A 68,849-nucleotide genomic window follows, 5' to 3' on the forward strand; every position below is an offset into this window, starting at 1 on the left:
TCACCTGTCCCCATGTCCTCTCACCTGTCTTCCTGTCCGTGTTCCCCTTCCCACCCCATCCCACCTGTTCTCCTTCCCCCGTCCTGTCCCATTCCGCTGTCCCCTCCCATGTCCCTGTGTCCTCTCACCTGTCTCACTTGTCCCCCCATCCATGTCCCCCTTCCAACCTGTTCCCCTCACCCCCTTTCCCCTGTCCCCCATTCCTGTGTCCCCTCCCCTGTCCCCGTGTTCCCCTTCCCGCCCCATCCCACCTGTTCCCCTTGCGCCCTTTCCCCTGTGTCCCCTCACCTGTTCCCTCACCTGTCCCCATGTCCTCTCCCATGTCCCCGTGTCCCCTCTCCACCCCATCCCACCTGTTACCCTTTCCCCTGTCCCCCATTCCCCTGTGTCCCCTCACCTGTCCCCATGTCCCCTCACCTGTCCACTCACCTGTCCCCATGTCCCCTCCTGTGTCCTCTCACCTGTCCCCTGCCGTGTCCCCAGGCGTACCTGGCGCGGGAGGCCCGGGGTGGCACCTACTGGATCGGGCTGACGGCCACGGGCGTGGGGGGCTCCTGGCGCTGGTCGGACGGGACCCCCTATTCCCCCGATCAGAGGTGAGTGGGGTGGGGACACCTGGGGACACTTGGGGACACGGCTGGGCCTGAGTGCTGAGCAGGCTCAATCCCCCAGAAATCAGTGGGATGGTCCCGTTAATCCAGTGGGATGATCCGACTTATCCAAGGGGCTCAGATCCCCTAAATCCAGTGGGTTCATCCCCTAAATCCACTGGGGTGATCCCACTAACCCAGTGGGTTGAGCCCCTAAATCCAGTGGGATGATTCCCAAAATCCAGTGGGGAGACCCCACTAACCCAGTGGGATGATCCCACTAACCCTGTGAGACAATCCCACTAATCCAGTGGGATGATCCCCTAAATCCATGGGACTCAGATCCCCTAAATCCAGTGGGATGATCCCACTAATCCCTGGAGCACAGATCCCCTAAATCCAGTGGGTTGATCCCCTAAATCCAGTGGGGTAATCCCACTAACCCAGTGGGGTGATCTCCCTAATCCATGGGGCTCAGATCCCCTAAATCCAGTGGGGTAATCCCACTAACCCAGTGGGACAATGCCACTAACCCAGTAGGATGATCCCCCTAATCCATGGGGTTCAGATCCCCTAAATCCAGTGGGATCATCCCACTAATCCGTGGGGCACAGATCCCTTAAATCCAGTGGGCTCAGATCCCCTAAACCCAGTGGGACAACCCCACCAATCCAGTGGGATGATCCCACTAATCCCTGGGGTTCAGATCCCCTAAATCCCACCGGATAGATCCCCTAACCCGCAAGGGATGATCCCAGTAATCCATGGGGTTCAGACGCCCTAAATCCAGTGGGGTGATCCCCTAAAATCCCTTGGGATGATCCCCGTAATCCATGGGGTTCAGATGCCCTAAATCCAGTGGGGTGATCCCCTAAAATCCCTTGGGATGATCCCTGTAATCCACGGGGTTCAGACGCCCTAAATCCAGTGGGGTGATCCCCGTAATCCCTTGGGATGATCCCAGTAATCCATGTGGTTCAGATGCCTTAAATCCAGTGGGGTGATCCCCTAAATCCCTTGGGATGATCCCAGTAATCCATGTGGTTCAGACGCCCTAAATCCAGTGGGGTGATCCCCTAAATCCCTTGGGATGATCCCTGTAATCTACGGGGTTCAGACACCCTAAATCCAGTGGGGTGATCCCCTAAAATCCCTTGGGATGATCCCCGTAATCCATGGGGTTCAGATGCCCTAAATCCAGTGGGGTGATCCCCGTAATCCCTTGGGATGATCCCTGTAATCCATGTGGTTCAGACGCCTTAAATCCAGTGGGGTGATCCCCTAAATCCCTTGGGATGATCCCAGTAATCCATGTGGTTCAGACGCCCTAAATCCAGTGGGGTGATCCCCGTAATCCATGGGGTTCAGACGCCCTAAATCCAGTGGGGTGATCCCCGTAATCCCTTGGGATGATCCCCATAATCCATGGGGTTCAGATGCCCTAAATCCAGTGGGGTGATCCCCGTAATCCCTTGGGATGATCCCCGTAATCCACGGGGTTCAGACGCCCTAAATCCAGTGGGGTGATCCCCGTAATCCCTTGGGATGATCCCAGTAATCCACGGGGTTCAGACGCCCTAAATCCAGTGGGGTGATCCCCTAAATCCCTTGGGATGCCGCCCTGACCGGCGCCCTTGGGCAGTTTCTGGGCTCCAGGGCAGCCGGACAGCACCGACCACGGCCAATGGGGCGGCGAGGGCTGCGCCCAGATCCACCCGGTGGGCGCGGGGCTCTGGAACGACCACAACTGCAACTTCAGCTTCCCCTGGGTGTGCCAGAGGGACCTCAGCGTCCCCTGAGCGTCCCCCCGGGGTCACCTCGGTGGGGTCACCTCGGAGACGTGTCCCCAAGGAGGGGTGAGGGGGTTACGGGGGTTTGGGAGGTTCTGGGAATTGCGGGGTGATCCCATTAATGCTGGATGGTTCCTGGATCCAGGGGGGCTCAGATACCTCCAAAACTGTGGGATGATCTCACTCATATCCAGGAGGTTCAATTCTCCCAATAATCAGTGGGATGATCCCTCCAAAACTGTGGGATGATCCCCCTCATATCTAATACGGTCAATCCCCAGAAATCAGTGGGATGGTTCCCCAAATCCAGAGGGTTCATCCCCCCCGTCCAAGGGTCCAGATCCACAACTGCAACTTCAGCTTCCCCTGGGTGTGCCAGAGGGACCTCAGCGTCCCCTGAGCGTCCCCCCGGGGTCACCTCGGTGGGGTCACCTCGGAGAGCTGTCCCCAAGGAGGGGTGAGGGGGTTACGGGGGTTTGGGAGGTTCTGGGAATTGCGGGGTGATCCCGTTAATGCTGGATGGTTCCTGGATCCAGGGGGGGTCATCCAAAACTGTGGGATGATCCCTCGAAAACTGTGGGATGATCCCTCGAAAAGAATGGGATAATTCCCCTTACCCTGTGGGGTGATCCCTCTCGTCCTGTGGGATGGTCCCTCCAGAAGAATGGGATGATCCCACTCATATCTAGGAGATTCAATCCCCCAAAAATCAGTGGGATGATCCCTCCCATCCTGTGGGATGATCCCCCTTATATCTAATAGGTTCAATCCCCCCAAAAATCAGTGGGATGATCCCTCCAAAAGAATGGGATGATCCCACTCTTATCCAGGAGATTCAATCTCCCAGAATCAATGGGATGATCCATCCAAAACCTGTGGGATGATCCCTCCAGAAGAATGGGATCATCCTCTCATACCTAATAGGTTCAATCCCCCAAAAATCAGTGGGATGATCCCTCCAAAACTGTGGGATGTTCTCTCCAGAAGAATGGGATGATCCCACTCATATCCAGGAGGTTGAAACCCCCAAAAATCAATGGGATGATCCCTCCTATCCTGTGAGATGGTCCCTCCAAAACTGTGGGGTGATCCCACTCATATCCAGGAGGTTCAACCCCCCAGAAATGAGTGGGTTGATCTCTCTTTATCCTCTGGGATGATCCCTCCAAAACCTGCGGGATGATCCCTCCAGAAGAATGGGATGATCCCACTCTTATCCAGGAGATTCAATCCCCCAAAAATCAATGGGATGATCCCTCCAAAACTGTGGGATAATCCCCACAAATCAGTGGGATGATCCCTCCAAAACTGTGGGATGATCCCTCCCAAAAATCAGTGGGATGTTCTCTCCAGAAGAACGGGATGATCCCATTCGTATCCAGGAAGTTTCAATTCCTCAAAAATGAGTGGGATGATCCTTCCCATCCTGTGGGATGATCCCTCCAGAAGAATGGGATGATCCCACTCTTATCCAGGAGGTTCAGGCCCCCACAAATCAGTGGGATGATCCCACTCATATCCAGGAAGTTCAATCCCCCAAAACCAGTGGGATCATCCCCCAAAACCAGGGGGATCTCATCCCCCCATATCCAGTGGGATCATCCCCCTATTTAGGGAATTCATTCCCCATATCCAGGGATCTCATCCCCCAAAACCAGTGGGATCTCTTCCCCAATATCCAGAGGGATCAATCCCCTAATCCAGTGGGATCATTCCCCCCTTATCCAAGAGAATCATCCCCCAAAAACAGTGGGTTCATCCCGCTTCTGTAGGGGGGATCCCCCACATTCAGGGACCTCATCCCCCAAAACCAGTGGGATCGCCACCCCTGTTTAGGGATCTCACCCCTCCAGTCCAGAGGGATCATTTCCCCCATTTAGGGAATCCATCCCCCATATCCAGGGGTCTCATCCCCTCTCTCCAGTGGGATCACCCCCCTTATTTAGGGATCTCATCGCTCCCCAGCCAAGAGGATCGTCCCTCAAAACCAGAGGGATCATTGCCCCTATTTAAGGAATTCATCCTCCATATCCAATGGAATCATTCCCTAAAACCAGCGGGATCATCCCCCCTTATCCAGGGAACTCAGTCCCCTCTCTGCAGTGGGATCATTCCCCCTATTTAGGGAATTCATCTCCCCCATATCCAGGGATCATCCCCCCTATTTAGGGATCTCACCCCGCATAGTCCAGAGGGATCATCTCCCCTATTTAGGGAATTCATCCCCCTTATCCAGTGGGATCAATCCCCCAATCCAAAGGGATCATCCCCCTTATTTAGGGATCTCATCCCCCCCACCCAAGAGGATCATCCCTCAAAACCAGAGGGATCATCCCCCCTCTTTCAGGATGTCATCCCCCATATCCAATGGAATCATCCCCCAAAACCAGTGGGATCATCCCCCCTATTTAGGGATCTCACCCCCCCAGTCCCGAGGGGTCATTCCCCTATTTAGGGAATTCATCCCCCATATCCAGGGGTCTCATCCCCTCTCTCCAGTAGGATCCTCCCCCAAAAACAGTGGGATCATCCCCCCCCGCCCCATGCAGGGAACTCATCCCCCAAATCCTGTAGGATCATTCCCCATATCCAGTGGCGTCATTGCCTCTCTCCAGTGGGAACATTCCCAAAAAACAGTGGGATCATCTCTCCTGTTTAAGGATCTCATCCCCTAAAACCAGTGGGAACATCCCCCTTATCCAGTGGGATCCTTCCCCCTTATCCAGGGATCTCATCCCCCAAAAACCAGTAGGATCATCCCCCATATCCAGAGGGATCTTTGCCCTCTCTTTAGGGAATTCATTCCCATATCCGGGGATCTTATCCCCCATATCCAGTGGGATCATTCCCCAAAACCAGTGGGATCACCCTTCCAATCCCAAGAGATCTTCCCGCCTACTTAGGGAATTCATCCCCCTTATCCAGTGGGATCAAACCCCCATAACCAGTGGGATCAATCCCCCAATCCAATGGGATCCCCCCCATCCCAGGTGTCCCCAACCCCAATCCAGGTCCCCCACCCCACCCCTGTCCCCAGTGTCCCAAATCCCGGTGCCACCCCCTCCCCACTCATGACCCCAAATCTGTCCCTGATTAAAGTGTCCCATCCCCCCCCCCGTGACATTTTGGGGGGTCCCCAACCCCCCAATCTGGGGACACCCCCCTCAGATTATTCACAGCTGAGCAGAGAATAAATTGCTTTAAATAACACAAAAGAAGGCAAAAAAACTGCCCCACAAAATAATCCCTGAATTGATCCAGATTACACCCAAAATAATCCCAAAATGTTCCTCAAATAACCCCCCCCAAAAAAACCCACAAAAAAACCCCAAAAAATTCCTAACAAGCCCAAAATCACCCACAAGTAAGCCCCAAAACCACAAAACACCACCATAAAATACCTCCAAAACCCCAAATAGGCCAAAAATAAGCCCTAAAACACCCCAAAAATCACCCAAAAAAGACAACAAAAAATAAAAAAACCTCCCAAAAATACCAAAACCAAACCCAAATAATTCCAAAATAACCCCCAACACCGCCCAAAATATCCAAAAAACGCCAGAAACAGCCCAAAAAACCAAAACAAATGCAAAAGTCCAAAACAATGCCAAATAACCCCAAAATAGCTCAAAAAAAACCCCTACAAAGAACCAAAATAACCTAAAATATCCCCAAAAAGTACCAAGATCCCTAGAACAAACCCAAATAACCCCCTCAAAAAATATCAGTCTCACAAAAAAAAAAAAAACACAACAAACAAACAAACAAAAACAAGAAGAAAAAAGAAAAGAAAGCAAAAAATGTCCAGGGGGAAAAGGGGAGGAAAAAGGGAATTAAAAATGCGGAAGTATGGGAAAAAAGGGAATAAAAATGAGGAAAAAAGGGGGAAAAAAGGGAATAAAAAGGGGGAAATGAGGGGGAGAAAGGGAATAAAAAAGTGAAAACATAGGGGAGGAAAAATGGAATCTAAAAAGGGGGAGAAGAGAGGGGTAAAAAAGGTGGAAAATGAAATTTAAAAGGGGGGGAATAGGGTGGGAAAAAGGGAACAAAAAGGGAGAAAAATGAATCAAAAGAGAGAGGGGGGTGAGAATGGAAAAGAGGGGAGGGGGAAGAAAAAGGTGGAAAAAATGGGTGGGAAATTTTTAAGAAGTGGGGGGGGGGGGAAGGGAGGGAATCCTGGGGGTAATCCCATGGGGGGGGCTCTGACGTCACACAGGGACACAGGTGACAAAGCCAGCGGGGATGTCCCCAAGGTGCCACCCGCCGTGCCCAGCGACACCGCGGGGGAAGCGCCACCAGCGCGCGGCCGCCCTTCGGCGCGCCGAGGAGCCGCGGTGAGGCCGCTATGTCGCGATATGTCAGCGCGGTCGCCGGCCCCGGAGCGCAGCGCGACAGCCACGGGGGCCGCGCCGCGTCCACAGGGGGGCGCCCAGCGCCGCGCCGCCGATTTTTATGCAAAAATGGCGGCGGTATCAACCAATGGGAGTGCGTGATAAGCGGGGACAAGAAGATGATTGGTTAAAGCTATGATCGGCGGGAATTGTAGCGAATAGAAAGGCGCGGAGGGTGGAGCCGAAGATAATCCGGAAGTACTCGATGCGTGGCAAACAGAGGGGTGAGGCGGAGCCGGATGATTGACGGGAGGTGCAGCCAATTGGAGGCGTAACGGAGTGGAGAGGCGGGGTCGGAGGATGGGCGGGGCTGAAGGCGCAGCGGGGAACCGCGGGGGGACAATTGAGGGGGGAATTCGGGGACACGGCCCGGCCAGGGGGGGACATGGCTGGGGGACGGGGCAAAGAGGAGGTGACAGCTGAGAGCTCCACACCCAGGTGCAGGTGGGGCCGATTTTTCCTGCTGGGGGGGGTCCCATTCACCGCCATAACGACCAGCCCCTGATCTGGGGGTGTCACTGTCACCTCCTGCGGCTGTGCCTGTGTCTAAATCCCATCCATGGTGTCCATATCCCATCCCTGTGTCTAAATCCCATCCCTGTGTCCATATCCCATCCATGGTGTCCATATCCCATCCATGGTGTCCATATCCCATTCCCAGTGTCCCTATCTCATTCCCAATGTCCATATCCCATCCTAATGTCCATATCCCATCCCAGTGTCCATATCCCATCCCAATATTTATATCCTACCCCAGTGTCCATTTCCTATTCCCAGTGTCCATATCCCATCCACACTGTCCATATCCCATCCCTGGTGTCCATATCCCACCCCGATGTCCATATCTAATCCCAAAGTCCATATCCCATCCCAATGTTCATATCCCACCCCCATTTCCATGGCAATAGGGTGCACCCTGCAAGCCCTGCTCCTGTTGCCATGGCACCACGATGCTCCCTGAAGCCCCGCCCCCATTGTCATGGCAGCAGAAATGCTCCCCTGAAGCCCCACCCCCCGTTGCCATGGCAACAGGACTCTCCCATGAAGCCCTGCCCCCGTTGTCATAGCAGCAGCGACGCCAGTAAGCCCCGCCCACTTCCCCATGGCAATGGGATGCTCCCATTATGCCCCCCCCCATTGCCATGGCACCGCGACTCTTCCTTCAAGCTCCACCCCCGTTACCATAGCAGCAGAAATGCTCCCATTAAACCCCGCCCCTGTTGCCGTGGCAACCGCGACGCTCCCATTGAGCCCTGCCCTCGTTGCCACGGCAGCAGAGCCGCTTCATTAAAGCCACGCCCCCGTTTCCATGGCAATTGGACGCTCCACGCAGGCCCCGCCCCCGTTGCCATGGCACCGCGACGCTCTGTTCAGGCCCCGACCCCGTTGCCATGGCACCGCGACGCTCTGCTCAGGCCCCGCCCCCGTTGCCATGGCGCCGCGACGCTCTGCTCAGGCCCCGCCCCTGTTGCCATGGCAGCGGGGACGCTGAGGCCGGGCCCTGATGGCGGCCGAGGGGCCGGAGGCGGGCCCGGAGGCGTCGCTGGTGTCCCTGTACCGCTGGCTGGACACGGTGCCACTGTCGCGGCCGCGCAGGAACATCGCCCGCGACTTCAGCGACGGCGGTTGGCCCTGCGGGGACACGGCGGGGTGGCCGGGGCGGGCTGTCCCTCTGTCCCTGTGGTGCCACCCGCAGCGTGTCCCCGCTGTCCCCGCAGTGCTGGCGGCCGAGGTGGTGAAGTTCTTCTTCCCCTCCCTGGTGGAGCTGCACAGCTTTGTCCCCACCAGCTCCACGGCGCAGAAAGTCGCCAACTGGGGCCACCTTAACAGGTAGGGACAGGCGCCACCAGCTCCGTGTGACCCCCCCCCCCCACCCCCCGTCCGGGGCGTCCCCAGATTGTCCCCACCTGTCCTGCGGGCGGTGTCGCCCTGCTCGTCACATCCCGACAGCTCCGTGTGGCCACAGAGCCACCGTGGCGTGCAGCGGGTGGGGACTGGTGTCCCCTTGTGTCCCCCTGTGCCTCTGTGGGTCCCTCTGTGTCCCTCTGTGACTCTGTGTCCTCTGTGTCCCCCGGTGTTCCCTGTGTCCCTCTCTCTCCCTTTCTGTCCCTCTGTGTCCCATCTCCCTCTCTGTCCGCTTGTGTCTCTCTGTCCCTCTGTGTCCCCCCTCTGTCCCCCTCTGTCCCTCTCCGTCCCTCTGCCCCTCTGTCCCCTTGTATCCCTCTGTGTCCCTCTGTCACCTCCTTGGCTGTTCCATGGATCCCAAATTCCAGGAAGGTGCTGAGCAAGCTGAACCTGCGGCTGCCCGAGGAGATGATCCAGGCGCTGGTGCGGAGCCAGCCGGGAACGGCCGAGCAGCTCCTGCAGCTCCTGCGGGACAAAATCCTGCAGAGGCAGAGGAACAGCAAGGGAGGGGCTGGGAAGGTGAGGAAATCCCAAAAACGGGGAGGAAATCCCGAAAATGGGGAGGAAATCCCAAAAATAGGGTACTCCCGGAATGGGGATTTCGGGAAAGGTTGGATATTGGAGTTTGGGAAAAGATGGGATAGGGGAAGGTGGGAATGAAGGGGATTTAGGGTTGTTCCCAACAGAAATCGTTCCTGGATTCGGCTCTGGAGCCAGGCTGGGAGAGCTGGGAATGTTCCCCTGGAGAAGGGAAAATTCCAGGGAATCCTCAGAGTCCCTGCAGGGGCTCCAGGAGAGCTGGAGAGGGGCTGGGGACAAGGCCTGCAGGGACAGGAGCCAGGGAATGGCTCCCACTGGGAAAGGGGAGATGGGGCTGGGATCTTGGCAAGGAATTCCTGGCTGGGCTGGAATTCCCAGATTTGCTGTGGCTGCTCCTGAAAGTCCCAGGCCAGGTTGGTGTCACCTGGGCTGGTGGCAGGGGTGTCCCAGGTGTGTCCCAGGTGTCCCAGGGGTTTTCCTGCCTCTCCTCAGCCCCCAGCGGAGTCGGCAGCGTTGGACGAAGGCAGGTACCTGGACACAGGTAAGGGATGGGGGATAAAGGATCCCAAAATTCCTCACTGGGACTTTTTGGGGACCCTGAGAGGCGACAGCGCTGTGGGGCAGCTTACTCCATCCATCCATCCATCCATCCATCCATCCATCCATCCATCCATCCATCCATCCATCCATCATCCATCCATCCATCCATCCATCATCCGTCCATCATCCATCCATCATCCATCCATCCATCCATCCCTCCATCATCCGTCCATCCATCCATCATCCATCCATCCATCATCCATCCATCCCTCCATCCATCCATCCATCCATCCATCCATCCATCATCCATCCATCCATCATCCATCCATCCATCCATCATCCATCCATCCATCCATCCATCCATCCATCCATCCATCCATCCATCATCCATCCATCCATCCATCCATCATCCATCCATCATCCATCCATCATCCATCATCCATCCATCCATCCATCCATCCATCCATCCATCCATCCATCCATCCATCCATCATCCATCCATCATCCATCATCCGTCCATCCATCCATCCATCCATCCATCCATCCATCCATCCATCCATCCGTCCGTCCATCCATCCCTCCATCCATCCATCCCTCCATCCATCATCCATCCATCATCCATCCATCCATCCATCCATCCATCCATCCATCCATCCATCCATCCATCATCCATCCATCCATCCATCATCCATCCATCATCCATCCATCCATCCATCCATCCATCCATCCATCCATCATCCATCCATCCATCCATCCATCCATCCATCCATCCATCCATCATCCATCCATCCATCCATCCATCCATCCCTCCATCCATCCATCCCTCCATCCATCATCCATCCATCATCCATCCATCCATCCCTCCATCCATCATCCATCCCTCCATCCATCCATCCATCCATCCATCCATCCATCCATCCATCCATCATCCATCCATCATCCATCATCCATCCATCATCCGTCCATCCATCCATCCATCCATCCATCCATCCATCCATCCATCCATCCGTCCATCCATCCATCCATCCATCATCCATCCATCCATCCATCCATCCATCCATCCATCCATCATCCATCCATCCATCCATCCATCCATCCATCCATCCATCCATCCATCCATCCATCATCCATCCATCATCCATCCATCCATCATCCATCCATCCATCCATCCATCCATCCATCCATCCATCCATCCATCCATCCATCCATCCATCATCCATCATCCATCCATCCATCATCCATCCATCATCCATCTCTCTGTCCGTCCGTCTGTCCATCCATCCCTGTGGGTTTTCCAGGCCAGCCCAGGCTCCAGAGTGATTTGGGAAGGGGCTGCAGCCAGGACAGCACTGCCAGGTGAGGGCTGGGCAGGGGATGGGGCCCTTTTGGGGTCAGGGGGTGTTTATGGGTTCACTGTGGGGTCCTTGTGGGGTTCTGGGTGTCACTGAGGGGACTCAGGGGGTCCCTGTGGTGGTTTGGGGGCTCTATGGGGTCTGGGGCATCACTGTGAGGGTTTGGGATCACTGTGGGTTTTAGGGTCCCTGTGGGGTCAGGGGCTCAGTGTGAGGGTTTTGGGTTAGGGTCACTGTGGGGTTGGGGGGATCCCTGGGGTGGTTTGGGGTCACTGCTATGTTTGAGGTGTCCCCATGAGGGTCAGGGGGTCCCCATATGGCTCTTGGGGTCCTTGTGTGGGTCAGGGACTCACTGTGGGGTTTGGGTCACTGTGAGGGTTTGGGGGGTCCCCACAGGGGTTTGGGGACACTGCGAGGTTTTGGGGGGGTCCCTGTGAGCTTTGGGGTCACTGCAGTGTTTGGGGTGTCCCCATATGGTTCTTGGGGTCCTTGTATGGGTCAGGGTCTCACTGTGGGGTTTGGGGTCACTGTGAGGGTTTGGGGTCACTGTGGGGTTTGGGGTCACTGTGGGGTTTGGGGGTCACCGTGGTGTCCCTGGGTGTCCCTGGGTGTCCCCATGAGAGATGAGGACATTCCCATGGGATCGGGGCACAGGATCTGGGCACCTCCCCTCTGGGAGGGCTCAGCGCTGTCCCCCCGGCCGTGTCCCCGCCGCGCCAGGGCGGTGACAGTGGCGGTGCCCGCGCCGCCCGGGGCTGGCCCTGGGGACATGCGACAGCAGCTGGCGGAGCGCGAGCAGGCGCTGCAGCTGGCGCGGGACACGATCCAGGTGAGCCCATCCCAAATCCCAGTCCCGGGCTCCGGAGAGGTCCCGGATGTGCGGGGACATCCCGGGGGGACACGCGCGACACTGACCTGTCCCCCGCCCTTCTTCCCGCCTTTTCCGTGTCCCCCCATTCCCAGCTTTCCCCTGTCCCTTCTTCCCCAAAATTTTTATCTCTGTCCCCCTTTCCCGCCTTTTCCATGTCCCCTATTCCCGGCTTTTCCCGGCTTTTCCCTGTCCCCCTATCCTGGCTTTTCCCGGCTTTTCCCGGCTTTCCCCCGTCCCCCTATCCTGGCTTTTCCCTGTTCCCCCTTTTCCAGCTTTCCCTTGTCCCTTCTTCCCTAAAATTTTCTCTGTCCCCCTTTCCTGGCTTTTCCCTGCCCTTATTCCCGGCTTTTCCCTGTCCCCTTTTCCCACCTTTTCTCTGTCCCCTATTCCCAGCTTTTCCCAGCTTTTCCCGGCTTTTCCCAATCCTCCCTTCTCGGCTTTTCCCTGAACCTTCTTCCCAAAAATTTTCTCTGTCCCCCTTTCCAGGCTTTTCCCTTTCCAGGCTTTTCCCGGCTTTTCTCGGTCTTTCCCTGTCCCCTTTTCCCCGCTTTTCCCTGTCCCTTCTTCCCTAAACTTTTCCGTGTCCCTCCTTCCCGGCGTTTCCCTGTCCCCCTTTCCGCCTTTTCCGTGTCCCCTATTCCTGGCTTTTCCCGGTTTTTCCCAGTCTTTCCCTGTCCCCTTTCCCGGTTTTTCCCTGTCCCTTCTTCCCAAAAAATTTCCCTGTCCCCCTTTTCCAGCTTTCTCCGGTTCCTCCTTCCCAAAAAATTTCCCCGTCCCCCCTTCCCGGCTTTCTCCGGTTCCTCCTTCCCTAAAATTTTCCCCGTCCCTCCTTCCCAGCTTTTCCCGTTTTTTCCCTGTCCCCCTTTCCTGGCTTTTCCCTGTCTCCTATTCCTGGCTTTTCCTGGCTTTTTCCTGACCCTTCTTTCCTAAAATTTTCTGTGTCTCCTTTCCTGGCTTTTCCCGGTTCCTCCCCTAAATTTCTCCCTGTCCTTCCTTCCCGGCTTTTCCCGGTTTTTCCCGGTTTCTCCTGATTGTTCCCTGTCCCTTCCCTAAAATTTTCCCTGTCCCACCTTCCCGGCGTTTCCCTGTCCCCCTTTCCCGGTTTTTCCGTGTCCCCTATCCTGGCTTTTCCCGGTCCCTTCTTCACTAAAATTTTCCCCATCCTCCTTCCCAGCTTTCCCTATCTTTTCCCGAATTTTCCTGGTTTTTCCCTGTCCTCCCTTTCGTGGTTTTTCCCGGTTTTTCCCGGTTTTTCCTGATCCCCCCATCCCGCTTTTTCCCCTCCCTCAAATTTCCCCTCAAATCCGGCTTTTCCCCCGGCACAGATGTAAATTTCGGCAAAGGCCGGAATTCTGAGGGATATCCGGGAATGGGAACAGCGGGATATTCTGGAATTCCCGTTTTATTTTTTATGGGAAAGGGATCAGAACCCCAAATCCATCTCTTTCCCTCAGTGGGGAAAAAACCCCAAAATTCGTCTGAGAAAAAAACCCCAAAATTCCTCTGGGAAAAAACCCAAAATTCGTCTGGGAAACAAAAAAAAAAACCAAAAATTCCCTGTTACGGGAAGACCCCTTGGAATTGGTTTGGGATTTGGGGATTTGGGATTTTGGGGGTTTGGGGATTTGGGATTCCCGCAGATCCTGCAGGCCAAGGTAGAGCGGAAATCCCAAATCCATCTCTTCTCCTCAGTGGGAAAAACCCCAAAATTCCTCTGGGAAAAAACCCAAAAAAATTCCCTGCTCTGGGAAGACCCCTTGGAATGGGTTTGGGATTTGGGGATTTTGAGGTTTTGGGATTTTGGGATTTTGGGGATTTGGGATTCCCGCAGATCCTGCAGGCCAAGGTGGGGCGGCTGGAGCAGCTCCTGCTCCTCAAGAATCTCCGCATCGACGACCTGAGCCAGCGGCTGCAGCAGCTGCAGGGACAGCGCCGCTGACCCGCGACAGCGACACCGCGGGGACAGCGCGGGGACAGCGCGGGGACAGCGCGGGGACAGCGCGGGGACAGCCCGGGGACAGCGCAGTGGCTCCCGGTGGCTCCCGGTGGCTCCCGGTGGCTCCCGGCGGATTTGGGGATTAAAGAGTTGGATCCTGGAGGGGTCAGAGTGGCCGTGAGGGGACACTGGGGACATGGGGGGGACAATGGGGACACTGGGGGTGCTGTAGGGACAACAGGGAGGGAATAGCAGGGGGGACACTGTGGGGACAGCAGTGGGGAAACTATGGGGACACGGGGACACTGAGGACACTGTGGGGACATTGAGGACATTGTGGGGACACTGGGGACACTGTGGGGACTGCAGGGAGGGGACAGTGGTGGGGTCACTGTGGGGACACTGGGGGGACACTGTGGGGAGGGGACAGCTCTGGGGACACTATAGGGACACTGGGGGGACAGCAGTGTGGACACTGTGGGGACACTGGGGACATTGTGGGGACACTGTGGGGACACTGGGGACACTGTGGGGACAGGGGGGACATGTAGAGACACGGGGAACATGTGGGGACACTGTGGACAGTGGAGAGGGGACAGCACTGGGGACACTGTGGGGACACTAGGGACATTGTGGGGACACTGTGGGAACAGCGGTGGGGACACTGTGGGGACACTAGGGACATTGGGGACATGGGGACACTGGGGACACTGGGGGGACACTGCAGGGACAAGGGGGACACTGAGGACATGGGGGACAGTGGGGTGACCCTGGGGAGGGGACAGCAGGGGGGACACTGTGGAGACAGCAGTGGGGACATTGTGGGAACAGCAGTGGGGACACTGGGGACACTGTTTGGGACATGAGGGGACACTGAGGGGACACTGGGGACACTGGGGGGACAATGGGGAGGGGACAGTTCTGGGGACACTGCTGGGACAGTGGTGGGGACACTATAGGGACACTGGGGACTTGGGGGGACACTGGGGACATTGGGGACACTGTGGGGAGGGGACAGTGATGGGGACATTGTGGAGACACTGTGGGGACACTGGGGACACTGTGGGGATAGCAGTGGGGACACTGTGGGGACACTAGGGACTTGTGGGGATGCTGGGGAGACAGCGGGGAGGGGACAGGGCTGGGGACACTGTGGGGACGCCAGGGACATGCAGGGACACTGGGGACACTATGGGGACAGCAGGGGAAGTGGTGGCAGTGTGGGGACACTGTGGAGAGGGGACAGCAGAGGGGGGATGGCAGTGCGGGAGGGGGACAGTGTGGGGACAGCAGGGTGGAGGTGGCAGTGTGGGGACACAGTGGTGACACTGTGGGGGACATTGGCATGAAGACATCAGGACAGGGACACCAAAGTGGGGGCACTGTGGGGACAGCAGGAAGGGGACAGCGGGGTGGGGACACGGTGGGGACATCAAGGGAGGGACAACAGCGTGGGGACACCATGGAGACAGCAGAGTGGGGACATTGGTGTGGGGACACTGTGGGGACACTGTGGGGACATGAGCATGGGGACAGCAAAGTGGGGACAGCAGTGTGGGAGGGGGGACATCTGTGTGGGGACATCGGGGTGGGGACACTGTGGGGACACCAGAGAGGGGACAGCAGGGTGGGGACACCATAGGGACAGTAGGGTGGGGATGGCCGTGTGGGGACACTGTGGGGACATCACCATGGGGACATCAGGGTGGGGACACTATAGGGACACCGTGGGGACATCACAGTGGGAAGGGGGGGACATCGGCGGGGACAGCAGCATGGGGATGGCAGAGTGGGGACAGCATGGGGACACCATGGGGACACCCTGGGGACACTATGGGGACATTCTGGAGACACCGTGGGGACACCATGGGGACACTATGGGGACACCCTGGGGATGCCATGGGGACATTCTGGTGACACTGTGGGGATTCCCTGGGGACACCCTGGGGACATGAGGCCGCTGCTCCCGCCCGGTGGCCGCCGGGATTTAATCCCTTCCCAAATCCCGTTGTTTTTGTAAAGCCGGAGCAAATCCGCGCCCGGTGACAGCGACATCCCCCGTGTGTCCCCTCCCTCCCCTCACCTCACCAGGTGACATCCCCAGCCACGGGGACACACCCAGAGGTGGCTCTGGGGACCGTCCCCGTGCCAGAGTGGCTTTTTTAGGGAAAACCTGGAATTTCCGTCCGGTGTGGGAACGGGGGGACAAGGTGGGCCCTGGGGACAAAGCGGGCCTGGTGTCCCCTCCCTTGGGGACAAGCCAGGTGTGATGTCATCGTGCCGCTGACAAGGACACGGCCGGGGCTCCGGGGATGGCTGGGAATGTGGATCCCAGATTTCTGGGAATGTGGATGCCGGGTTTTTAAGCGTTCCAGCAGCTGGAGCAGCCCCCCAGGGGTGACACTGTCCCCTCTGTCCCTCACGTGTCCCCTGACCCCGCTGTCCCGCCGGCATTCCCAGGGGACAATCGTGGCACTCTCCGGATGGGAACTGGCACCGTTCCCTGTCCCCTGTCCCCGCGGGAAGGACACGGAGCTCGGGATGGGGACAGGAGGGACAGGGCTGGATGTCCCCAGGAGGGGCGGGAAGCGCCAAGCGGGGGGGAGTGGGGGTGGGATTGGGATGGGATTGGGGTGAGATGGGATTGGGATGGGGATGGGGATTGGGATTGGGATTGGGATTGGGATTGGGACTGGGACTGGGGTTGGGGTGGGATTGGGATTGGGATTGGGATTGGGGTTGGGGTTGGGATTCAGGTGGGATGGGATTGGGGTTGGGATTGGGATGGCATTGGGTGGGGTGGGATTGGGATTGGGGTGGGGATGGGGTGCGATGGGATTGGGATAATTGGGATGGACGGACGGTGGATGGATGGATGGATGGATGGATGGATGGATGGATGGATGGATGGATGGATGGATGGATGGATGGATGGATGGATGGATGGATGGGTGATGGATGGATGGATGGATGGATGGATGGATGGATGGATGGATGGATGGATGATGGATGGATGGATGGACGGATGGAACAGAATTGGGATGGGAGGAATTGGGATGATTTGGGATGAGGTGGAATTGGGATGAAATGGGGTGGGATAAAATGAGATGGGGAGGAAATGCAATGGGATGGAATGGATGGGATGGGATGGGATGGGATGGGATGGGATGGGATGGGATGGGATGGAGCTGAGATAGAGTAGAAGGGATGGGATCAGATTGGGGTAAAATAGGATGAGATAGATTGAATAGGGTTGGGATGGGAAGGAATTGGGATCAAATGGGATGAGATGGATGGGATGGAGATGAGATGAGATAGGATCAGATGGGATGGGAAGAAATTAAATAGGGAGGAAATTGAATGTGATGGGACAGAACTGAAATGGGATGGGAAGGAATTGGGGTGCAGTGGGATGGGACAGGAAGGAACTGGGATAATTTGGGTTTAGATGGATCTAACGGAATTGGGATGAGATGGGATTAAATAGGAAGGAGATGGGATGGGGTGGGATGAGAGGGCAGGGAAGGGAAGGGAAGGGAAGGGAAGGGAAGGGAAGGGAAGGGAAGGGAAGGGAAGGGAAGGGAAGGGAAGGGAAGGAAAGGAAAGGAAAGGAAAGGAAAGGAAAGGAAAGGAAAGGAAAGGAAAGGAAAGGAAAGGAAAGGAAAGGAAAGGAAAGGAAAGGAAAGGCCCCTCCCCCACCCCTCCCCGTTCCCATGGCAACGCCCCCGCTCCTCCCCTCCGCCCACAAGGGGGCGCCCCGCGGCGCGCGCGCCCTTCCTCATTGGCTGCCCCGCCCTTTATCCCCGCCCCTAACTCCGCCCCTTAGCAACAATCCCGCCCCTTGGCAACGCCCGTTAAGTACCGCCAGGGGCGTGGCCTGGAGGCGCGACCGGCGTGCGCGCCCACCAATGGGAGAGCGAGGTGGGGGCGCGCCGGCCAATAGGAGCGAGGGGGCGTGTCCCCGCAGCGGGAAGCGGGCAGCGGGAGCGGCGGGGTGAGCGGGGCACGGCGGCACCGGGGGGACACCGGGGGACACTGCGGGGCACCGGGGGCAGCCGGGGGGCGGCAGAGGAGCCGGGGCAGCCCCGCGGAGGGGCCGGAGGGCCGCGGGGGATGGCGGAGCTGAAACGGCGCCGGGAAAGGGGGGTGGGGACAACCGCGGCCGCGCTGTCCCCTCCTGGGGAGCTGTCACCCCCGTCCTGAGACTGGGGACACCTCTCCTTCCCACCCACCCAGCATGGCTTGGGACCCCCCAAATCCCTGGATTTTCCCCCGCGGGAGAGGCTCCCCCCTTCCATTCTTTTATCCCGTTTTTGTCCCGAAATTTTGGTGGTTTTTTTTTTTTTTCTCCCCCATGGATTTCCCGGCGTTTTGGGGTTTCCACTTTTCCCAATCCCTGCCGGCATTCCCGCTCCCATGGGGCGATCCCAAGGAGGAGGAGGAGGTTTGACCCTCCGATTCCATCCCGGGGATTTTTTTTTTTATTTATTTATTTTTTGGGATGTCACATCCCGAATTCCCGGCTGGCGGTGGCGTCTCCGCGTGTTTATCCCGGGAAAAACCATCTGGGAAAGGCTCCAAGTTTGGGATCCGATCTCCCGTTTATCCCGGGAAAAAAACATTTGGGAAAATCTCCAAGTTTAGGATCTGATCTCCCGTTTATCCCGGGAAAAAAAATATTCGGGAAAAGCTCCAAGTTTGGGATCTGATCTCCCTTTTATCCCGGGAAAACGATTTGGGAACAGCTCCAAGTTTGGGGTTTGATCTCCTGTTTACCCCGGGAAAAATATTTTGGGAAAAGCTCCAAGTTTGGGATCTGATCTCCCGTTTGTCCTGGGAAAAACCATTTGGGAAAGGGCCCCAAGTTTGGGATCAGCGCCGGGAATCTGGCAAAAAAAAAATCCCAAACCTCGATGACGTTTTTTTGGGGGGGAAAAAGAGGGAAACTGAGGCACGCTCGGGGGAGGGAATTCCCTAATTCCCGCTTTTCCCGGAGCTTTGGGATGAGGGAATGCCCATTCCAGGCCCTGGCTCCTCCCCGCCAGCATCGGGGCCACCTCGGGGCCACCTCGGGGCCACCGCTGTCCCCGCAGTGGGATGGGGAATATGGGATGGGATTGGCGCCTTCCCCTTCCCACCCCATTCCCGCCCCATTCCCGCAGAATTCCCGGACGATGCCCCCCGGCCGCTGAACCTGGGGACAGCGACATCGCCGGACGGACAGATGGCGACAGCCGGCAAGGGTGAGTGCCCACACCCCCTCCCTGTCCCCCGATCCCGGGATTTGGGGTTTTCCCGCAGCTTTTGGGGGTCTCTCTGTGCCTATCCCGGGATTTGGGGTTTTCCCGCAGCTTTTTGGGGTCTCTCTGTTCCCATCCAGGGATTTGAGGGACCCCAAAAGCGCTTTGGGGTGAGGCAAATCCCGAGGAATCTTTATGGGATTCTGCTCCGGGGATTTCTCCGGGAATGGGGCCGGGGGTGGTTTCTTCCCTGTGGGATGAGCAGGAGAGCCGCAGGAATTCCCAGGGAAAAAAGGGTTGGGGACATCTTGGAGGGGACCCTGAGACCCCTGGGGGACGCGGTGACCCCGAGGGTCCAGCAGGTTCTGATCCCACAAATCCCCAATCCAGGGGATTCCCTGATCCCACAAATCCCAGATCCAGGGGATTCCCTGATCCCACAAATCCCCAGTCCAGGGGATTCCCTGATCCCACAAATCCCAGATCCAGGGGATTCCCTGATCCCACAAATCCCCAGGTCCCATAAATCCCCAATCCAGCGGATCCCCTGATCCCAGAAATCCCAGATCCCAGAAATCCCAGATCCAGCAGATTCCCTGATCCCAGAAATCCCAGATCCAAGGGATTCCCTAATCCCATAAATCCCAGATCCCACCAATCCCAGGTCCCATAAATCCCAGATCCAAGGGATTCCCAGATCCCACAAATTCCATACCCAGGGGGTTCCTTGATCCCATAAATCCCAGATCCAGGGGATTGGCTGTTCCCTGAAATCCCTGATCCCATAAATCCCAGATCCCACAAATCCCAGATCCAGGGGATTTGCTGCTCCTAGAAATCCCAGATCACATAAATCCCAGATCCAAGGGATTCCCTGATCCCACAAATCCCTGATCCCACAAATCCCTGATCCCATAAATCCCAGATCCTATAAATCTCAGATCCAAGGGATTCCCTGATCTTGCAAATCCCAGATCCCATAAATGACAGATCCCATAAATCCCCAATCCAGGGGGTTCCCTGCTTCCATAAATCCCAAATCCAAGGGATTCCCTAATCCCATAAATCCCAGATCACACAAATCCCAGATTCCGTAAGTCCCAGATCCAAGGGATTCTGTGATCCCACAAATCCCAGATCCAGCGGATCCCTGGCTGCCACCCCTGCCGGTCCCTGCTGTCCCCTCCCGAGGCCACCCCGAATCCCGGGACACCCCAATTCCCGCCTTCCTCCCGCTCCAACCCCGCTGTCCCCAGCGTCCCCGTGCCCGGGAGGGGGCGGCCAGATGTCCCCAAGTGCCACCAGGGAGACAAAGGGATTTGGGATTATTATTTGGGATTATCGGGGGTCGGGATTCGGGATCCACGCGGATCCTTCGGGATCGCCACCCAGGAGGGTCCCCACGCGTGTCCCCGCGCTGTCACCGCGTCCCTCGCTGTCGCCCCGGGGCTGCGGGAGGGACTCTGGGGCCGAACAATGGCGGGGCCTTAAACCCGGCTCATTAAAGCCCGGCTCATTAAAGCCCGGCTCATTAAAGCCGCCTCATTAAATCCCGGGATTCCCGGCGCTGCCAGCACAAAGAGCCTTTTCTTCAGGCGACAAGGGAGGCGACAATCTGCTGCTGGCGGCGGTGACAATGTGCTGCCAGCTGGGAGCGGGAGGAGGAGGAGGAGGAGGAGGAGGAGGAGGAGGAGGAGGAAGGGGCGGATTTTCCATGGAAGCGGCGCACGTGGAAAATCCCACGGGATTTGGGCCTCCGTGGGGACGGCGCTGTCCCCAAGCTGGTGGCAGGGCCCGGGCGCTGCCGTGTGGCCTGTCCTGCTGGCCTTGTCACAACAGCGTCACCTCCCCTGCGTCACCTTCCCTTGCGGGTGACACCGCGCAGCCCGAGGAGGGAGCGGAGCCTGCCGAGCCTGGGGACACCAGGGGACACCTGGGGACACCTGGGACATTCTGGTCCTCGGAGGGGAGCTGGCTGTGCTCACTTGTCACCTGTGTCCCGCTGTCCCTGTGTCACTTGTCCTAAGGACACCACAGGAGGGAGCAGAGTCTGCTGAGCCTGGGGACACTTGGGGACAATTGGGGACACTTGGGGACCCTCTGGACATCAGCTGGTGGCACTTCCACGCTCTCCCCCCTTCTCACCTGTCCCCTGCCAGCAGTCACCTGTGTCCCTGTGTCCCCAAGCCTGTGTCACTTGCCCTATGGACATCACAGGAGGGAGCGGAGTCTGCCGAGCCTGGGGACACTTGGGGACAATTGGGGACACTTGGAGACCCTGTGGACATGGGCTGGTGGCACTTCCACGCTCTCCCCTCTTCTCACCTGTCCCCTGCCCCATGTCCCCATGTCCTCAGCCTGTGTCACTTGTCCTTTGGACATCACAGGAGGGAGCGGAGTCTGCCAAGCCTGGGGACGCTTGGGGATGCTTGGGGACATTTGGGGACACTTAGGGACCTTCTGGACATCAGCTGGTGGCCGGTCCCTGCACAGAGGGGAGCTGGCTGTGCTCACTTGTCACCTGTGTCCCTCTGTCCCTGTGTCACTTGCCCGAAGGACATCAAAGGAGGGAGCAGAGTCTGCCGAGCCTGGGGACACTTGGGGACACTTGGGGATGCTTGGGGACACTTGGGGATGCCTGGGGACCCTCTTGGCACAGCCCGGTGGCCTTTCCCTGCTCGGAGAGGAGCTGGCTGTCCCCACAGGTCCCCACAGGTGACGCAGGGAGGGGTGACAGGGAAGCCTCTCCTGGTGCCACCACGCTCGGCCCCGTGTCCCCAACGTGAGGCCACCTCCCCTGGGGACAGGGCTGTGACCGGGCCCTTTGTCACCTGCAGGCAGCAAGGGGAAGGGGACAGCGGTGCGCTTCACCCCCGAGGGGACCCCGGGCCACCACCAGGAGGGGACACAGGGCCACGTCCACTTCCAGGAGCAGCTGCACGACTCGGCCGTGATGGTGACACAGGACAAGGACGGCCACTTCCTGGTCAAGGTGGGGGACAGGGGGACAAGGCGGGGGTGTCACCATCCCCTGGGGACTCCGGGGGCTCCCAACTCCTCAAAATTCCCGGATCTGGAGGCATTGCCACCCCAGAATTCCGTGTCATTCCCAACTCCGGATTGTCCCCCAAATCCAGCGCCACGTTTGGGTGGCTTTGGGGACACGGGGGACACGCGGCACTGTCCCCTCTGCCCCGTTTTGGGGACGCTGGGTCCGTTCTGAATCCCACCAGGGCCGTTCCCAGCTTTTTCCCGGTTATCCCGTGGGTGTCACGGCTCCGGGGGCGGCGCCAGGGGGAGGGGACAGGAGCCACCCGCGGTGCCACCAACGTGCGTGGCACCTGCAGCTGCCACCAGCGCTGAGTCAGAGCCTCGTGCCCGGAATTCCGTCCCAAATTCCCAAATCCGGCGCTGCCGCCGGGGGGGGGGGGGGGCGGCCCCTGTTGATTTCCCACCGCATGACGATGAGGGGGTGGCAGTGCCACCCACGGGGACACGGGGACACGGGGACACGGGGAGGGGGTCCCTGCTGGCCTTGGGATGTGCCCGGGAAAAGATCCTGGGGGTTTTTCTGGGGTTTTAAAGGGATAAATCCCAAAAATTGTTTGGGGGGGGGGGGGGGGGAAGAGCTTGGAGCTCGTCCTAATTCCTTGGACACTCGCAGGGATCCACAGAAAAATTGGGAATTTCAGCCCAGCCGGGAATTCCTTCCCAAAATCCCACCCCAAGTGTCCCCATTCCCTCTGTCCTTGTCCCCCTCCAGCTCTCCTGGAGCCCCTTTAGGCTCTGGAAGTTTCTTCCCGGATCCTTTTCCAGCATTTTGGGATGATCCCACTCCATAGGGGGATTTTGGGAATTCCAAAAATCCCACCCCAAATGTCCCCATTCCCTCTGTCCTTGTTTTAAAGGGATAAATCCCAAAAATGGTTTGGGGGGGTGGGGGGGAAGCTTGGAGCTTATCCTGGTTCCTTGGACACTCCCAGGGATCCATAGAAAAATTTGGGAATTTCAGCCCAGCCGGGAATTCCTTCCCAAAATCCCTCCCCAAGTGTCCCCATTCCCTCTGTCCTTGCCCCCAATCCCTCTCCAGCTCTCCTGGAGCCCCTTTAGGCTCTGGAAGGTTCTCCCTGGGTCCTTTTCCAGCTCTTTGGGATGGATTTTGGGAATTCCACCCTCCGGATCCTGGCCCCGGATGTTTTTTCCCTCAGGGATCATTCCCTTCCCAAAATGGATTTTTCCAGGGCTCTGCAGGGCTCTGTTTTTTGTCATGACAGCGGAAAAATTCCACGGGAAGAGCCTCTCCTACCTTTTCCAGGGACAGCTGGAAAACCTCTCCCTGCTCCTGTGCCATCCACGGGTCCTTATTCCCAAAATTTTGTCCCAAAATTCCATATTTTTACTGCCATGTTTTGGGGCAAAATCATCCTGTTTGTTACCTTTTCTTGATTTATTTCTGCAATTATTCCTGTCATTTCCTAAATTATCTCCTGCTTATTATTTCCTGAACTTTTTTAGGGCACAAATCCCGGATTTAACAGCGGGAATGTTTAGGATACAATCCCCCCCTCTCCAGGTGCTGTCCCCGCCTTCCTGGGGACTCTCCAGTGTCCCTTGTCCCCCAAGGGGAGGGGTGACAGTGACACCCCCGGCCGTGGTGTCACCCCCATATCCCGCTTTTTTTCCAGGTGGGATTCCTGAAGATCCTGCACAAGTACGAGATCACCTTCGTGCTGCCCCCCGTGCCCAGCCTGGGCAAGGACATCTGTCCCCTCCCTGTCCCCAACCCCAACCTGCGCATCGTCAGTGTCACCTCCCTGCCCGAAGGTACCGTGTCCCCTCCTTGTCCCCACTGTCCCCACTCTGTACCCGGCCCTTTTCCAAAGGGGGCACACCCAGGAATTGTCCCCTCAGTGTCTCGGGGAGGAGGTGACAATTCCTTGTCCTCAGGGATGTCCCCAAATTCCCTTATTTTGTTGTTGTTGTTGGGATTTTCCTTTCCCGGGGGGGGCGAGGGGGCCCCAGACCCTGACAGGGGACAGGGACAAGGATTGCTCCAAGAGGTGCCACCCTCCACTTTGGGGACAACTGGGCGCTGCCACATCCATGGGATCCCGGAGCCTGGGGACAGCTGAGTGTCACCCTGGGCTGGGTGGCAGTTCCTTGGGGACACGGGCTCTGTTCTGAGGACACCGCAGGTCCCCAAGGCCACCTCGGTCCTATCCCAGCTGTCCCACAGCCAAGGGATGCTGTTTCCCACATCCCTGTCCCCTCGGTGTCACCTCCCTGCAAGTTGGGACAGGGCTGGGCTTTGGTGTCACCTCCCGGCAGTGGGGACAGGGTGGGGACAGGACAGGGACGGGGCTTTTCCCACCCACCGCTGGCTCCACCCCAAAAAAGCGCTTTAGGGTTTGTTTGGAGATTCCCAACAGGGATCGGGATTGGGATCGGGGGTGGGGGTGGACCAGGATGGGGATCCGGGATCGGGGCTGGGATTGGGATCGGGATCGGGATCAGGGCTGGGATTGGGACTGGAATCAGGACTGGGATCAGAGCTGGGACTGGGGCTGGGATCAGGACTGGGATCAGGACCAGGATTGGCAGCAGGATTGGAGCCAGAAACCGGGATCAGGACCAGGATTGGGACTGAGATCAAGGCCAGAATCAGGACCAGGATTGGAGGCAGGAGCCAGGATCAGACCAGGATTGAGGTGGGAATCAGGAGTGGGACCAGGACCAGGACTGGGAATGGGACCAGCATTGAGGCCAAGATTGGGACTGGGATTGGGACTGGAGCCGGGATTGGGATTGAAGCTGGGATCGGGATTGGAGCCGGGATCGGGATTGGAGCTGGGATCGGGATTGGAGCTGGGATTGGGGCCAGGGCCTCTCCAGAGCAGACGAAAGGAGCCCTGGGGAACTTGTGAGTGGCGGGGGGGACAGGCAGGACAGGGAGGGGACAGGGACAGGCAGGGAAGGTTCAGGAAGGTGCAGGCAGGCACAGGTAGGACAGGAAGGGTTCAGGAAGGCCAGGGAAGTTTCAGGAAAGGGCAGGCAGGGTAAGGAGGGCACAGGCAGTACAGGAAGGGTTCAGGGAAGCTTCAGAAGGGTGCAGGCAGGGTGAGGAGGGCAGAGGCAGTGTGACAGGGGCTCAGGCTGGCACGGGCAGGGTGAGGAGGGCACGGGTAGGCACAGACAAGGCTCAGGCAGGCTGAGGCAGGGTGAGGAGGGCTCAGGCAGAGTGAGGAAGGTGCAGGCAGGGTGAGGAGGGCACGGGCAGGGCAGGGAAGGCACAGACAGGGTGAGGAAGGCTCAGGTAGGGTGAGGAGGGTACAGGCAAGGTGAAGAGGGCACAGGCAGAGTGGGAAGGGCACAGTCAGGCAGAGGCAGGGTGACAAGGACACAGACAGGGTGAGGAAGGCTCAGGCAGGGTGAGGAGGGCACAGGCAGGGTGAGGAGGGCACGGGCAGGACAGGAGGGGTTCAGGGAAGCTTCAGGAGGGCACAGGCAGGGTGAGGAGGGCTCAGACTGGCTCAGGCAGGGTGAGGAGGGCTCAGACTGGCTCGGGCAGGGTGAGGAGGGCAGAGGCTGGCACAGGCAGCCCCTCCATGTCCCCGTGGCAGGGCACAGCGTGCGCTGCGAGTACATGGCGCACAAGGAGGGCGTGCTGAAGGAGGAGCTGCTCCTGGCCGGACACAGCCCCAGCCACGTCAAGGTCACCGTCCAGGCCCGGGTCATGGGTAAGGGGCTCTGGGGGGGCTCTGGGGTCCCTCCCTGTCCCCTTTTCCCCCCTCCACCAGGCCCAGCCACTCTTCCCAGTTGTCCCAGTTCAGGTGTGGCACTGTCGAGGAATTGGCCAAAATGGGTGATTTCATCCCAAAAACTCCCCAGCCCGGGGGTTGAGGGGAGCCCTGAGAAGGGGTGAAGGGAGAGGGTGGGGGGTGACCCCAATGTCCCCAGGGCCCCTGTCCCTGGGACCCCCACCTTGTCCCTGGGATGTCCCCTGTCCCTGGGACCGTCCCTATAAACCCCAACACCCTCTTGCTCCCCATGTCCCCCACCCCATACCCCAGCCACCCCCAGCCCCCTGAGGCTGTCACCACCCTTGGGGGCAGTGACCACAGCGGTGACACAAGGGACAACACATCCCCCACCCACCCGGCCCCAACACTGGGAGCCTAAAACCCCCACAAACCCCTTCAAAAGAGATGTCCCCGAGCCGTGTCCCCTGCTGTCCCCAGACCGTCACCACGGGACGCCGATGCTCCTGGACGGGGTGCGCTGCATGGGAGCCGAGCTGGAATACGACTCGGAGCAGAGCGAGTGGCACGGCTTCGACTGACCCCAAACCCCACCCCGGGGGACCCCAAAGTCCCCAAAGCACAGCACAGTCCCCAAAGCGGGCAGGGAGGGGGGACGGGACCCCTCTCGTCGCTGCTGCTGCCGCTGCTTCGCCCTCACCCCGCAGCCCCGGGGGGGTTTTGGGGGAATTGTGCCTCTTGGGGTGGGAATTTTTCCCTCTTTTCTGGGGTGGGGGAGGAATTTTGCCTGTGGAATGTGGGGCGGGAGCGGGGGATCCCCGGTGGCTTCGGGGTTGGGGCCGCGTCCCCCTGCCGTCCGTGTCCTTGTGTTGCTGCCAGCGCCTCTTTTTTGGGTTTGTTTTTTTTTTTTTTCTGTTTTTCTCCTATTATTTTCCTGGTTTTTTTCTTTCTTTTCCCATTTTTTTTTCCTCATGGTACAAGGACCAGGAGAAGTTTCAGGAGGTTTTATGTGCCTACAAATATATATATATATATATATATATGTATATAAATATAAAGATATTTTACATGCCTGGGGGAGGGGTTAAAGTACAAAATCCCACCTTGGGAAGGAGGAAAATCCCACTGGGAATGGGCTGGGAGCCCAAATCCCCTCCATGACCCTGCCCAGAGGGGACAGGGGACACCCCCGGGTGGACAATCCCAAACAGTCCTGGATGGGGGATATGGAGGGGTCATGAGGCCAATTCCAGTTAAAGGGGGCTGGGAGAGGGTGGGAGACAGGGATTGGGGTCCCGAGGATAATGGAGGGTCTCAGTCTGGGAGGGAATCGATGGTGCCACGTCCTGGCATGGTCCCCACAGTGACAGGGGGTCTCAGCTGGGGTGTAAATCGGTGGTGGCATCTCCAGGAAGGTCTCAGTTGGACAAGATGTCCATGGTGGCATCTCCAGGAAGGTCTCAGTTGGACAGGAAGTCCATGGTGGCATCTCCAGGAAGGTCGCAGTTGGACAGGAAGTCCATGGTGGCATCTCCAGGAAGGTCTCAGTTGGACAAGATGTCCATGGTGGCATCTCCAGGAAGGTCTCAGTTGGACAAGATGTCCATGGTGGAAGGTCCCAGAGGTCCTCATGATGTTGGCGGGGTCTCAGCTGGAGATGAAGTTGATGGTGGCATCTCCCAAGGCCCCTCAGTTGGACAGGAAGTCCATGGTGGCATCTCCAGGAAGGTCTCAGTTGGACAAGAAGTTAATGGTGGCAGGTCCTAGAAGTCCCCATGATGTTGGTGAAGTCTCAGTTGGAGATGAAGTTGATGGTGACATTTCCCAAGGCCCCTCAGTTGGACAGGAAGTTGATGGTAGGAGCTCCTGGGGTGTCCTCACAATGACAGGGACTCTCAGTTGGACAGGATTCAGTGGTGGCAGATCCCAGGATGGCCTCAGTTGAAGATGAAGTCAGTGGTGGCATCTCCCAGTGGTCCCCACAGTGGTGGTCCCAATGTCAGTTGGACAGGAAGTCAATGGTGGCATCTCCCAGGGGTATCCCCACAATCAAAGGGTCCCTCAGGTGGAGATGAAGTCCCTGGTGGCACCTCCAGGAGGGTCTCAGATGGACAGGAAGTCAATGGTGGCAGATTCCAGGGGTGTCCCCACAATGCCAGGGCCCCTCAGTTGGACAGGAAGCTGATGGTGGCGGGTCCTGGGGGTGTCCTCATAATGACAGGGGGGTCTCAGTTGGAGATTAATTCAATGGTGGAGTCTCCAGAAAGGTCTCAGTTGGACAGGAAGTCAATGCTGGCACATCCCAGGGTCCTCTCAGTTGGACAGGAAGTTGATGGTGGCACGTCACAGCGGCCCCTCAACTGGATGGGAAGTCAAAGGTGGCACATCCTGGATAGTCTCAGTTGCACAGGAAGACAATGGTGGCACATCCCAGGGTCCCCTCAATTGGACAGGAAGTTGATGGTGGCACATGCTGGGTAGTCCCAGTTGGACAGGAAATTGTTGGTGGCACATCCTGGGTAGTCCCAGTTGGACTGGAAGTCGATGGTGGCACATCCCAGGGTCTCCTCAATTGGACACAAAGTCAATGGTGGCGCATCCCAGGGCCCCTCAATTGGACAGGAAGTCGATGGTGGCACATCCCAGGGCCCCTCAGTTGGACAGGAAGTCGATGGTGGCACATCCCAGGGCCCCTCAGTTGGACAGGAAGTCGATGGTGGCGCATCCCAGGGCCCCTCAATTGGACAGGAAGTCGATGGTGGCACATCCCAGGGCCCCTCAGTTGGACAGGAAGTCGATGGTGGCACATCCCAGGGTCCCCTCAATTGGACAGGAAGTCGATGGTGGCACATCCCAGGGTCCCTCAATTGGACAGGAAGTCGATGGTGGCACATCCCAGGGTCCCCTCAATTGGACAGGAAGTCGATGGTGGCACATCCCAGGGCCCCTCAGTTGGACAGGAAGTCGATGGTGGCCCTCACGCTGCGCGCCGTGCGCGTGTCCAGCGCCGTCACCTTGATCTCCGTGTCCCCGAACTGCATGCTGGTGCGGATCTCGCGCCGGCCCCGCGCCGCGCCCGCGTCCCCCGCGTCCCCCAGCTCCAGGCTGATGGTGCCGCACTTCCTGACGCCGGGGTCGGTGATGTACACCACGTCATCGCTCTCACAGCAGTAGATGTTGATGATGGTCCGGCGCTGGCCGGGCCGGGCCGGGCAGTAACTCCGCTGGACCACCTCTCCCAGCGCCACCGACTGGTCCACGGTGACGAACTTCTCGAAGATGTCGGTGCACCAGTTCTTGCCCTCCTTGACCAGCAGCTTCTCCCGCGGGTGCTTGCCCTCCACGAACTTGTTGAGGACGCCCACGCCGTAGGTGAGCGGGGAGCGGCGCACCCGCACCACGCCGGGGTCCAGGCCGAAGAGCACGGCCCCCTTGAGGATGGTCAGCCCCACGTCCTGCGGGACGATGACCCGGCAGCAGTGGCCGAAGGCGGCCTGCACCGCCCGCTGCAGCATGGCCGACTCGGCGAAGCCGCCCACCAGGAACAGGAATTTGATGCCGTGGACCTCGGGTTTCTTCAGGAGGGCGTCTGGAGCAGGGGATAAAAGGGGAGGTTTGGGGTTGGGATGGTGGGGAAGGGGTGGGGGTGATTGGGGGGGACAGGGATGAGGGGAGTCCAGGAATGGGGGAAGTTCCAGGGATGGAATGGGACCGAGGGACAGGGAGGGTTCCAGGGACAATGGGGGTTCCAGGGACAGGAGGAGTTTTGGGGATAAAAGGTTTCCAGGGACAATGGAGGCTCCAGGGATAAAAGGTTTCCAGGGACAGTGGGGGATTCTAGTGACAAGGAGGGCTCCAGGAATGGGGGGATCCCAGGGACAAAGTTGGTTCCAGGGATGGAGTGGGTCCCAGAGACAGGGGTGGTTCCAGGGACAAGGAGAGTTCCAGGGACAGGGAAAGGTTTCCAGGGACAATGGAGGTTCCAGGGATAAAAGGTTTCCAGGGACAGTGGGGGATTCCAGTGACCCAGAGGTGGGTTCCAGGAATGGGGGATCCCAGGGACAAGGTGGGTTCCAGGGATGGAGTGGGTTCCAGGGACAGGGGTGGTCCCAGAGATAGGGAAGGTGCCAGGGATGAAGGGAGGGGGGTCCCAGGGACAGGAGCAGGGTCCCAGGGACAAAGGGGATCCCAGGGTGTAGGATTGTCCCAGGGATGGGGGGGATGTCTCAGGCATGGGATGGGTCCCAAGGATGGGGGACTCATAGGGACAGGGATGGTCCCAGGGACAGGAATGATTCCAGGGATGAAGGGGCTCCCAGGAATGGGATGGGAATGATCCCAGGAACGGGGGGTTCCCAGTAACAGGGCAGGTCCCAGGGATGGGGAGTGACCCCAGGGACAGGGGGTGGCACAGGGACAGGGGTTCCCCAGGGATGGGCGTGTCCCCGGGCCCCACCGATGTGCTGGATGATGTGGGTGATGGTTGGCTGGAACAGCTCGTTCATGGCCTCGGGGGACATCCGCAGCATCCCTTGGGACGACCACTTCACCAGGTTGACGCTGGGGACACACAGGGGACCCGGGGGTGACCAGGCACTCCCGCCTGGTCCTTCCCTGTCCTCTTCCCTCCCACCCTATCCCGCCTTTCCCCCCTCTCTTGCCCTCTCCCTCCCCAGCGTCACTCCCACCATGTCCCCAGGCTCCCGAGACGTCCCCAACCCGCGCCACCCCTCACTTGCTCTTGCGGAGCGCGGTCTCCACGTTGTGGCCGCGGTGTTTGCGGTAGAAGTCGATGAAGGAGAAGGGCAGGGAGATGTTGAGGGGGCTGGAGCGGCTCGGGGCGGCCGCGCGCTTCCGCGCCTCGAAGGCGATGGTCAGGTCCACCCAGGCCGCCGGACGCTTGGCCTTGAAGGTGGCGATGAAATCGTCCCCGAAGATGTGGCACAGAAGCTTCTCGAAGGCCAGGTCCACGCCCACGGCCCCATAGGGACCTCCTGAGGGACAGAGTGGGGGGTCAGGAGGTGGCCCCGTGGTTGCTGTGTCCCCATGGCAGCCGTGTCCCCCGTCACTGCATTCTCCCACATCTCCATGTCCCTATGTCCCCTACATTCCCATGTCCCCGTGTCCCCATCACAACGTCCCTGTGGTCCCCATGTCTGCCGTCCCCATGTCCCTGTGGTACCCACATCCCCATGTCCCCCATCCCCATGTCCCTGTGTCTCCTATATCCCCCATCACCGTGTCCCCCATATCCCCCATGTCCCCATGTCCTCCATATCCCACATGTCCCCATGTCCCCCCAACACCATATCCCCACATCCCCCACATTCCCATGTCCCCATGTCCTTCATCCCCGTGTCCTTGTCTCCTCCATGTCCCCCATGTCCCCTGTCCCCATGTCCCTGTGGTCCCCATGTCCACCATCCCCCTGTACCTGTGGCACCCACATCCCCATGTCCCCCGTCCCTATGTCCCCGTGTCATCCTGATGTCCTCATGTCCCCCATCACCACGTCCCCCATATCCTCCATGTCCCTATGTCCTCCATATCCCCCATGTCCCCATGTCTTCATCCCCACATCCTTGTCTCCCCCACGTCCCCCATGTCCCCCATGTCCCCCATCCCCATGTCCCCGTGTCACCGACATCTCCATGTCCCACTTCCCCATATCCCGAGGTCCCCACACATCCCCGTGGCACCCCTACCACCATGTCCCCACCAGCCCCATCCCGATATCCTTGTGGCATCGATGTCCCCATGTCCCCCACATACCCCTGTCCCCTCTACCCCAGCCCCTTGTCCCTCTGTCCCCCCTCACCCATCCTCCCCATCCTCCCTGCCCCACCTTGTCCCCCTAACCCACCCCTGTCCCTCCTTGTCCCCCCAGTCTGTGTCCCCTTCCCTCTGTCCCCAACCCGGGTCCCCCTGCACTTCCCCCTGTCGCCACCAGGTGGCGCCACAGCCCCACCCACGACCCTTTCCTGAGGTTTGGGATCCCAGCCCGGGTTTGGAGTCACAGCCCGGGTTTAGGGTCCCAGCCCAAGTTTGGGGTTCCAGCCCGGATTTGGGGTCCCAGCCCGAGTTTGGGGTCCCAACCCAGGTTTGGGGTCAGAGCCGGGGTTTGTGGTCCCGGGAGGATCCCGGAATGGGGTTAAAAAGTCTGAATAAGGATCCTCATCCCACCCGAGGCTTTGTAGAGCTCCTTCAGCGTCCCCTGCGGCTTCTCGATCTGGTGCACGGTCAGATCCACCGTCCCCCCGCCACAATCGGCCACGATGTACCTGTCACCTGCGGGAGGGGGGGGGGGGGGCGACAGCGACAGGGTGGCCGTCCTGAGTGACCCCTGCCACACCCACCCGCGGGGACACAGGGCTGCGTTTTACCGGGGAAAAGGAAACTTTGACCAAAATTATGGGAATCGGGGCGGGCGGAGAGACGGAAGGGATGGGATGGTTGCAGGGAGACCCCGCCCCTTCTGTGCGGTCAAGGGACAGACCCCAACCGTGTCACCCCCATGGCAGGAGCACCCTTGGGTGCTTGAGGGTGGCTCTGTCACGGAGGGGACATCGGGGGGACCCTGGGATCTGGGAATCTCCCCACCCGTGTCCCCCCGTCGTACCTGCCTGCATCTCCGACCAGAGCTCGCCCACTCCTGACTCCACCAGGAAGGTGCGGCTGTGCCGGGATCGCCGGAGCTGCTCCCGGGCTGGGGGACAAAGCCGGGGGTCGGCAGTGGGGTCAGGATCCCCCCCACTTCCATGGGATCCCCCCCCATATCCATGGGATCCCCCCCACTTCCATGGGATCCACCCCATTTCCATGGCATCCCCCCCATATCCATGGGATCCACCCCACTTCCATGGAATCCACCCCCATATCCATGGGATCCACCCCATATCCGTGGGATCCACCCCACTTCCATGGGATCCACCCCATATCCATGGCATCCCCCCCATATCCGTGGGATCCCCCCATATCCATGGGATCCCCCCCATTTCCATGGGATCCCCCCCATTTCCATGGGATCCCCCCCATTCCCGCTGTGGGGTCATACTGGGAGCACTGGTGGCCGCTCCCCTCCAGCCAGAACCCCAGTGTGCCCCAGCTCCACCACGGACAGGTTGATCCAGCTTTCCCTGCTGCCATCCCAAAGGATCCCGGCAGATCCCGTGGGATCACCCCGTGCCCACCCTGGGCGATGCCACCTCCGGCCCCGACCCCACAGCGCCGGGTGGGGTTTCCTCTGCTCCCCCCCCCTATCCCAGGGACATCAAAGGCACCCGGAAGGGCTGGGATGAGTTGGGAAAGGAGGGGTTGTCCTGGGATATTTTTGGCACGGGGATAATTCCTCATCCTTGGGATCAACTCGAGCCATCCCATAAATCCCCCATGGGAGCCCAAATCTCCATGTGGGATCACCACCAGCACATCCCAGTTCCGAGGCTTGGTCCCAGCTGGGCAAACTGGGGCTGTCCCAGCAAAGCCCAGGATCCCATCCATGGGGGGACAGTCCCTGGAGGTGGCCCAGGGACACGGGGTGGTGGCCAAGGGGGCCAGAGGGGGGACACAGCTTGGAGGCTTATGGGAAAGCAGGAAAAAGTGCCCTGGATTTGGGGAGGGGGGAATGGGGGTCTCTGGGAATGGGGGGGGGGGGGGGGGGGGTCTGGAAATGGGGTTTCTGGGAATGAGGTCTCTGGGAATGGGGTTTCTAGGGACAGAGGGTCTCTGGGGATGGGGTCTCTGGGAATGGGGTCTCTGGTGATGGGAGGTCTCTAGGAATGAGGGGTCTCTGGGAATGGGGGTGTGAGGATGGGAAATCTCTGGGAATGGAAGGGTCTGTGGGAACGGGGCTCTCTGGGAATGGGATTTCTGGCAATGGGAGGGGGGATCTCTGGGGACAGGGGGTCTCTGGCAATGGGGGGGGGGATCTCTGGGGACAGGGGGTCTCTGGCAATGGGGGTGGTCTCTGGGGATGGGGATTCTCTGGGAATGGGGTTTCCACCAGGGACTTCTCCAACCATGGCAGCTGATGGGCCCTCCAGACCTGGCACGCAGGGCTGGATCCCAATCCCTGCTCCTCCAGCCCCGACCCTATCCCGACCCCATTCCCTGGCCCTATCCCAACCCCATTCCCTGCTCCTCCAGCCCCTGCCCTATCCCAACCCCATTCCCTGCTCCTCCAGCCCCTGCCCTATCCTGACCCCATTCCCTGCTCCTCCAGCCCCTGCCCTATCCCAACCCCATTCCCTGCTCCTCCAGCCCCTGCCCTACCCCGACCCCATTCCCTGCTCCTCCAGCCCTATCCTGACCCCGTTCCCTGCTCCTCCAGCCCCTGCCCTATCCCAACCCCATTCCCTGCTCCTCCAGCCCTATCCTGACCCCATTCCCTGCTCCTCCAGCCCCTGCCCTATCCCAACCCCATTCCCTGCTCCTCCAGCCCTATCCCAACCCCATTCCCTGCTCCTCCAGCCCCAGCCCTATCCCAACCCCATTCCCTGCTCCTCCAGCCCCAGCCCTATCCTGACCCCATTCCCTGCTCCTCCAGCCCTATCCTGACCCCATTCCCTGCTCCTCCAGCCCCTGCCCTATCCCAACCCCATTCCCTGCTCCTCCAGCCCTATCCCGACCCCATTCCCTGCTCCTCCAGCCCCTGCCCTATCCCAACCCCATTCCCTGCTCCTCCAGCCCTATCCTGACCCCATTCCCTGCTCCTCCAGCCCCAGCCCTATCCCGACCCCATTCCCTGCTCCTCCAGCCCTATCCTGACCCCATTCCCTGCTCCTCCAGCCCCTGCCCTATCCCATGATACCATTCTCTGCTCCTCCAGCCCTATCCCAACCCCATTCCCTGCTCCTCCAGCCCCAGCCCTATCCCGACCCCACTCCCTGTGCCGCTCACCCTGCCGGAAGCTGGAGTCGATGGGGTGTGGGGTCTCGGCGCCGTTGGCCGGGGGGCGGCAGCTCAGCTCGATCAGTTGGTGCAGCCGCAGCTTCCGGCAGTAAATGGAGGCGGCCTCGGGCTCCAGCGCGATCAGCAGCTGCTCCGGCGTCTCCGGGGACACCAGCCCGGCCTGCGGGGACACGTGGTGACAGGGAGGGGACAGGGAGGGTTCCTGGGTGTGTCCCCATCCCCTTGGTGCTCACACGGGTCTGGAATTGTGGGATGTGGGAGGACCCAATACTCGCCAATATCTGAACATTCACCCAAAAACTCAACGGACCAATCAACCGCCCAACCTGCGACCCAACAACTCAGCCATCGATCCGAGCATGGAGTTGACCACCCGACCACTCAACCTGCCATAAATCCACCCAACTTTCCAACTAACGACCCAACCAACAACCCAACCAACCACACAACCAACCGACAACCTCACCACCAAACCAACCATCCAACCACACAACCACCCAATAAACCAATGACCTCACCACCCAACTAACCATCTAACCAAGCACAAAACCAACGACCTCACCAGCAAACCAGTCACCAAACCAACCACCTGACACCAAAGCAACCATCCAACAAACCAAGCACCTCACCACCAAACCAGCCATGCAACCAACCACACAACCAACCAACGCCCTCACCACCCAACTAACCATCCAACCAACCAGCCAACCAATGACTTGACCACCAAACCAACCACCCAACCAATGAGTTGACCATCAAACCAACCAACCAACCAACCAACCAACCAACCAACCAACCAACCAACCAACCAACCAAAGAACTGATCATCAAACCAACCACCCAACCAACCACCCAGCCCCTGACCCAGCCACACAACCAACCACCCGACCACTGACCTGACCACCTGACCATTGACCCACACCCAACCAATAACCTGACCACCCAACCAACCACCTGCTCAATCATCCAACCGCTCAACCAGTGACCCAGTCAACCAATGAACCAACCAACGCCCTGAAATGACCCAGTCAACCAGTGAACCAACCAATGTCCTGAACACCAAACCAAGCACTCAACCGACCAACCAACAGCTCAACCAATGGCCCAGCCACCAAACCAATCACCCAACCAATGGCCAAACTGCTCAAGCAGCCACCCAACCAACCTCCCAACCAATGACCCACCCATTCAACCAACCAACCAACTGCTCAACCAACACAACGACCAACCACTCAATCAGACAACTGCTCAACCGATGACCCGAGCACCAAACCAACCACCCAACCACCGAACCATTCAACCAGCCATCCAACCATCCACTTAACCACCTACCTGGCAAATTATCCACCCACTCACACAACAACTTCCAACTTCCAACCCAAACCAACAACTCTTGGCTGGTTTGGATTGGAAGGACCTTAAATCCCATCCCATTTCACCCCCGGTCATGGGCAGGGACACCTCCCACTGTCCCAGGTGGATCCAAATCTATCCAACCTGGCCTTGGACGCTTCCAGGGACCCAGGGGCAGCCACAGCAAATCTGGGAATTGCATCCCAGCCCCTCCCCACCCTCCTAGCCAGGAATTCCCTCCCAATATTCCACCTAACGCTATCCTCTGACAGTGGGAATTCAGAGGGAAGAAGGGGATACCCTGGGCACCCCAACCCCTGTGAGGGTCACCTCATGGTCACCCTCCGGAGTCCCCCCACCTTGTAGGCCGCTTCCCGCATGAACTGCTTGGCCGGCTGCTTCCAGATGGCCGGCACGGTGAGCACCCAGCGGATGGCGTCGCTCTCGGGCAGGGACGGGCACTGGTCCTTCAGCTCCTGCCAGGGGACAAGCAGGAGGTGACACCTGGGGGCTCCCGGTGACTCATGGAATGGTTTGGGTGGGGAGGGACCTTAAACCCCATCCAGGGACACCTCCCACTATCCCAGGTCACTCCAAGCCCTAATGTCCAACCTTGGACACTTCCAGGGAGAGGGAAGCCACAGCCAATCTGGGAATTCCATTCCAGGGCCTCCCCACCCTCTCATGGAAAGCTCAGAGAGGACAGAGAGGATTCCCTTTGGGAAGGAGGAGGAGGGATGGAGGTGGCCCCACCTGCACTGCGTGCTGCTTGAAGAAGCGCAGCGCGTGGGCGAACACCTCCAGCGCTGGCATCTTCTTCCCGTTGACAGCTTCCAGCTCGGTTTTCATGGTCAGATCCTGCCAGGAACAGCAAATGGATCACACCAGGGGCTGGGAGGTGGATCCATCACCAAACCTTGGGAATTTGTTCATTCTTCTCTGCCCCAGCTGGAGCTCAGGCACCTGAAGCTTCATGCAGCCACATCCACCCACCCTGGAGCAGCTCAGATGGGAGAACCTCAAAGTCACCCCCCTAAAATGGGCTAAAATAGGGTTTTTTCCCAACATTTCAACTCCCAGCCCAGCCCTGGGAAGGAGGATCCCCCTGGGAACACCGGGAACATCAGGATGGGAGCAGGGACTCACGCTGGTGCTGTGGATCTTCATCTTAAACTTCTCGAAGTAGAACCACTCGCGGGCCTCCTCGGGGTCCAGGTCATGGTAGTAATCGCGGGCGGTGTAGCCGAAGCTGTGGAATGTCCCCTCCGGCGTCAGCAGGAGGCTGGTGGGGGTCTTCTGGTTGGCCACGCCCGGGTCCCCCCCTTCCCACTTCCTGCAAAGAGGAGCCGGAGCAGGTGAACTTCCAGGGAATGGGTCATGCCAGGTTTAATTTGTTTCTGTGGGCGTGGTCTGAAGGACCTTAAAGGGGGACAAAGGAGGAGGGGTGGTCCCGCTCCATCCTCCAAGGAATTTCATGGAATTCCAGACTGGTTTGCATTGGGAGGGACCTTGAAGACCACTGAGTGCCACCTACTTCCATGGCAGGGACACCTCCCACCATCCCAGGTGGATCCAAGCCCCAGTGTCCAACCTGGCCTTGGGCACTGCCAGGGATCCAGGGGCAGCCACAGCAAATCTGGGAATTCCAGCCCAGCCAGGAATTCCTTGCCAAGATCCCAGCCCAATCTCCCCTTTCCCAGTGGAAGCCATTCCCTGGCTCCTGTCCCTGCAGGCCTTGTCCCCACCCCCTCTCCAGCTCTCCTGGAGCCCCTTCAGGGACTCTGAGGATTCCCTGGATTTTTCTCTTCTCCAGGGGAACATTCCCAGCTCTCCCAGCCTGGCTCCAGAGCAGAGGGGCTCCATCCCTTGGAGTATCCTCACCCCACACCTTCCGCCCGCTGCTGCCAGGAACCATCTCCCACCAACCCAACCTCTGACCATTCTGGGGCCATCAAAGTCCTTTCCCAGCTCCGGGGCCCCTGGCGGGTGCTCACCTCATCATGTGGATGGCCTCGGGGTCGCTGGTGAAGCTGAAGGCGTAACCGCTGGAGGTGGTGCCGAAGTCGATGGCCACCACCACGGAGAAGGATGGCGCCTGCTGGGAACGCGCCTCGCTCCGCTGGAAGGCAAGGAACGGGATCGAGCGCTCATTTGGGACTGGGGGATTCCAGAAAAGCCATAAAGACACCAGGAACAGCTTCCTTGGCCCAGGGTTTTCAGGATTTTCCCTGGATTTTCACCCAGTTTGGTTATTTCCCGATGGGTTCTTCTTCTTCTTATACATGTTCACTCATTGGGAAAAGCGTCTCCCACATTCCACGGGAGGCAAGGAAGGCAAGGAATGGGATCAAGCACTCAGTTGGGACTGGGGGATTCCAGAAAAGTGGTAAAGACCTCAGGAACTGGTTCATTTTTCCTGGATTTTCAGGATTTTTCCTGGATTTTCACCCAGATTGGTGATTCCCTGATGGATGATTCTTCTTCTTTTACATCTTTACTGATTGGGAAAAGCATCTCCCATATTCCACAGGAGGCAAGGAAGGCAAGGAATGAGATCAAGCACTCAATTTGGACTGGGGGATCCCAGAAAAGTGGTAAAGACCCCAGGAACTCATTCAATTTCCCAGGATTTTTCCTGGGATTTTCAGGATTTTTTCTGGGTTTTCACCAAGATTGGTGATTCCCTGATGGGTGATTCTTCTTCTTATACATCTTCACTCATTGGGAAAAGCATCTCCCATATTTCATGGGGTGCCTGTGGTCGTTCCCAAAGGCAGTTCCCATGGGACACAGGGATTTGGGCAGCCCTGGAGAGGGATGGACGCCCATGGGAGCAGCCAGGGTGGTTGGGGGCTCCTGTTTTTATTGTGCTGAGCCTCCCTCACTTGGACCCTGAAATTGGAGCCAAGATTCCCAAAAACCTTCCCTGTGTCTGGTCTCACTCCAAGGAACCTTGTCCCAGGTGTCCCCATGGGTCACTAAACCCAAATTGCTCCCTGTATCCAGTGTCACGCCAAGGGACATTGTCCCAGGTGTCCCCCAAGGGTCACTGAACCCAAACCCTTCCCTGCTCCCCATCTTGGACTGGGTGACATCATCCCAGGTGTCCCCATGTGTCACCCAGCCAAAACCCTTCCCTGTGACCAATCTCACGCCAAGGGACATCGTCCCAGGTGTCCCCAAGCGTCACCCAACCAAAATCCTTTCCTGTGACCAATCTCATGCCAAGGACATCATCCCAGGTGTCCCCAAGGGTCACTGAACCCAAACCCTTTCCTGTTTCCCATCTGGGACGAGGTGACATTATCCCAGGTGTCCCCAAGTGCCACCCAACCAAAACCCTTCCCTGCTCCCCATCTTGGACTAGGTGACATCATCCCAGGTGTCCCCAAGGGTCACCCAACCAAAACCCTTCCCTGTGACCAATCTCACGCCAAAGGACATCGTCCCAAGGGTCACTGAGCTCCAACCTTTCCCTGCTCCCCATCTTGGACTAGGTGACATCATCCTAGGTGTCCCCAAGAGTCACCCAGCTGAAAATCCCCCTGGCCCAGGCAGTTGGGATGTTCCCACTGCTGCTCCCTCACTTTTCCTGTCCCCACTCCGTGTCCCCTCCTTCCAGGGCTGTCCCTGTGCTGAAGAAGCCGTAAGGATGTGACAAGGCCCTGTCCCCATGTCACCACGGGAAGCTGAAAGCCTCGTTAACTCGAAATGTCCCTAGATTTGATAAGTGAGGACACGAGCTGGCCGAGAAAAATGCCGGGATCAGCAGGGAAGAGGCGGCCGGTGCAGGAATGTGCAGGGACAAGGAAGTCCAGGGAGGATTCGGCTCTGGAACGCGGCCTCCCACACCCGGCGGCCCCGGAGGAGGGCAGGAGTTTTGTGGGGTTAAATTTTTCCTGGTGGGTCATTCCAGAGCTGGAAAACCCCTCCATGCTGAAAATTCCATGGATAGAGGTCCTGGGGACAGACTGACCCATCCTGTGGGACTGGGGGGGATGGAGGCTGGACTGGGAGGGGAGGGGGAGCAGGAACTGGGGAAGGACCAGAGGGAGAAAGGACAGGGGGACAGACCCCAATGGTCTTACTGGGACCCCAAAACTGCCTTACTGGGAACCCCATAATGGTCTTACTGGGACCCCAAAACTGCCTTACTGGGAACCCCATAATGGTCTTACTGGGACCCCAAAACTGCCTTACTGGGAACCCCGTAATGGTTTTATTGGGAACCCCACTGTGGCCTTACTGGGACCCCAAATCTGCCTTACTGGGAGCCCCACAATGGCCTTACTGGTCCCACAAACGCCTTACTGCAACTTCATACCAACCTTACTGGGAACCCCATAATGGCCTGGCTGGGACCACACACTGGCCTTACTGGGAACCCTATAGTGGCCTTACTGGGACCCCAAAACTGCCTTACTGGGAACCCCATAGAGGCCTTACTGGGACCACGCACTGGTCTTACTGGGAACCCCATAATGGCCTTACAGGGACCCCAAAACTGCCTTACTGGGAACAACACACTGGCCATAATGGGAACCCCATAATGGCCATACTGGGACCCCAAATCTGCCTTACTGGGACCCTGCAATGACCTTACTGGGAACCCCATAATGGCCTTACTGGGACCCCAAATCTGCCTTACTGGGAACCCCATAATGGCCTTACGGGACCCCAAAACTGCCTTACTGGGACACTGCAATGACCTTACTGGGAACGCCATAATGGTCTTATTGGGGACCCCATAATGGCCATAATGGGACCCCGCATCAGCCTTACTGGGAGCCCACACTGGCCATACTGGGACCCCGCATCAGCCTTACTGGGAGCCCACACTGGCCATACTGGAACCCCGCATCAGCCTTACTGGGAGCCCACACTGGCCATACTGGTGCCGCACTCACCGGTGACTGGGAGGGCGTCAGCGGGGCGATGCTGCAGCTGTCGTGGGGTGTCCCCGGGGAGCCGGGCGGGGACGGCGTCGGGCACCGCTCACCGTTGGCACCTGGGGACACGGACAGGAGAGTCTGGGGGACCCCAAAGACCCTTCCCCAAGGAGAGACCACCCGGGACATCCCCATGGAGATGGATCCAGGTGGGAAGGGATCCCAGCCCTTCCCAAGGAGAGACCACTCAGGACATCCCAATGGAGATGGATACAGGTGATAAGGGATTCCCACCCTTCCCAAAGACCATTCCTCAAGGACGCCTGGGACATCCTGATGGAGACAGATACGAGTGGGAAGGGATCCCAGCCCTTCCCAAGGAGAGACCACCCAGGACATCTGATGAAGACAGATCCAGGTGGGAAGGGATCCCAGCCCTTCCCAAAGACCCTTCCACAAGGAGAGACCACCTGGGACATCCTGATGGAGGCAGATCCAGGTGGGAAGGGATCCCAGCCCTTCCCAAATCCTTCTCCAAGGAGAGACCACCCAGGACATCCCGATGGAGATGGATCCACTTGGGAAGGGATCCCAGGCCTTCCCAAAGACCCTTCCCCAGGGAGAGACCACCCAAGACATCCTGATGGAGACCTGGAGTGGATGTGGGGGTGCAGGGGACAGAGTCACTGTGGGGTCTCCAGATGTGGAGTTCACAAAATCATGGAATTGTGGGATGGTTGAAATTGGGAAGGTCCATAAATCCCACCCAGTGCCACCCCCATCTATGGGCAGGGACACCTTCCATTATCCCAGGCGGATCCAACACGGGCTTGGACAATTCCAGGGATGTGTGCAAGGGGACGCTTCCAGGGGAAGCTGCTCCAGGCCAGCAGCTGGAAGGTTTGGATTCAGTAGGAATGGGGGAAAACTTGGAAAGAAAGAAAGGAACTGTCTGTGTTTCAAATCCATGGAGAACCAGCGAGGGAGGGCGGGTCCAGCTCAGACCCTCGGCCACGCTCCAGAACACCCTGGTTTCCTGGACACCCTGGAAGCTCCGTGGGCCCGTGCTAATCCCAAAATCTGGGGGTGGGGATCATGGGTAAAGCAAATTTTCCCTCCTCCTCTTCCTCCTCCTGAAGCCACCACCCGTCCCTCTCCCTTCCAGCAGCAGAATTCCGGCCCTGGGGACCCCCGATGATCCCAAAACCGGGATGGGCTGAGCCCCAGAGTCCCCGCCCCACACCGGGGACACGGGGCTGTCCCGCCCGCGCTGCCCCGGGCACCTGGCTCCAATTAGCAGCCGGCATTAATTAATCACCGCCCACGACAGAGCCGCTGGAGCGGCCCCAGCTGGAAGGGGCTGGGGGAGCTGACGGAGCGGCTTTCCCAAGGGATTGGGATGGGGTAAAGTGCGGGGAATGGGGTGTGGGGTCCGGGCGATGACACCGGTGAGGTGAAGGGACTGCTGGCCCTAAAACCTGCGCTGTGGGATTGCCGATCCTGCCGGGATCCTGCCGGGATCCTGCCGGGATCGGGGCCGTGGGAGCGGGGATGAGCAGCGCCCACCCCCAGCCAAGCTCTGGAGAGATTTGGGAACAGAGGAGGCTCCGTGGTCGGAGAGATTTGGGAACAGCAGAGGCTCCGTGGTTGGAGAGATTTGGGAACAGCAGAGGTTCTGTGGTTGGAGAGATTTGGGAACAGCGGAGGTTCCGTGGTTGGAGAGATTTGGGAACAGCGGAGGTTCCGTGGTTGGAGAGATTTGGGAACAGAGGAGGTTCCGTGGTTGGAGAGATTTGGGAACAGCAGAGGCTCCGTGGTTGGAGAGATTTGGGAACAGCAGAGGCTCCGTGGTTGGAGAGATTTGGGAACAGCAGAGGATCCTCCGGGAAGAACAGAACTCCTTCTCACCTTCACTCGTGTCTGGACAAACCCACCCTGGCTCCCAGTGCCACCAGTTTGCCCTGGGACAGCCACTGGGACCCCCTTGGGAAGCTCAGGAGCCCCAAGGAATGCTCTGAGATCCCCCAAGAGCAGCCGCCGCGGGATTGGGATTGGGATTGGTTTGATCCTGACTTTATGTCTAGGGAAGACAAGATGTCCCCAACATCACAGAGTTGGGGACAGCGATTGCCGTGTCCCCTCCCCAGAGCTGTGCTGGTGACACGTCTGCTGTCCCCTACACCCGCTCCCTAAGTGCCTTTCCCTGTATCCGTGTCTGTCCCATAAATATTTGATCCCAGACAAATGGGAACGGTCCCTGCGCCGCCTCCGCGTGTGACAGAGCCGGGGGGGACGGTGACACCCCGGGGGCTCTGGAGAGCCTCGGACACGAAACCTCATTCCTGAGGAGAAGGATCGGGGTCGGGGGGGGGGGAAATTCCTGCCATGGCCTCTGCATTCCTGGATTTGGGATGGAGGGATCAGGTTTGGGATGGCAGGAGCAGGTTTGGGATGGTGGGATTGGGTTTGGGATGGCAGGATGAGGTTTGGGATGGTGGGACCAGGTTTGGGATGGTGGGATCAGGTTTGGGATGGCAGGACCAAGTTTGGGATGGAGGGATGAGGTTTGGGATGGCAGGAACAGGTTTGGGATGGTGGGATTGGGTTTGGGATGGCTGGAACGAGGTTTGAGATGGAAGGAGCAGGTTTGGGATGGCAGGACTGGGTTTGGGATGGAGGGCTCAGGTTTGGGATGGCAGGATGAGGTTTGGGATGGCAGGATGGGGTTTGGAATGGCGGAATGAGGTTTGGGATGGAGGGCTCAGGTTTGGGATGGCAGGATGGGGTTTGGGATGGCAGGATGGGGTTTGGGATGGTGGGAGCAGGTTTGGGATGGCAGGAGCAGGTTTGGATGGTGACATCAGGTTTGGGATGGCGGGACCAAGTTTGGGATGGAGGGATGAGCTTTGGGATGGCAAGATCGGGTCTGGGGTGGCAGGAGCAGGTTTGGGATGGTGGGCTCAGGTTTAGGATGGCAGGATTGGATTTGGGATGGTGGGATCAGGTTTGGGATGGTGGGATCGGGTTTGGGATGGTGGGATCAGGTTTGGGATGGTGGGATCGGGTTTGGGATGGTGGGATCGGGTTTCCTCCCACAGCTGGTTCTGGTTCCCCCAGCGTGGGAGCCGTGGAGGGGACAGAGGGGGGACAGCCAGGGGCACGGACACGGAGTGATTGTCTGGTGGGGTCAGGGGACACCTCAGCCAGTGCCACCCCCTGGGGACATCCTTACCCATCCGCAGGCTCTGCATCCCAGGCTCCAGGAGCATCGCCATGGCCTCGCTGCCCGCCTGGAAAAGGAAGGGACAAAATCCATCCCTGTGTCCCCTCGGTGGCGTGGGGTGGCCTCAGTGTCCCCTCAGTGTCCCCTCAGTGTCCCCTCAGAGCCCCCCAAAAGCCACACCAGGCACGAGGCTGGGATCTGTAGGGTTGGCAGGAGGGGACCCCAAACCCCAGCTCACAATGGGGTGTGGCTGTCCCAGTTTGGGGCACACGCGATTGTCACCATCCAGGGTGTCCCCAGCTGTCACAGCCACTGTGGGGACAGGGACCTGAGTTCCTGTCACCGAGCAGGTCAGACAGATGTGCAGGATACAGATGTGCAGGGTGGAAATCGCTGTTCCTGAACATTTTTATCCTCAACCAAACCCCCTTTTTTGGGGGAGGGCTCGTTTAGGAAAAATCCCAATTTATTTTCTGTTGGAATCACGGTGTCCAAAGGGATCCTGGGCTCTTCCCAGGGATTGCAACCCAGCCTGGACCAGCTCCAAATCCCCTTCCAGGGATAACACCCCAGCTCCTGGCTGCCTTCCCGAGGCCACAGCCTCCCACCAGCCCCGAGCCCCCCATCCCGCACCGGCCGCTCTCATCCCACAAATCCAGAGCTTCAGGATAGGGCTGAGCTCATCGGGAGAGGCCTCACCACCGGCCAAACCCACCCACGAGCTGCCGGCCCCACAGCCTCCCCTCTTCCCAAAAAACCCCCACAGCCTCCCCTTCTTCCCAAAAAATACCCACGGCCTCCCCTTTTCCCAAAAAATCCCCATGGCCCCACAACCTCCCCTCTTCCCAAAAAATACCCACAGCCGCCCCTCATCCCAAAAATCACCAATGTCCCCGTGGCCTCCCCTCTTCCCAAAAAATCCCCACGGCCCGACAGCCTACCCTCTTCCCAAAAAATACCCACAGCCTCCCCTCTTCCCAAAAATCACCAATGTTCCCATGGCCTCCCCTCTTCCCAAAAAATCCCCATGGCCCCACAGCCTACCCTCTTCCCAAAAAGTCCCCACAGCCTCCCCTCTTCCCAAAAATCACCAATGCCCCAACGGCCTCCCCTCTTCCCAAAAAATCCCCACAGCCTCCCCTCTTCCCAAGAAGTCCCCTCGGGTGGGGAGGCTTTCGCTGGAATGGGGATCCAGCCCAGGCCACCCCGGAGCTGTGGGCAGGGAAGGCCATGCTGGTGGCCCTGGGGTGTCACACGGGGGTGTCCTGGGGGTGGTCCAGGGGGTTTTCCGTCAAAATCCACCAAAATGGGGCTTTTCCACCAAAATGGGGCTTTTCCACCAAAATGGGGCTTTCCAGGAGGTTTTCCTGCAGGAAATCACCCCCCATCTCTGGGATTTGTGCCCTTTCTCAGCTGCCTGGGGCTCAGGTTGTGGGTTTGGATGAGCAGGGATGTCTCCAATGTCCCCAACCCCACGGCCTGAGCTCCCCGAGAGGGACACGCCAGCCCTTGGTGGCTCCGTGGCTTTGTCCCCTGTCCCTCCATGGCCACGGAGGGTCCAGGGGGTCACTGTGGGGTCTGTGCTGACCCTCAGGCTCTATATGGCCAAAATCCTCCTTGTCCAGGGTGGCAGCAGCCCCCTTTGTCCCCAAGGTGCCATTCCCAAAATCCTCCTTGTCCAGGGTGGCAGCAGCCCCCTTTGTCCCCAAGGTGCCATTCCCAAAATCCTCCTTGTCCAGGGTGGCAGGGGGTGGCAGCAGCCCCCTTTGTCCCCAAGGTGCCATTCCCCTCCCAGGCCAGGAGGGTGGGTGGCCCCAAGCCCCCGGGTGTCCCCCAGCGACCGCGCTGTTGTCACCCAGGGGACGCGGGACAAAGGCCCCGACCCCGGGGGTCCGTCCCGGGGCAGATCCCGGTGCCTCCCGGGCTCCCTCCGGCCGCAGCAGCGATTTTGAGGATTTTCCACCATTTCCGCCTCTGCGGGGGCTCACGGAAACGGGGAAAGGAAACAAAGTTTGGGACGGGATCAGGGTGGAGCAGCCAGGAGCGGCACCGGGGCCGAGAGCGGCATGGGGACACCGGCTTGGCTGGGCATGGTGACCCCACAAACTCGGGGTGATCCCATAAACTCGGGGTGATCCCATAAACTCGGGGTGTCCCCAAAACTCGGGGTGACCCCAAAACTTGGTGTGTCCCACAAACTGGGGATGACCCCACAAACTCAGGGTGACCCCATAAACTCGGGGTGTCCCCACAACTGGGGTGTCCCCATAAACTCGGGATGACCCCACAACTCGGGATGACCCCACAAACTCGGGGTTACCCCACAAACTCGGGGTGACCCCGAGGGACACCTGGGAGGCTCAGGGCAGCTGTGGGGCTCCAATCCAGATGTGCTGGGACAGAAGGAGCTGTTTGTCCCCACATCCCCGCAGTGCCAGGGCCGAGCATGGCTGTGGGGCTGGGGACACCCCAAACCCTCCCGAGGAGCTGTTGGGGTGCCCTGGAGCCCTTCCCTGTCCCCTCGGCCATGGCTGGGACACGGGAGCCACCCAGGGGTGTCCCCTGCACGGTGCTGGCACTTTGTGGTGCTGTCCCTGTGGTGTCCCCGATGGTCCCAGCGGTGTCCCCAATGGTCCCTGCGGTGTCCCCAGTGGTCACAGCGGTGTCCCCCCGGACAGGACACACGGGGACAGTGTCCGAGCGTCCATCCCCGCTCCCCCCCGTGCCCACGCTCCCCCTATTCCCACTGGGAAGAGGCCGCGGTGTCCTGGCACCCCAAGGTGTCCCCAAACCGGGCAGCGACCCCAGGGCCGGTGCCACCTTCACCTCGGCCAGGGGACAGGGCTGTCCCCCATGTCCCCACGCCGGTTTCCGCCACCCCCGCTGGCCACTCACCGCTGTGGGGGGGGACACAGGTTGGGGACCCCCCCTCTTTGTCACCCGGGCCGTGTCCCCCGGGCTGGTGGCTCTGTCCCCGCGGCTCTGTCCCCGTCCTGCCCGCGGCTCTGTCCCCGCGGCTCTGTCCCCGCCGGGGCCCCGCGCAGCCCCCCGCGCTCCGGCTTCCTCCCACTCCCTGTCCCGGCCCAGGCAGCGCCTCAAATTGCAATTCCAGCTGCAGATGTGGGAGCGGGAGCGGCGGGAGGAGGAGGAGGAGGAGGAGGAGGAGGAGGAGGAGGCAGGGCCAGCTCCAGTCCCGCCGGCAGCGGAACCTCCGCTCCCCGCCCGGCCACGGCCACCGAGGGGGGACAAGGATCCCAAACAGGACGCGCCACCCCCAGAGCCCCCCAGTGTCCCCCTGGATTTTGTAAATCGCTCTGCCGGGTTTGTCACCGCGTGCGTGTCCCGGGTGACATCGGCTCTGTCCCCACATCCAGCCCCATCCCGGCTCCAGAGCTCGGGGTTATCCCGGGATTCTCCTCCCTGCGGTCGTTCCCGTTCCCAAAGGGGGATCCTGGATCCGGGAAGCAGAGCCGGGAGGTCCCAGGAGTGGGATCTGATCCGGGGATCCCAGATTTGGGATCAGAGCTGGGAGATCCAAAGGGTGGGAGCAGAGCCGGGGGATCCCAGATTTGGGATCCAGATTTGGGATCAGAGCTGGGAGACCCCAAGGGAAGGAGGCACACAAAGGGTCTGTCCTGTCATTCCCAAAAATCTCCACAATGGGAAGAATCCACCCGTGGGAGCCTCAGAAGCACAGGCAGAACATTGGGATTGTTCCCATAACTGAGATATTTGGGATCACCGAGTTGAGGTAGTTGGGAATGCTGGGATAATTGGTATGGTTGAGATAATTGGGATCATTTGGAGCATTGGGGTCACTGAGATTGTTGGGATCGCTGAGATAATTTGGATTGTTTAAATTATTAGGATTGCTGAGATAATTGGGGTCGCTGGGATCACTGACAACACTGGGATCGGTGAGACCGTTTGGGACGTTGGGAAAATTGGGATAATTTGGATCACTGAGATTGTTGGGATCATTTGGGGTCACTGAGATCATTGGGGATTTGGGATCATTGAGGGCTGGGAACTTTCTGTTTGTTGGGATCACCGGGACCACCAGGATCACTGGGATCATTGGGGGTTTGGGATCATTGGGGGTTTGGGATCATTGAGGGTTGGGATCATTTTGGTTGTTGGGATCACTGGGATCATTGGGGGTTTGGGATCATTGAGGGCTGGGATCATTTTGTTTGTCAGGATGGCCAGGATCATTGGGATCGCTGGGCATTTGGGATCATTGAGGGCTGGGATCATTTTGTTTGTTGGGATCATTGTGATCAAGCCCCTGGGATCATTGGGATCATTGGGAGTTTGGGATCATTAAGACCTGGGATAATTTTGTTTGTTGGGATCACCGGGACCATTGGGATCATTGAGATCGAGCCCCTGGGACCATTGGGATCATTGGGATCAAGCCCCTGGGATCATTGGGATCATTGGGAGTTTGGGATCATTGAGACCTGGGATAATTTTGTTTGTTGGGATCACCGGGACCATTGGGATCACTGTGATCAAGCCCCTGGGACCATTGGGATCATTGTGATCAAGCCCCTGGGATCACTGGGATCAAGGTCAGGAAGGCCCTGGCCGGGAATGTGGTGGCCTGGAGCAGGACGTGCCAGCTGTGACCACGAGGGTGACACCGGTGGGGGACACTGTGGAGGGGACAAAGTGTCACCTCTGGAGCCAGGGCACCTCCAAGCCCCTAAAGGGACCGGCGGGGGATGTCGGAGCGGCGTTTCGGATCATCCTGGGGCTGTACTGGGATTTTTGGGGGTCCAGCCCCCCCAGCCCTGCCTGGCACCGCTGCCCCGGAGCCGGGGAAGGTTCTGGAGGGGGGGGACAGGGACAAGGGCGGGGGCTCCGCCCGTGTTTGCGTCCCTGGCGCCCCGACAGGGATGAGGTAGCGCTTTCCGGGAATTGAGGCCCGGCCCATGGAAATGCGGCGGGGACAGGAAACGCGGGATGGGGACGGAGAACCGCGGCTGGAAGCGAGGCCGGCGCCCAGCCCGGACCCACAGCAGTGGGGACAGCGATGTCCCCGACCAGGACATGGGGGTGGCATCACGTCCCCAACCGGGGAGCTGGGGACGGGACGCGGGCAGACCCTCCCCTGCTGCCCGGTTTGCTCCCAGTTTGCTCCTTCCCAGCTTTTCTGGGGGCAAACTGGGTATTCCTGGGGCGGGACCTGCAGCGGGTTGAGGGGAATCTTCATCATCATTGTCATCATCACCTTCATCATCATCACCATCACCACCACCATCATCATCGTCGTCGTCATCCTCGCCATCAGCTTCACTCCCACCCCGGGTGTCCCGCACGGAGCTGGCGGATCGGGGCGGATAAACCGGGATGAGGGACATTGTCCCCACCCCACCGAGGTGACCCCAAGGCCGAGGGGACCCTGCGGGGAGGGGGTGCAGCCCCCCATACCCCCCATCCCCTACCCCGGAGCTCCGGGAGCAGGGCTGGATCCCTGGAAGGGGAAGGGCTGGATCCCTGGAAGGGGAAGGGCTGGATCGCTTCCTTCCCCCGCCCCGCCAAGGGCACGGCGCCCGCGGGGACGCGGTGCCAGCGCGGGGAGGGGGGGACGCGGTGCCACCCGAATTCCCAAATTCCCAAATAATTCCCGGCGGCCATCCCATCCCAAAGCTGGCACTGCCACACGCCCGGGGTCCCTCCGCTGTCCCCTCCCCACCCCGGAGCTGTCCCCATGCGGGGATTTGGGGATTTTGGGGTTGGAAAGCCCCGGGAGCCCCCGGAAAGCCCCGACCGAGCTCGGGGGCACCCGCGGGCACCCGCGCCGGCCTCAGTTTCCCTTCAGCGCGCAGGAGCTCTGCACACGCGGGTCCTTTGCACACCCGTGAGGAGCTGCGGGCTCTGAACAGCCCCGTGCGCACCCGGGTGAACACGCGGGCGCTCCTGAACACACACACGGACCCGGCTCCCCACGCCTCTGCACGCACACACACGGACAGACAGACAGACAGACACACAGAGACACAGACAGACAGACACACAGACACACACACACACGGACACACGTGCTGTTGGCAGCCTTGCACACGCACACACAGGTTCTTGCACACATGTGTGGTCTTGCACAAACAGCCCCCATGACCTCGTGCACACACACACACACGTGCACGCACACACACACGTGCACACATCCCATGTGCACACACACACCTGTTCACACACACAAACACACATACCCGTGTTCACACATGCACACACGTGTGCACACAGACACGTGCACACACCCCATGTGCACACACACACACGTGCACACACACCTGTTCACACACACGTGTGCACACACACCCCCATTCACACACACTCCATGTGTGCACACACACACCCCCACACCCCCATTCACACATTCCGTGTGCACACACGTGCAAACATGCCCACACACACGCATGCGCACGCTGCGCACACACGTGCCCACACACACGCGCACTGTACACGCACCCATTCACACACACGTGTGCACACACACGCACAAATACACACACACACAGTCACACACACGTGCACACACACACGTGCACACAAACACACGCATGCACACACACGCACAAATACACACACATGCACACACACGTGCACACCCATTCACACTCTCCACGCACACACACCCCATTTGTGCACAAACACACTGTGCACATGCACGTGTTCACATGAACACCATATGCACACATGTGTACACGCACACGCTCACACATGTACACCCCATGTGCCCACACAATGTGCACTCACGCTCACACACGTGGACACCACAGCCATGTGCACACACACACACATGTGCACACAGGTGTGCATACACCCTGTGTGCCCACACACACACACGTGTGCACACAGATGTGCACACACCACATGAGCACACACAATGTGCACACACACGTGCACACCACAGCCATGTGCACACACACACACAGACATGCATCACACACACACACACACACGTGCACACCCAAACACACCCACGTGCACACACACCTCCACCCTTCCCCTCATGATGCACCTCCTGTCCCCTCTCAGGTGTCCCTAGCCATGCCATGATGTCCCCCAGCCCCTCCTGTCCTTGTGTCCCATGGTGTCCCCCAGCCCCCTGTGTCCCCTCTCGGGGTGTCCCTGGCCGTGCCCTGGTGTCCCCCAGCCCCTCCTGTCCTTGTGTCCCATGGTGTCCCCCAGCCCCCTGTGTCCCCTCTCGGGGTGTCCCTGGCCGTCCCATGGTGTCTCCCAGCCCCTCCTGTCCCTGTGTCCCCTCTTGGGTGTCCCTGGCCATGCCCTGGTTTCCCCCAGCCCCCCCTGTCCCTGTGTCCCCTCTCGTGTGTCCCTGGCCATCCCATGGTGTCCCCCAGCCCCTCCTGTCCCTGTGTCCCCTCTCGTGTGTCCCTGGCTATCCCATGGTGTCCCCCAGCCCCTCCTGCCCCTGTGTCCCCTCCTGGGGTGTCCCTGGCCGTGCCATGGTGTCCCCCAGCCCCTCCTGTCCCTGTGTCCCCTCCTGGGGTGTCCCTGGCCGTCCCATGGTGTCCCCCAGCCCCTCCTGTCCCTGTGTCCCCTCTCGGGGTGTCCCCCAGCCCCTGCTGAGGAAGAGGAGGGTGAGGAGGAGGCAGCTGCAAACCATTGCCGAGGGGCGGGGGCTGCTCCGGGGGCTGCTCCGGGGGTCCCGCCGGGCTCCCCCCGCTCCGGAGGCTCCGGGTCAGGCCGAGTTCTCCGGGAAAGGAAAACAAACCGAGAGGGGCACGGCACGGGGGGGCTGCGGCAGCGCTGCCTCTCTGGGGTCCCCAAAGGGGGGAGTTGGGGTCCCCCAGGGCCCCCTCGCCGCGCCCAGCTGTGTCTCTGCAGTGACAGTCGCCAGCCTGAGTCACCAAAGCCACCCCGGGGACCCTTCCCTCCAGCAGGAGCCGGGATTTGGGAATGGAGGAGCCAGGATGGCTTGGAATGGGGGCTGCAGCCTGGATTTTGATTTCCCACAGGGATCTTTGTCACCTCTTGTGAGGGGTTAAATCCAGAAATTCCCATCCTGGAGACGAGGGAGGGAAAAGTGACTCCCGCCCTGTCTGGGATCTGTCCCCATTGTCCCACTGTGTGCTGGCATTGCCACCCCATGGCAGCATTCCCGTTGTCCCTCATATCCCATCCCCACAATCCCGAGCATTCCCTGTCCCCCTGCTTCTCCCAGCCTCTGGAGCACCCCAAACTCGGGGATCCCTCCTGGCTGGATGAGGCCAGAGGGATTTGGGGGGCCGGGAATTCCCCAGGATCTCTCAGCCCCCCTCAGCTCTGGCCACTCCTTGGGGTGGAAAATGGAGGATTTGGGATGAAAAGAGCTCTTCCCATTCTCCCGCATCCCTGCAGCAGGAAAAGGGGGGGCTCCCGCCCCCTCCAGCTGCCAGGGCTGATGGTTCAGGCCCTGAAAAGCGTGAAAAGTGCAAAAACGAGGAGCAAAATGCAAAACGGTGTCGCAAAGCGGGAACACGGACTGGGAACACGGATCAGCCGCCGCAATTCCCGAGTTCCCGGCAGTGCTGGAAGTGAGAGCGGTGTTGGGGACATCGATGTGACAGCGGCCATCCCTGGGTGATGTTAAACACATCCTGCACTTTGGGATCCTCATCCCTATGCCAGGAACGTTCAGGAGGGGGTGGAGCATCCTGGACGCCCCCCCCCCCCCCAGCAGCCAAAGATTCCCAAAGTTTTAACTCCGAGCGCTGGAGAGGGGTTTGGGAGGGAGAAATGTCCCCATGTCCCACTCGGTGACAGCCCTGGGGTGTCCCCCTGGAGCTGGGCACCCCTCAGGGCACCCCAGGACGGGGGAGGATGCCTCAAACATTCCCAGCCAAGCCGCTTTCCCCGATCTCCCCCGCGAGCGCCGGGAGCTCCAAGCCGCGGTTTTCCTGCCAGGAGCTTTGGCAGGAATGGCCTTTTCCTGCCAAACTGGGATGTTTCCAACCCAAAGCTGCTGCTGTTGTTCCTCACCAAACCTCCCACGGGTGGGAAAAGCCGTTTCTCATCCCACACTCCATCCCTCGGCCTCTGGAATTGCTGCGCTGGGATCTCCTTGCACCGGGGGGGTTCATCCCAAAAATCCCGAGCAGCTCCCGGGGATCCAGGGGGTGGGAAAAAGGGACAGAGCCACAAGCCTGGGGGGAAATGAGTCCTTGGGTCTGTGGGATGATTTTCCATCTGGAAAATCCCATCCCAGCAGCACCACAGGTGGGAATGAGGGGGGATTTTGGTGGTGCCAGGCAGCTCCAGAGGCTGGGAATGGCCCCCTTGGAGCTGAGTTGGGAGCCAAGGGTTTGATCCTTCATTTTATCCCCCAGGATTGGGGCCAGGATGGAGCAAGGGCAGCTCTGCATCCCTGTGCTCCAGCATTCCATGGGCTGAGGTGTTGGAGTTCTGGATGCTGAGAGTTCCAGGCTTTCTGTGCTGACAGGCTCTGACACAGCCACAACCCTGGGGGGAAATGACTCCTTGGGTCTGCGGGATGATTTTCCACCAGGAAAATCCCATCCCAGCAGGCCCTCAGGTGGGGATTTTGATGGTGCCAGGCAGCTCCAGAGGCTGGGAGTGGCCCCCTTGGAGCTGAATTGGGAGCCGAGGGTTTGATCCCTCAGGATTGGGGCCAGGATGGAGCAAGGGCAGCTCTGCATCCCTGTGCTCCAGCATTCCATGGGCTGAGGTGTTGGCGTTCTGGATGCTGAGAATTCCAGGCTTTCTGTGCTGCCAGGCACTGACCCCCCAGGAGAGCACTGCATTGACCTGAGGGCATGGAGAAGCTTCCAGAATGGAATGATGGAACTGGGATTGTGGGTGTGGAGTTGATCAGAAATGTGTGATATCACAGCGTGGGAAACTCAGAGTTTAAGGGTTTAGAATATAGAGATATATGTGGAGCAAGATGGAGGTTTTGGGGTGGAGGCTGGTCCTTCCTTCTCCTTCTCCTTCTCCTTCTCCTTCTCCTTCTCCTTCTCCTTCTCCTTCTCCTTCTCCTTCTCCTTCTCCTTCTCCTTCTCCTTCTCCTTCTCCTTCTCCTTCTCCTTCTCCTTCTCCTCCTTCTCCTCCTCCTCCTCCTCCTCCTCCTTCTCCACCTTCTTCTCCATGGGTTGGGTGGTATTTTGTAATTGGATAAAGAAGTCCACATTGAGGACTTTGAGTGATTAGTTATTGGGTTAAAAATGAAAATAATTTAGGTGTCACTTCTTAACAGGATAGTTTAAGCCTTAAAAACTTTGTCGTGAGAGATAATTGGCCATTTTGTGCCTGGCCGGGGAAATGCTGCAGAACTCGCGGCTGTGAGACTTTGTAACATTGATAAAAAAATAAAAAACATCTGAGCCTGAATGCCTTGAGTGCCTTCAATCCCACCCTCAACAGAGGTGGAAAAAAGAAGCCAAAAACCAACACTGTGGGATGCTGGAGTGGCTGGGATCTCCCCATTCCAGATCCAGGTCCCATCCCAGAGCTGGGAAAAGCCAGATCCTGCCTGTGAGGGTGGAGTGAGGCCACATCCCACCCCAGGCCTCGGAGCAAAACATTCCCAAGTGCCTTTGTCACCTGACGGGGAGCCTGGAGGGTGTTGGGAGCTCCTGGAATTCTCCTCAGGATGCCCTTGGAGCAGCCCTGCTGCTGTGGGGTGGTCCCTGATGGAGCCACCAGGAAGGATGGAGCATTGTCCCGAGGGAATATCGTGGTTCCAGGGGTGAGAAGATGGAGCATCATTCCAAACCAGGATGGGAATGTTGTAACTCCAGGAATGGGAGGATGGAGCATCACCCCAAGGGAGGTTGGGAATGTCTGGGTCTGGAAAGTTGGAACATCATTCCAAGGAAGTACAGGGACATCGAGGCTCCAGGTTTGGGAGATTGGAGCAGCATCCTGAGGGAGGTGGGAATTTTGTGGTTCCAGGGGCAGGAAGATGGAACATCATCCTGAGGAAGGATGGAGCTGTCCTGGATTGAGGTCTGGGATTATGGAACATCATCCCAAACCAGGATGGAGCTGTCACGGTTCTGGGTCTGGGACAATGGAACATGATCCCAAGTCACGATGGGGCCATTGTGGCTCTGGGTGTGGGAGGATGGAGAATCATCCCAAGGAAGTACAGGAACATCCTGGCTCCAGGTTTGGAAGGCTGGAGCATCATTCCAAGGGAGATGAGAATGTTGTAGCTCCAGGAGTGGGAGGATGGATCATCATCCCAAGGGAGGTTGGGAATGTCATGGCTCTGGGTCTGGGAAGTTGGAACATCATCCCAAGGAAGAACAAGGACATCCTGGCTCCAGGTTTGGGAGGCTGGAGCATCATTCCAAGGTAGATGGGAATGTCATAGCTCCAGGGATGGGAGGATGGAGCATCAGCCTGAGGGAGGACGGGGCTGTCAGAATTCCAGGTCTGGGAAGTTGGGATATCATCCCAAGCCAGGATGAGGACGTTGTGTCTCTGGGTGTGGGAAGATGGGAATGCCATAGCTCCAGGAGGATGGAGCATCATTCCAAGGCAGGACAGGGCTGCCGTAATTCCAGTTCTGGGAGGATGGAGCATCACCCTGAAGGAGGATGGGGCTGTCCTGGATCCAGGTCTGGGAAGTTGGGATATCATCCCAAACCAGGATGGAGCTGTCATTGTTCCAGGCCTGGGACAATGGAACATCATATCAAGCCAGGATGGGGACATCGTGTCTCTGCGTGTGGGCGGATGGAGAATCCTCCTGAGGAGGGATGGGAATGTCATGGCTCCAGGAGGAGGAGGAGGAGGATGGGGAGGATGGAGATTCACCCTGAGGGAGAATGGGGCTGTCCTCCTGGGGATCCAGGTCTGGGAAGCTGGAACATCATCCCAAGCCCAGGATGGAGCTGTCATGGTTCTGGGAAGTTGGAATGTCATCCCAAGCCAGGATGGGGCTGTCCTGGATCCAGGCCTGGGAGGTTGGAACATCATCCCAAGCCAGGACCAAGCCAGGATGGAGCTGTCATGGTTCCAGGTCTGGGAAGATGGAACATCATCCCAAGCCAGGATGGGGCTGTGACAGCTGGATTTGGGATCCCCTCACGGACAGGGACCTCTGCCCAGATAGACACTGATCAGGAAAAGCAAACCCTGGGATTCTGGATCTGGAGCGATGCCACCAGTCCCCTGCAGCGCCCAGAGCGTCCCTACCTGGCCTGGGCACTGCGGCAGATTTAGGGAATGGGGAATTAGCGCGGCGGGAGCGGGGCCGTGTCATATCCCATTACCTCGGACCGTCATCGCCCCCGGTGTCGCAGGAATAATTCACATCCCGCTCCTCCTCGGGGAGCCCAGCTCGCTCCGGAGCTAATGAGGCGTTTGGGATCAGTGGCTCCAGACAGCTCCGTCCCGGCGCTCCCGAAATGTAAAAGTCAGGTTTGTGCATTAGGAATTGATTTTCCACTTGGAAGCTCGCACACGTGGGAATGGACAAGGCTCCGGGATGAGAGGAATCTGACCCAAAATGTTTCCTCGGAGCCGGGCACCAGCTCAGCCTGAAATTCCTGCTGGAATAAGGCCAGGAATTGGGGTGGAAATTGGGGTGGGAGGGTTGTGAATCCCCGGGCTTGGAGGGTCCCAAACATCCCCAGAGTGGAAATTAGAGTTGGGACATTGTGAACCGCTGGACTTGAAGGATCCTAAACATCCCCCGGGTGAAATAGGGAGCTGGGACATTGCGATTTCCTGGATTTGAAAGATCCCAAACATCCCCAGGGTGGAAATTGGAGCTGGAGGTTGTGAACCCCAAAATTTGAAAGATTCCAAACACTCCCAGGGTGGAATATGGAAATTGGAGCTGGGGGGTGTGAATCCCTGGATTTGAAAGATCCCAAACACTCCCAGGGTTGAAATATGGAGCTGGGGGTTGTAAATCCCTGGATTTGAAAGGTCCCAAACACTCCCAGAGTGGAAAGAGGTTGTGAGCCCCCAAATTTTGGGGGTCCCAAATATCTCCAGGGTGGAAATTGGAGCTGGGGGTTGTGAACCCCTAAATTTGAAAAATTCCAAACACCCCCAGGGTGAAAAGATGAGCTGGAGGTTGTGAGCCCCCAGATTTTGGGGGTCCCAAGCACCCCCAGGACGCTGGGTTGGACTTGTGCTCCCCCAGATTAGAGGGAGCTCCTTCCCCCATCCCATCCCATGGATCCCATCCCATGGATCCCATGCCAACCCTTCCCATCCCATCCCATCCCATCCCATCCCATCCCATCCCATCCCATCCCATCCCATCCCATCCCATCCCATCCCATCCCATCCCATCCCATCCCATCCCATCCCATCCCATGGATCCCATCCCATGGATCCCATCCCAGGGATCCCAAACCCCCCAGGCTGGTGCTTCCCCCTCCACGTTCCCTCCTCTCTTCCCGCACTGTGGGGCTGAGAGTCGCCCCCCAGGCCAGATTTGGGGACATGAGGTGACCCTGGGGGGGCTGGGACAGCCCTGGGATGGGGAGGGGTCACACCAGGGGTTCCCACCCCCATTCCACGGGATCCCACTCTGGATCTGCGGAGCCCAAACTGGGGGGAACTGGGAGGACTGGGAGGGACTGGGGGGAACTGGGGGGAGCAGGAGGAGCCAGGCAGAACTGGGAGGGACTGGGGGGAGCCGGAGGGAATTGGGGTGATCTGGGAAAAAACAGGAGGAGCTGGGGGAGCCAGGAAGAGCAGGAGGAGGAGGCAGCAGGGCCAGGGGGAACTGGAAAGACTGGGAGGGACTGGGGGGAGGCGGATTGGGAAACTGGGGGGAAATTTGGGGCAGCTGAGCAGGACTGGGGAGAGACAGGGAGAGCAGCAACCACAGGGAACTGGGAATACTGGGAGGGACTGGGGGGAGCTGGGGGGAGCAGGAGGAGGCAGCAGGGCCGGGGCAAACTGGAATGACTTGGGGGGAATGGGAGAGCTGGGATTAACTGGGAGTACTGGAGTGGGATTGAGGGGGGCTGGGGGGGACCAGAGAGAGCAGGAGGAGACGGGGAACTGGGAGGGACTGGGAGAACTGGGAGGGATTGGGGTCAGGGCGAGCTGGGGGGGGAGAGCAGAAACCAGCGCGACCCGGGTGAACTGGGAGTACTGGGAGGGACTGGGGGGAGCTGGGGACAGCTGGGGAGAGCAGGAGGAGGCAGCAGGGCCAGGGCAAACTGGGATGACTGGTGGGGAACTGGAGGAGGAACTGGAGGAGCCGGGGTTAACTGGGAGTACTGGAGTGGGATTGAGGGGAACAGAGTGGGGGAACCAGAGAGAGCAGGAGGAGACGGGGAACTGGGAGGGACTGGGAGAACTGGGAGGGATTGGGGTCAGGGCAAGCTGCGGGGGGAGAGCAGAAACCAGCACGACCCGGGTGAACTGGGAGTACTGGGAGGGACTGGGGGGAGCTGGGAGAGCCAGGGTGAGATGGGTGAACTGGGAGGACGGGGAGGGGATTGAGGGGATTTGGGGCAGCCAGAGGAGCCGGGAAGGGCTGGGAGAGCCCAGCAGGATCCGGGAGGAGCCGAGCGGAGCCGGGAGCCTCCCAGCCTCACCGGGGGCCTCATCGCCACCCCCGTGCCAAAGCAAACATTTCCCTGGCGCTGCCTGGAGCCGCGTTCCCAGGCCTGGGTGACCCTTGGCAGGGCGAGGAGGGGACAATTCCATAATTCCGTACCTGCCACCCCCCCCCCCCCCGCTTTGGAACCCCCGCGCATTCCAGCCGGAGGGAATCCAGGCGTGCTCGGGAGTCCCCAACATCTGTGCGGGGCTGAGAAGCCTCAGTGGGGACGTCGGGAGTGTCCCAGCAGGCCGGGATTCCCAAGTTTTTCCCTCGGTTTGGAATCCCACCTCGCTTCCCAGTGTCCCCAGCCAAAGAAAACCAGTCTGTGTTGACTCAGGTGCCAGCGCCCGGACGGTGACGCGGGTGTCACCGCGGTGTCCCCGCCGAGCCCGGATTTATTTGGTTTTGTCCTTTTCCTTCAGCTTTTCACGCCAGGAAAGGGAAGGGAGGAATGCGGGAGGGGCTGGAGGGAAATCGGCCCCATCCCACAGCGCTGCCTCCTCCTCCTCCTCCCCCTCCACGGCCGCTGCTCCGCGTTGGGAAATGAGAACTTGCCTGAAAGTTCTCAGGAAAGGAAAGGAAGGGTTTTCCTGGGAACAGGGAATTTTGCGCTGGATTTGGGGTCCCTGGCACGGCCCGCACCCGCCGCCACGGGACGAGTGATTTATTCCCACTCTTCCCATCACTGTTTTCCTCTCCCACAGCCGAATTCCCGGTTATCTCTGCGGCGCGCCGCCCATCCCGCATTCCTCCCGGCCGTCCCGCATTCCTCCCGGCCGTCCCGCATTCCTCCCGGGCACGGAATGAGCCGCGGCCCCCGCGGACCGCGCTCCACCCGCCCCGGGAATGAGAGCGGGACACGCGGGGCAATGGGGGCGCTTTGTCCCAGGAAGGCGCTGGTTCCATAAGGATGTTGGTCGCCAGGAAAGTTCTCATTCCCAGGAAAATGCTGGTCCCATGTAAATGCTGGTCCTCGGGAAAGTTCTCACTCCCAGGAAGGGTCTCATTCCCAGGAAAATGCTGGTCCCAGCAGGATGTTGGTCTCCAGGAAAGCTCATTCCGAGGAAAATACTTGTCCCATGAGAATGCTGGAACCAGGAGGATGTTGGTCCTCGGGAAAGTTCTCATTCCCAGGAAGGTTCTCATTCCCAGGAAAATGCTGGAACCAGCAGGGTGTTGGTCTCCAGGGAAAATTTTCATTCCCGTTAAGGTTCCCATTCCCAGGTGGATGCTGGTCCCAGCAGGATGTTGGTCTTCGGGAAAGCTCATTCCCTGGAAAATGCTGGCCCCAGGAAAATGCTGGTCCCAGGAGGATGTTGGTCCCCAGGAAGGTTCTCATTCCTAGGAAAATGCTCGTCCCAGGAAGATGTTGATCCTCAGGAAGGTTCTTATTCTCAAGAAAGTTCTCATTCCCAGGAAGGTTCTCATTCCCAGGAAAAGCTGGAACCAGGAGGATGTTGGTCCCCAGGAAGGTTCTCATCTCTAGGAAAACCTTCATCTCCAGGGAGGTTCTCATTCCCAGGAGGATCCTGATCTCCTAGAAGGTTCTCATTCCCAGAAAGATCCTGGCACCCTGGAAAGTTCTCATTCCCAGGAGGATCCTAGTGCCCTGGAAAGTTCTCATCCCCAAGAAGGTTCTCATTCCAGAAAGATCCGGGTCCCCAGGAAGGTTCTCATCCCAGAAGGATGTTCATCCCTAGGAATTTGCTCATTCCCAGGAGAATTCCCACTCCCAGGAGGAAGCCGATCCCCAGGCTATGGCACAGCCATCCCTCCCTCCCCTGGACACACCTAGAGATTTTTCCATCCCTTTGCAACTTTTCCCTGATATTCCATTAATTTTAGCTTCCCTTTTCCTGCTGGTCCCACCCTGGGCCTGGAAAGAGGAACTGGATGGGGCCCTGCACAGCCTGGGGCTGGAGAGCTCCGGAAGCTCCCAAGCTTCTGTGGAGCTGGGACAACGTGGGCTGGCAACCCTGGCACGGGACGAGGCTCCTGGATGTCCTGGAAAAGGGCGCAGGTATCCCAGGAAAGGGATTGGGATGAGCCTTTCCCTTTCTGGATCCTGCAGCCCACCACAGGAATGCAGGAGATCCAGGGGTCCCACCCGGAGCTGGCAGCACCCAGAGATCGAGGGAGGGCACCCCCAGCCCCCGGCAGTGCCAGGGGGCACGGCGGGCACGGCGCTGCTGGGGCGAAGGGGAAGGGAAGCGGAGGCTGCGGAAGCGGGGGCAGAGAGCGGGGCTGGAACTGGGTCAGGCTGCCCCAGCCTTTCCTGCCACGGCCCTGGCACGGATCACATGGAGCTGTCCCGGTGCCAGGGGAGTGCGTGGTGCTGCTGGCACAGATCCCATTTCTGAGAGCCCACCAGGATTGACAGAAGATCCCAAGTCCGAAAGCCCACCCAGACTGGCAAAACCCCCACACTGGCAACTCACCAGGATTGGCACGAGTCCCATCTCAAAGAGTCCACTGGGATTGGCACAGTTTCCAAATACGAGAACCCACAGGCCTGGCACTGCTCCCATTCCATGGTCCCACCAGGACTGGCACGGCTCCCAAACCCAGGAGCCCACCAGGATTGGCACAGCTCCCAGCTCCAAGAGACCAGTGGGATTGGCACAACCTGCACACCGACACCCCACAGGGATTGGCACAGCCAATCAAGGGCCAAGATCCCACCAGGACTGGCACAGGTCCCAGTTCCAAAAGTCACCAGGGACTGGCACAGCTCCTAAATCCAGGAACCCACCGGGATCGGCACAGCTCCTGTCTCCAACATGCCATCAGGACTGGCACAGCTCCCAAATCCAAAAGCCCACCAGGACTGGCATAGCTCCCAAACCCAGGATCCCCCAGGACTGGCATAGCTCCCAAATCCAGGAGCCCACCAGGACTGGCACAGCTCCCAAATCCAGGAGCCCACCAGGACTGGCATAGCTCCCAAATCCAGGAGCCCTCCACCACTGGCACAGCTCCCAAATCCAGGAGCCCCCTGACATTGGCACAACTCCCAAATCCAATAATCCACCGGGATTGGCACAGCTCCCAAACCCAATATCCCACAGCTCCCAAATCCATGGATCCCCCAGGCCTGGCACAGCCCCACACCGGCACCCCCTGGTGGGGTCTGGCGCCGTTTCCCGGGGGGTGGCACAGCCAGGGGGGCACCGTGGGCCGTGGGGGCACCGGGGGCCATGGGGGCACTGGGGGCCGTGGGCATGTCCCTGCTGACTCAGCACCCGCTGGCACGGCCGGGAGGGGCCGAGGGCACTTTCCCACACTGCCGGGGCACAAGGTCGGACATTGACCCCGCGTGGTCACCAGGGGCCAGCCCCGCCCCGTGCCACCGGTGCCACCAGTGCCACCAGTGCCACCAGTGCCACCAGTGCCACCAGTGCCCCAGTGCCACCAGCCCGGGTGTCTTTACTGCAGGGGGCAGAGGCTGGATCTGGGTTGGCCTCTACATCCCCAGAGCCGCGGTGCCCAGCCGAGAATTCCTCTGGGAATTTTCTCTGGCAGAGCCCTTTCCTGCCTTTGGGGGCGTCTCCCACCATCGCAGCTGGATCCAGCCCCGATGTCCAGCCTGGCCTTGGGCACTGCCAGGGATCCAGGGGCAGCCCCAGCAAATCTGGGAATTCCAGCCCAGGCAGGAATTCCTTGCCAAGATCCCAGCCCAATCTCCCCTTTCCCAGTGGGAGCCATTCCCTGGCTCCTGTCCCTGCAGGCCTTGTCCCCAGCCCCTCTCCAGCTCTCCTGGAGCCCCTGCAGGCACTCTGAGGATTCCCTGGAATTTCCCTTCTCCAGGGGAACATTCCCAGCTCTCCCAGAGCTCAGGTGCTCCCAGCCCTCGGAGCATTCCGCATTCCGAGGACAGCCAGGATCCCTTTTGGTGGCCCAGGAGGACAAACCCCATCACTCCCAACATCCCCCTTTCCTTTTCCAGTTTATCCTGGAGCCACATGGTCCGGGATATTCCTGGATCAGTTGGGATCAGTTTTCCTGGCCATGTCCCCCCAGTTCCCGTTGCAATCCCAACCCCTTCCCAGCAGGGTGAGGGCAGAGCCGCCCTTACTTCCCTCCAAGACACAACAAAAACATTCCCGAGCTATCAGCACAAATCCCAAACCGTTCCCACAGGGAACAACACCAGCCCTGCCCCAGTACCACCAGCAGGACCCCAAACCCAGAGGCCTCGGAGCGCTCCAAACCCACCCTGGCCCCAAAAACACGGAATTAGGGAAAAGCTGCCGCGGCGGTCGCCACTTCCCAAAATCAGAGCAGGGACTCTGAAGAGGGAAGTCCTGCGGTCTGGGGCTCCTCACCCTCCTCCCACAGCCGATAAAGGGACGTCCCTGAGCGCAGGGACAGGCGGTTTCCTGATGCCACCGCTCCGGAGGTGGCACTGCCAGAGCCACCACCACTTCCAGGTAACGCCGTGGTTCTCCAGGGATGGGAAAGGATGGGAATTCTGGAGACAGGGATGAGGGGTGGGGGTGGCTCCGGGAGGATCCTTTTGGGATGAGCCTCCTCCATCTCCTGCCAGGAGCCAGGGAAGTGGTCAGAACTCCAGGAATCAGATCCAGGCTTGGAGGGGGTCACATCCATCCCTTATCCCGAGGAATGGTGTCCCACCACCCGATGGTCCCTGTTTCTCTGGTTTTTTGGGATGTGATGGAGCTGAAGGGTCCCACACTGGGAATGTCCCCTCCCCGTGCTCCTTCCTGTGCCAAAAAGTGACTTTTGAACTGCAGGGATAGGTGGGAGACTGGGAAAAAATTCCTCCCTCTGAGGGTGGGAAGGTTCTGGAATGGAATTCCCAGATTTGCTGTGGCTGCCCCATTCCTGGAAGTGTCCAAGGCCAGGCTGGACAGGGTTTGGAGCCACCTGGGACAGCAGGAAATGTCCCTGCCAATGGAAATGAAACAAGATTTCATTTCCATCCCAACCAATTCCTTAAATCCCGTTTAGGGACACCAGGGACACCTTCCCCACCCCGGGTCTCCCCTAAAGCGTTTTCCTAGAAACCTTTCCAACCCTTGGAATTCCAAGCAGCAGAGCCCCACCAGGGGCCACTGACCTCCCTGGGTCCCCCATCCCGAGGGATCCCCCAGGGGCCCTCAGGAATCGAAACCGGGAGAAACCCAGCAGAAGAAACGAAACTTGGCACCAGCACCAGTTGGGGGCTGGATCCCGGCTCTTCCTTCCTCTTCCGGGACGAATCCCGTGACAATTTGTGGCCTCACATCGTCCCCCCCCCTCCAAGCATCGACACCCAGGGGCCACCCTAGACATTCTCTGTGCTCATAGTCTGGAAAAAATTCCCAAGCAAAGCTCTCCAGAGCAGGAAATCCAGCCCGAAATCCAAGGAGCGGCGAGGAAATTGGATACAGATGTGGGAGAAGGAGGTATCGGAGAAGGAGGGAATGGTGGAGAGGGAAAGGCCGGAGAGGGGGGCTGGGAGAGGCCTCGTTCCTCAGGGAGAGACCCAGGAGAGCTCAGAGGAGGATCGGAGCTCGCAGCAATCCGACCGCTGATTTCCGGGATATTGGGAAAAAGTTCAGGGTGAAATTATTCTGGTTTGTCACGGAACGATGAGGGGCGAAACGGAAAGGAATGTCAGGAGTTCGTCTGGAGCTGCAAAAATGTTTTAAATAATTCTCTGTTTATTTTTTGTATTCATCTTCTTTTTCTTGGTTTCTTTTTCTCCTTCTTTTTCTTTGTTTCTTTTTCTTCTTTTTCTTCTTCTTTTTCTTCTTCATTTTCTTCTTATTCTTATTCTTCTTCTTCTTTTTCTTTGTTTCTTTTTCTTCTTCTTTTCCTTCTTCTTCTTTTCCTTCTTCTTCTTCTTCTTCTTCTTCCTCTTCTTCTTCTTCCTCTTCTTCTTCTTCTTCTTCTTCTTCTTCTTCTTCTTTTTCTTCCTCTTTTCCTCTTTTCTTTTTTATTCCATTATTCATTTTTTCTTTCTTTTTCTTTTTCTTTCCCTTTTTCCTTTTTCTTTAGTCTTCCTTCCTTCCTTCCTTCCTTCCTTCCTTCCTTCCTTCCTTCCTTCCTTCCTTCCTTCCTTCCTTCCTTCCTTCCTTCCTTCCTTCCTTCCTTCCTTCCTTCCTTCCTTCCTTCCTTCCTTCCTTCCTTCCTTCCTTCCTTCCTTCCTTCCTTCCTTCCTTCCTTCCTTCCTTCCTTCCTTCCTTCCTTCCTTCCTTCCTTCCTTCCTTCCTTCCTTCCTTCCTTCCCTCCCTTCCCCTTTTCCCTTCCCTCCTGTTAAGGACTGTCCGGATTCCAGCGGGATTTATCCCACAGGGATCCTTCCCCCCACATTCCAAGGTCCTCAGCCACCTCCTCTTGTCCCCAGGGTCCCCTGTGCTGGCGTGACGCCGTGTCTGCCATGTCCCCTGGCAGTGCCACCATGCGCCTGCCCCGCTGCCTCGTGCTCCTGGCCAGCCTCGTCCCGCCAGGTATGGGGACGGTGACACCCTTGGGATTGTCCCCTGCGGGACTGGAGGCCGGGATTGGCCCCAGTGGGTGGGCGTAGGAGCCAGGCAGGAATCTGGGGGATCCCAAGGCTGTTCCTGGGGGGATTGGCCGTGATCCCACACTCCTGATGGGCGGGGATGGGGTGACAAGGGGACAGCCAGGCCATGGGAGCCAGGACAAGGCGCCAGGGTGAGGAAATAAATTTGGGACCCCAGATTGTCTCTTTCCCCTTTTTCTTCATCATTTAGGCCCAAAAGATCCAGCTTTTCCTGCATATCTCCCCCTCCTCTGCCCCAAAACCTCCTCCTGCGGGGGTTTATCCCAAATCCTGCCCCATCAAGCACAGGTGACGTGTCCCCAGCGTGTCCTGGGGGAAGTGGGGACACTTCTGGCTCCCTAATCCCGATTTTCCCTGGCACAGCCCTCGGCTCCTGGGGGGTCTCCTACCCCGAGTCCCTGCTGGCCAGCGGGGGGTCCTGCCTGGTTGTCCCCTGCACCTTCAGCTACCCCGCGGATGTGACAGCGTGGGCCGGCATCGTGGCCATCTGGTACAAGGACTACGACGGCCAGCGGACGGTTGTGTTCCACTCCGCTGCCCCCCAGGATGTGGATCCCCGTTTTGGGGGTCGTGCCCAGCTCCTGGGGGACCCCATGGCCCGGAATTGCACCCTGTTGCTGCGGGGGGTGACACCGGGGGACAGTGGCCTCTACAGGTTCCGCTTCGAGATCCTCGACGGCGACCGCTGGTCAGCGTCGCGGGATGTGACCCTGAGAGTTTCGGGTGGGTAAAACACCAAAATTCCCCAAAAATTCCCTTCTTGCTCGATTCCATGAGGTCATCCCGCCCTCTGCTCTCCACACCAGATGATCTGCAGCTTCCCAGTGTCACCAGCAGCGAGGAGCAGACCGAGGGACAGAGGTCCACCTTGGAGTGCTCCACGCCCTACTTCTGTCCCGGGGGTGACACCGCCCTGCGCTGGGAGGGCTACAACCCCCAGGTGTCCGAGGTGTCCAGCCACGTCCAGCTGGACACCAGCGGGGTCAGCCACCAGGTGACCCTGACCAGCTCCTTCACCTGGAAGGACCATTCCAAGAAGCTGCTCTGCGTGGTTTCCGACGGACCCAAGAGGGCGAGCACGGAGGTGGTACTGCGGGTCAGGCGTACGTGCGGTGGGGACAGGGGACACCTCTGTCATGGCCACCACCGCCACATCCCCCTCCCGCCACCCCCTCCTTCCCTGCAGCCTTTTCCTCCAGCTTCTCCCTCCCTTTCCTGCTGGCTGGCCACATCTGTCCCTTAGGTGCCACCTCCTGTCACGCACCTCCCCAGGGTGGTGACAGCGCCGTGTGCCCACCGCGTCCCTCTGTGTCCCCCGCAGACGCCCCCAAGGACACGCAGGTGTCGCTGAGCCCTTCCTCGGGGAACATCGGCGTGGGTGACACGGTGACCCTGAGCTGTGAGGTTGGCAGCAGCCACCCCCCGGTCTCGGGGTACCACTGGTACAAGGATGGGGTGGCCGTGGGCACCGAGCGGGTGCTGGCCCTGCCGGGCGTGCGCCGTGAGGACCACGGGCGGTACCACTGCGAGGCCCAGAACGCCCTGGGCACCGGGGTGTCACCCCCTGTCACCCTCCGCGTGTTCTGTAAGTGCCAAGGGAGCTCTGCCGGGGTGGGAAATCCTGCGTGTCCCACACTGGGGTGGCACGGACTGGGAGGGAGGTGGCCGGTGCTGCTGGAGGTCTGGGAATTGGGATGTCCGTGCAGGAGGAGGGTGGTGGCCCCGTTGCGCCACGCCTGTGTCCCATCTCTTGGTGATCCCAGAAAACAGGGAGGGATTTCCAGCCCAGGACAGGGAGCAGAGCTGGGAAGGGGTTGGGAGCTTGTGGAGATCCAGAGCCATGGTGGGAAGGGACCTTAGGGATCATTCCTACCCCTGCCATGGGCTGGGGCACTTCCCGCCATCCCAGGTGGATCCAGGCTGTGTCCAGCCTGGCCTGGGGCACTTCCAGGGATCCAGGAGCAGCCACAGCTTCTCTGGGAATTCCACCCCCACAGGAAGGGAAGAGTTTCCTCCTCCCACCAGATCCCTCATCACAGACAAATCCCATCCCTCCCTGCCTGAGCTGGAATCCCACAGGGATCATCTCCCCCCAGATGGGTCCCTGTGCTCTTCCCAAAACCCCCCTGATCCCACCCTGAGAGGGGCAAGACCCTTCCCCACCCACCATGAGCTTGGCCCTCGGGGCTTTGCTCTAAAGCCAGGTGTCCCCAGCTGGTGGCAGGGGACAAACCCAAACGTCCCCCAGCTCTGTTGTTGGGGCTTCCATCTTCTCCCAGGCTCTGGAACGGGGGATTTGGGACGGGGGATCTGTTTTCCTGTCCCCGGGGCCATCCTGAACGTGTCCCTTCTCCCTCAGCCGCAGAGATCTCGGCCAGCCCCGCAGCCGAGGTGCTCGAGGGGACGGCCACCACCTTGTCCTGCGATGTCCCCGGGCGGGAGGGACACCCCGAGGAGCTGACCTACACCTGGTTCAAGAACAGCGCCTGGCTCAAGGAGGGCCCGGCCCACACCCTCCTCTTCCCCGCGGTGGCCGCCGGTGACGCCGGCTACTACTCCTGCCAAGTGACCAACAGCCAGGGCAGTGACACGGCCCAGGCCATCAGCCTCAGCGTGACATGTGAGTGCCACCAGCTCCTGCCACATGGGGCTGTGCGAACCCCGCAAAATCCAGGAAATCCTCCCCCCAAAAATTCATGGCAAAGCCTCTTCCTGAGCACCCCAAGGGTTGATAAAGGGGGTCAGCCCTGCTGGTTGAATTTTATGGGAATACAACAAATTTTGGCTGTGAGGCGGGTGTGAAGGTGACATTAAGTGGCATCTGGGACGTGTCCATGGCAACATCCCCCACTAATCCCCTCCATTCCGTAAGATCTAGGGATGTTTCTCATGGAGAATCCAGCGGGATAAGAACAGCTCAGGAGGTTTTCAGGGGGAAAATAACCCAGCCATGGGTTGGTTGTGACCATTTTGGAGGTAAATCTGACCTGGTGACACGCAGGACAAGCAGATTGTGACATCCAAATTGGGTAGGGGGACGTTTCTTACCCCAAGGCCAGGTTGGATGGAGCTTGGAGCCACCTGGGCTATGTCCCCGCCCATGGGACCAGCTGGGATTTAATGTTCCCTCCAACTCAAGCCACTTTTTGGATTTTTCCCTGTAACCACACCACCAAGGACATCCCAGCCTCAGCATCCTCTCCCATCCCACAGATCCACCCCGAATTCCCACCCTCACGCTCTTCCAGGAGACCCAGGGTGGCCGGCTGGTCATCGTCCGCTGCACCGTGGACAGCCACCCTCCGGCCACCCTGGCCATCGATCACGATGGCGCCGTGCTGGCCACCAGCGGGGCACAGGTGACCCTGGGCCAGCGGCTCGGTGTCACCGCCTCCCGCAATTCCCTGCGGCTGGAAATCCGGGATGCAGGACCCCGGGACAGCGGGAAGTACGGCTGCACCGCCAGCAACGTCCA

At 59.0% G+C, this 68,849-nt stretch overlaps 4 protein-coding genes across 5 annotated transcripts in view; 3 read left to right on the forward strand and 1 right to left on the reverse strand.

The window, feature by feature from the left end:
• Positions 1-7,269: 7,269 nt before the first annotated feature.
• On the forward strand, positions 7,270-14,075 carry SPEF1 (sperm flagellar 1). Its single transcript, XM_036381517.2, has 7 exons — positions 7,270-8,396; positions 8,490-8,601; positions 9,045-9,195; positions 9,709-9,757; positions 11,055-11,112; positions 11,829-11,937; positions 13,811-14,075. Exons 1-7 carry the CDS (start codon positions 8,276-8,278, stop codon positions 13,916-13,918), a joined length of 708 nt encoding a protein of 235 aa, XP_036237410.1. The 5' UTR covers positions 7,270-8,275; the 3' UTR covers positions 13,919-14,075.
• A 3,789-nt stretch (positions 14,076-17,864) lies between these two features.
• ADISSP (adipose secreted signaling protein) lies at positions 17,865-26,951 on the forward strand. 2 transcript variants are annotated; one of them, XM_036382853.2, is made up of 6 exons: positions 17,865-17,909; positions 19,078-19,158; positions 21,993-22,147; positions 23,841-23,979; positions 25,776-25,892; positions 26,394-26,951. In XM_036382853.2, the coding sequence occupies exons 2-6, from the start codon at positions 19,140-19,142 to the stop codon at positions 26,492-26,494; spliced, it is 531 nt and encodes a 176-aa protein (XP_036238746.1). In that variant the 5' UTR covers positions 17,865-17,909; positions 19,078-19,139; the 3' UTR covers positions 26,495-26,951. The 2 variants fall into 2 exon arrangements, with proteins under 2 accessions (XP_036238746.1, XP_036238744.1); XM_036382851.2 differs by lacking the exon at positions 17,865-17,909 and having other exon boundaries at positions 18,089-19,158.
• HSPA12B (heat shock protein family A (Hsp70) member 12B) lies at positions 26,808-47,333 on the reverse strand. Its single transcript, XM_036382850.2, has 13 exons — positions 47,184-47,333; positions 44,298-44,355; positions 41,084-41,184; positions 38,171-38,295; positions 37,323-37,509; positions 36,930-37,034; positions 36,536-36,652; positions 34,812-34,983; positions 32,533-32,619; positions 32,097-32,201; positions 30,649-30,907; positions 30,370-30,473; positions 26,808-29,502 (listed from the first exon to the last, which is right to left on the reverse strand). The coding sequence occupies exons 2-13, from the start codon at positions 44,338-44,340 to the stop codon at positions 28,862-28,864; spliced, it is 2,046 nt and encodes a 681-aa protein (XP_036238743.1). The 5' UTR covers positions 44,341-44,355; positions 47,184-47,333; the 3' UTR covers positions 26,808-28,861.
• A 15,891-nt stretch (positions 47,334-63,224) lies between these two features.
• The window catches only part of SIGLEC1 (sialic acid binding Ig like lectin 1), a 19,144-nt gene continuing 13,519 nt past the window's right edge, over positions 63,225-68,849 (forward strand). Inside the window, exons 1-7 of the mRNA XM_036381918.2 lie at positions 63,225-63,272; positions 65,195-65,297; positions 65,738-66,097; positions 66,181-66,477; positions 66,696-66,959; positions 67,734-67,994; positions 68,588-68,849. The exon at positions 68,588-68,849 is cut by the window's right edge and continues 38 nt beyond it. Coding sequence (XP_036237811.2) covers positions 63,225-63,272; positions 65,195-65,297; positions 65,738-66,097; positions 66,181-66,477; positions 66,696-66,959; positions 67,734-67,994; positions 68,588-68,849 — 1,595 coding nt within the window. The remainder of the gene's footprint in view (positions 63,273-65,194; positions 65,298-65,737; positions 66,098-66,180; positions 66,478-66,695; positions 66,960-67,733; positions 67,995-68,587) is intronic.

The sequence above is a fragment of the Molothrus ater genome, chromosome 4, assembly GCF_012460135.2.
Source record: "Molothrus ater isolate BHLD 08-10-18 breed brown headed cowbird chromosome 4, BPBGC_Mater_1.1, whole genome shotgun sequence".
In the NCBI taxonomy this organism is placed as follows: Eukaryota; Metazoa; Chordata; class Aves; order Passeriformes; family Icteridae; genus Molothrus; species Molothrus ater.

Bases quoted from the DNA above. Each gene is read 5' to 3' on its own strand.
- HSPA12B (XM_036382850.2), bottom strand. From the start codon at position 44,340: ATGGCGATGCTCCTGGAGCCTGGGATGCAGAGCCTGCGGATGG. The intron at 38,296-41,083 runs GTGAGTGCGGCA...CTTGCCTTCCAG, and splicing joins TGACGCCCTCCCAGTCACCG to CGGAGCGAGGCGCGTTCCCA. The intron at 37,510-38,170 runs GTGAGCACCCGC...TCCTCTTTGCAG, and splicing joins GAGGCCATCCACATGATGAG to GAAGTGGGAAGGGGGGGACC.
- SPEF1 (XM_036381517.2), top strand. From the start codon at position 8,276: ATGGCGGCCGAGGGGCCGGAGGCGGGCCCGGAGGCGTCGCTGGTGTCC. The intron at 9,196-9,708 runs GTGAGGAAATCC...GCCTCTCCTCAG, and splicing joins GCAAGGGAGGGGCTGGGAAG to CCCCCAGCGGAGTCGGCAGC. The intron at 9,758-11,054 runs GTAAGGGATGGG...TGGGTTTTCCAG, and splicing joins AGGCAGGTACCTGGACACAG to GCCAGCCCAGGCTCCAGAGT.
- ADISSP (XM_036382851.2), top strand. From the start codon at position 18,927: ATGCCCATTCCAGGCCCTGGCTCCTCCCCGCCAGCATCGGGGCCACCT. The intron at 19,159-21,992 runs GTGAGTGCCCAC...TGTCACCTGCAG, and splicing joins GATGGCGACAGCCGGCAAGG to GCAGCAAGGGGAAGGGGACA. The intron at 25,893-26,393 runs GTAAGGGGCTCT...TGCTGTCCCCAG, and splicing joins CGTCCAGGCCCGGGTCATGG to ACCGTCACCACGGGACGCCG.